This window comes from Magnolia sinica, chromosome 5 (genome assembly GCF_029962835.1).
Source record: "Magnolia sinica isolate HGM2019 chromosome 5, MsV1, whole genome shotgun sequence".
Taxonomy (NCBI): domain Eukaryota; kingdom Viridiplantae; phylum Streptophyta; class Magnoliopsida; order Magnoliales; family Magnoliaceae; genus Magnolia; species Magnolia sinica.
Window position 1 is genome coordinate 112912325 of NC_080577.1, and position 72089 is coordinate 112984413.

Sequence of the window (72089 nt, forward strand, 5' to 3'; positions counted from 1 at the left end):
ATGTACATTCTTTCCGCACAACCATTAAATAACACCTCAAAAAAATCAAATGAAAAATCAACAACCAATGCACACCACCATGTCTCTGTAGTTTTCTTTAAAAATAAAGAAAGGAATAAAGGAAAAATATGAGGAAGATTAAAATGAAAAGAACAGAGACCCAAATCCCAGTACCCACAAAAAAAAAAAAATTAAAAAATTAAAAAAAAAAAATCAGCTCAATACACAAATATCATCTTGGCACATCTCAGTATGTGAGAAACTAGGATGTGGATACCCCAAAGGCCCACAAAAATAACAACCCAGGGCATAAAATCTCATCTTGATAAGGTTCATACACTTAAATTGCAGAAGCACCTCAAAAGGGTGGTTAAGGAAACAATATGAGTACCTTAAAAACCAACCACAAAATAAATAAATAAACACAGAGGGTGTGTTTGGTTGCACTGAATATCACGATATTTCACGATCAATCAGTCTAAGGGGTCGTTTGGCAGCATGGAATCAGAGGGATTTAATAGAGAGAGGTGCTCATTTCGGGTGAGTTTGAATACGCAGCCAGGAGTTCAGAATCAGATCCCAAACCCTCTCCAATAGCTCTCCATTTGGCCTTTGCAAGCCCACTCTCTATTCAACCATCGCAAGCCTCTCCAACCCAGTTTCTGGCAATCCGACTCCACCACCGATGAGGTCCAACAACCTGACCCCAACCCTGACAGTGATAAATAAAATAAAAACGGGCCACCATTGCTGCCCTCTGCAACTCCTCTCCGCCATGTTAAAAAGGGGTTTAACATGCCATTGATTCTGGCAGCATCAGCGGCTGCAATTGATTCCGGCAGGTGAGCAGCACCGCCATCCATAGTCAACACACCGCCATTGTCACCAATCTCTGACCGGCACTTGCCAAACACATTTTTTTAATTCCACATGATTCCGATTACAAGCCGCCAAACACAAGTGAAGATTCCTGATTACTTCGATTCCAGTGTAATTGTGATTGGGATTCCACTTTATTCCAAATAGAAGCTGCCAAACGAGCCCTAATTTTGTTACAAAATATTACCATATTTCATGAAATTTGTGCAACCTAACACACCCAAATTCTTATCTCTATGAGTTCCAAGCAGTCAAGGGAACCTAAAAAATAAAATCCCAGATGAATACAATAGTGGGGGACTCTTAATGAGTTCAAAACAATCAAATTGAAGGGGGAAACAAACAAGGTCATTAAATCTTATTTTTATGAGTTCCAAACAGACAAATTGCAGGAAAAAAAAAAATCATAAAAGGGTAAAATAAAAGACACAGATATGGGGACCTACAAAAACCCACAAAAGATCAAAAACCCATTTCACAAAATCACATCTTTATGAGTATAAAAAAATATTTTTTTTAAAAAAAAGGGTCAAATTGTAGAACATCCTCAAAAGTGAGTAAAAAAATCAAGAACCCATTTCAAATCTCCTCTCTATTAGTTCTAAACATGCAAATAGGTGAAAACCCTCAAAAGGGGAGGTGATGTGAGAGAGAGAGAAAGAGAGATATCTACCTCAAAATCCCACAAAATCAGGAACCCAAATCACAAAATCTCATCTTTGTTACTTGCACACGCTCAGTTTGCACAGATAACCTCAAAAGCTCAAATGGGTACTTAAAAAATCCATTTAAAAAAAATCAAAAACCCAAAACGCAAAATCTACTTACTGTATGTTTCCAAACTCATATTGCAGGAAAACCCAAAAATAAAATAAAAAAATAAAAATAAATAACTCAAAATAAAGAAACCCATTTTTGCAATATCTCATCTTTATTAGTTCCAAACACTCAATTTGCAGAAAAACCTAAGAAAAACACAAAAAATAAAAAATAAAAAACCAAACACAGAATCTCGTCTTTGTGATTTTCAGAAATTCAAATTGCAGGAAAAAAAACAAAAGAACAGAGAGAAAGAGAGACAGCAAAAGGCACTTACAGTAGCAGCAGCAGAATACTGTTTTCGGCTTTAAACCCATTCATTCCCTGACAGGGATTCCATTAGGAGAGAGGGAGAGGCGTAGGTTAACAAACTCTCTTTGTTTTTCCATGGTAGGAGGCGAGAGAGCGAGGGGAATTAAAAGATACACGGGCCGAGGCCTTGCACAGTATACGCGGGCTTTTATTTTTGAAAAGTGGGGCCTTTTTCACGTATATCGCCGGGATTTTGAAATCCGTAAATTAACTAAACCTGTGTTGTATATAACCCCAAGTGCTTACCCTGGTGTAAGAGAGATCGAGCCCCTTAATGAAGGGCATTTACACACCGACCTAGGTGTAGTAACCCGTGGGACGTGGATAGCCCGTGTGAGGTGAGCTCCACTCATGTGAAGTAAGTGGCTTGTGTGAGGCAATATCTATGTAAAGTTGGGCACACGATGGATTAATTCATTCGAATTCATGTGATGTACATCCAAGATATAAGATAAATGGATTAATTCATCATTTTCATTATCTTTTGAATATAGTAATTTTTTCAATGAAAGAATTGGGATGGAATGGTGAAAATATCATGGTATTTCTAAATATATGACCATTGTGTAATAGTGATATCATTAACATATTTATTTCAAATATTACGGATAAAGTCCTTAAGCTCAACAAGTCTACCATGTTATATATGTAAAATGCATTCTATTTTAAGCTAAATTGAAGTATCAAATGGCTCACACCAAAGGGAACAACACAAAATTGCTACTAAAATCACTGAATTAATACAACATAGCTTATTTAAGTTTTTTAGTAAGTTGAATTGTTATTTTCTTTGTATCTTTCTATACCTTAATGAACTAGACCTGATTAATAGTCCTAATGAAAGGTAGGACACATGGTGGCCCTACACACAAGCCTATAGTTAGTGTTTCATCCCCATTATTCTATGTGAGGTAGCCCACTTGAGTTGTCAAACTCACTCATTTGTTTTACCTCAAGATCTAATGTTATGGAATCTGTTGAATGGAGTGGGTTTTACATCAGTATGGTGGACCCACATACTTGAGTGTTTTATTCCCATGTAAAACATGCTTTGTAGAGGATTCTAGTCCCTCTCATTCCCAATGCTAGTCATTGTAGATATTAAAAGGGCATTGCTAGTGCCCACTTCCATTTAGAGGCTAGAAAGGCTCCCAATGCTTTTAAATGAAATGTGGAGTGACCAATCATCGATTTTAATCATTTATTCATTTAGACAATTAGGGAAGCCATGGGGCATAAATCATAGCAATCGGATAAATCTTAAACAATCGATCAATAGCATAAAATGAAAAAACAATTCCAATTATTATCTTGGAAACATCTATTAGATAGATCCTAATTTACATACCCAATGATTCTAAAGTAGCACTTTGGTTCCATGATTCTAACCATGTAATCTATGGTTCATAAAAAATGGGTGGTTCTTACAAATTCACCCACTCAAAGGGTAAGATCATTCAAGTGGCATGGCTATTAAATCAGGATTTAATCCAAGTGATATATTATTGGATGAACCATCACAAGTGATGATTCGAAGTCCCATATGTCATTAAAAGCTTTCGGGACGTTGCTAACCCCCCATGTAAAGGTGGGCCTTAGCATTTCCCACATTTAAAAGTTCATGTTCATTCCTTTTTAACCCATATTATAATTTTACAAAATTATTTAATATTTTATAGTAAATATTTTTAATTTTTTATTTTTTATTAACATTTTTCCGAAATATTGCAAGAAAACCTCCAAAATTAAAAATATCCCAATAAATTATTAGGAGGGGTTGTTGAGAACTAGATTAGTCACCATGGTGGGGCCCATTATTCTGTGTTGCCTTCGACAGCAGATGGAAAATGGGCCCAATGTCTCCAATATCGGATGATCTAACAACCAACATTTGTACTTTCTGTTAGTGATCCATGCGGCTAAGTGTATGGGAACCTTCCCATGCACCCTGTTGCAAGTGGACTAGTTGGATCCACATCGACCATCTAGACCGTCCATTAGGTCCAGTACATTCTTCATAGGCTGTCTTAAACTAATCACACTGATCGGATGGTCCAAACCATATAGGCAGCGGCATACAAAGATGGATGGACAAAATCATTACCTACGGTTGCAGAGGTTTAGGACCATCCGATTGTAGTGATTTTTCTTTTTTTACAGAGTGGAAGACGATCATAAATGAACGTAATGGACAGTCCAGATAAGTGATGTAGATAAGTGATGTGGTTGCCAACAAGTCTAGATGCATCCAAATGCAACTAGAGTGTATGGTAAGGTTTCCACATGCTGTCCACTTTATTATTTCTCTTTACCTTTTTCAGTTCTATTTGGACCTTTGCTGTATTCGTCATCTCGGCAAGCTGTTTGCTTGGCTATGAATTGAGAGGCTGTGATTGTTGTATTTGTTGTTGGTGTCTTAAATCTGTAAATAACAAAGGTTTGTTGATGCCGTAGACTTGTTGGCAACCACATCATTCATTGGACTGTCCACTTGATTTTTTATCTTTAGCTTTTTTAATTCTATTTGGACCTTTGCTATATTTGTCATCTCAACAAGCTATTTGTTGGCTATAAATTAAAAGATTGTAATTGTTCTATTTATTATTGATGTATTAAATCTGTTAGTAACAAGGGTTTCTTGATGTCATTGACATACCACTCGATGACATCGACCTGCCATCGATAAGTACTCTATCTCATCGGAAAATTAATATTGGTTGTTGTAATGTTTTAGTGTTGCTATTCAGTGTCATCGAAGTAAGTTCGATGCTATCGACAAATCATCGATGGTTTATCAATGCTATCGAATATGTGTGCATAATTACATTAGTGTGAAATTTGTTTCCCATTCTAATTGTGATATATATCAAGTGTAATTTGAATTAGGAAATGAGAAAGTGTTCCAAAGCTTTCTAAATTATTCTCAAGAGCTTAAGGGCATACAGCTAGGGCTTATAAAGTAGATTCGAGACTTGTTCAAATCTTTAATACTCCATCTCTTGTAATTTCTATTTTTATAGTGTATTATTCACCGCTTTGTGCTATAGTTTTTTTCCACAATAATTTTTTCATATAAAATTTGAATTCTTCTCGTTTGGATTCACTTGTGTGATTGCATATACTTTGCTTGATTCGTCTCAAGGTGTATCTATAGTTTCCAACACCATTTCTATCATAGTCCATCCAGGATAGTCCAATAAGCAAATGGTCTAAACTATTCATATATAGACTCCTTTGTTAGCTTTACACCATTTGAATTTTTGGTGGACCCAGCTCTTCACATGTGCACTGATGTACACATATTCATATACTTTAAAATTTTGGGTCTGGAACATAAATGTGAAATCACATGTAAACATCAGCAAAGGTTGATGCTCAGAGATTGGAGAAGTAGGTCGCCAATATACTCCCTATCACCACTAAAAGGCTTTGGCGTGCCAAAATTAGAATTTTTTTTTTTTCTTTGTGAGGTGTTTCTCTACCTCTAGCCTGAAAGCTCATGAATGTCTCTTTTTATATATGGAGTCCTATCCTTTTTGGGTTCTATGTCTCTTATCATTAGACAAGCCACTTATTTTCATCATTATAAGATGAGATTTTGGAGCTTCATCTATAATAGAATGAGGTCATATGATCATATGTTCCAACAAATGAACTCTAACCTTTTAATTAATGGTTATCAAATGGATTATTTAAAAAAATATATTGAATGGTCGTAATTCAAAGGAAAAAATCTGGATGAATGATGTTACAGTCTTAGTGTAATTTTTAGGTTATGCTCCATCCATAGTTGAGTTAGCTATTTAAATGGTTTGGATTGGTGGACAACTCTACCATTCGTACATTTTACAAGTCACCCCATTTATAAATGAGAAAGGATTTTATGTAAATGACATCTTCCCCATCCAACTCTCTTATTTATTTATTTATTATTATTGTTATTATAATGACATGCCTTAAAAATTAATGTAGCATGGTCCACCAGAGTTTTGAACTAGCATAACTTTTGGTGTGTTGATGCACATCAAATGAACGGCTTGGATGGCATGGTGGGTGTCCTGTCACATCTGTCTCCTATAACATGGCCCACACAAGTTTTGGTTTGGTCTACTTTTTGGGTTGCAGGTGAATACAAGACAACATGCTTAGGCCAGCTGATGTCACACTTCCTCATATGTATGCCTGCTATATACCTACACAACTTACACTAGCGTAGTTCATTGATGAATGGTGTGTGACTAAGTAACCTGCACTTCTTCCCACTTACATGAATTGAGACCATAACAATCATCCCACAAGAGTAGACAGAATGTCCATTTTAGTAAGATGTTTTAGGGCCTGTTTGGAGTGTGTACAGAAAGAGCTCAAGCTTTTCCATTGCTTGGATCTTCTGCGTTGTTTGGACAATAAATGAAATAGTGACATTGATGGCGTGTTTGTTTTTCCAATTACAATAGTAAATGGTTATAAATGGATAATGGTTATTTACTCTTGTAATAGTGTGGTGACATCACTTCCATTTCACCATAAAATGATAATTTTGGTACATTGTTTGTTTCAAAAATCACAATAATAATGATAATTTTATAAGATGAAAATACAATAAAAATGATAGTTTTATAAAGTGAAAATGTAATTATTACAATTTATTTTATTTACCTTTTTTAAAGGTGTATTTGACTTTCTATTTGTGAGCAATAATTCGTATTAAAACAAACTCATTGGGATGAGAATGCTAGCTCTTTTATTTTACATTTCATAGAAAATTGAAAAACCAAACAAACCTTGAAAATAATAACCATTAACCTTTTTATAATCAAATTCTTGCACAAGGTGAAATTTTGAAAAAGAGACACGGTCGCTTCACTTGCTATTCAAATAAGACTCTTAAAATTGAAATTCACATATTAAATTTCATAAAAATTTATTATTGAATAACTAAGAATCATGTGCTTTCCTTTTTTTCATAATCCAAACACAGTTATCATGCCTTTGCAGCATTAATAAACATTTGACACATAACATAGAATCATTCATTCCATGGGCCATATGAAAAGAGCAATACTCCAATTAGTTAAATTATTTTGACTATTATCATGTGGCACTTGTGCACAAGCTAGATTACCTTGATTGTTAAATGTAATAACACATACATAATAAACGGCTTTGATCTTTCCGACGTGTAACATGCATGCATCATTGATGACAAGCCTTATGCAGGAGTATTTTTCTCACCAACATCCCACCTATGTAAGACATCCGCTCCTTATAAAAGATTTGCATTATCACGATGATCAATCGACCCAAAAATCAAGGCTAGTTAGCATATTAACTTTGGTACACTTGGATTAATGGATAGTCAAAGGTGTAACATAGTTGCCAAGCTATAGTCTCAAAATCAAATTATTTTAAAACTCATGAGTACTTGTTTGTAGAAATAGAATCATTGGGTATTTTCATTTTTAATTGTCCAATAAATGTCCACTAACTTTATGGTTAGAGGTGTACACAAGTCAAACCGAGTCGAGCTTAGCACAGCTCAACTCAGCCCGGCCACTAGCTGACCCTAGCTCAAACTCGGTTTGGCTCGGTCCTCGAGCCTAATTGGCCAGCTCGGCTCGATTCGGTTAGCAGCTCAGGCCAATTCGAGCTGAATTCGCATATGCAGCATTTTCACAAACACATAGACTACACCTTCAAATTTTTATTGTATGTAAAGCAACAAGTATTTCATCAAACACTCTATAGGCAACATCAAAATCAAAAAAATATGGTATTTGTTTCATACACATACCTTTCTTTCCACCAGCCGATACTTCAATAAATCATTTCATCAAACACTTGGTGAGCAACATCAATATCAAAGTAACTAAGTCACTGAATTGATTCGATTTGAGTTCAATTCGAGTTGGAGTTCAATTCGAGTTAAGTCGAGCTCGAGCAAGCTTGAACTCGGTGGTGAAATCCCACTACGGCATGAATGTGTGGGGGTGTGTGTGTGCGTGTTATATATATATATATAAAGCTTGAACTCGGTTCAAAATTTTTTCGAGCTCAAAAAAATTAACTCGAACTCAATTTCAAACTAAGCTGAATCGAGCTTTTTCGAGTCATGCTGAGCGGTCAAGCTAACTTGATTCTTGTAGAACCCTATTTATGGTTAGATAATCAAATAGGCTTGACTTTTGGTCAGTAAAATATCAACCTAGGGTACTTTGGACCTTTTAATTTGAGTTACTAGTATGCTACATATATGTAATTTATAATTTCATACTTATCATCCATCACACCATGTCAGAATATCAAAATTTTATCTTAGGAATAGCTATCTATAAAAGAGGCTGCGAGAGAGACAACGACTAAAAATCTCGTACAAAGGCAAAGGATGCAGGCTGGTTTGGTACATGTGGACGGTTGGAGAGTTTTTGTAAACCGTCGATTCTTTTCATGCATGGGTGGCCCATCTGATGATCATACCTAACTTATTTTTGGTATTGACATCTTCACGGAATGGTCCACCTTATTTACTGATATGATGTCGTACGCACTAGCCATATTAGCACGTGCATGCGTGTGAAGGCGCGTGTGGGAAGAGAGAGTACTTACATCCACGAGTATGCACACACAGTACTTAACACGTGGCATATCTGTAATTCAATCCAAACCGTCTAATATGTCGATCACATTTTAGACGGCAAACAAGACAAAAATCATACAAAACTGGCATCCAATAACGAGTGGATAATATTAAAAAAAGTAGTCAACGCTCCAAAAATTAACAAACAAACAAACCCAAGTTTAATATCATAAGGAAAATGATTTCTTTTTCTTTTTCTTTTGACGGCTTGTGTAGCACGGGCCCACTATTTGAACAGTTTTAACTTAATAAAATATATCAGGTATGTACAGAGATAGGCGCATGCGCATGAGCAGTTCTACTCTGCCAGTGTATCATTTAATTCTACCAGAATTATTTAGTGGAGCAACAATATAAATGGATAATGTTAATAAAAGTAAAGACTGCTCTTTGGTACTAAGCATTATGAAATAATTTATAGACACCCACTCTAAAAATTTCCATATTAAATATTTCAAACTCACTGAAACCGTCCAATTTGTGGGACCCACTGTATGTAGTTGAGAATCATAAATTTTGATCGTTCAATGTACATTTTGATTAATTGACGTTCGTTGAGTGGGACAACTTAATTTTCATCAAGGACCATCCATTAAATATCCTCCAACTAAGTGTCCAGACATTTGTATTCCTTCATTTATGATCCATATGAAGTGTGTCGCACCATGTGATGGTTTATAATTTAAGTTAAATCTATGCCAGTCTATGTCAGGCCAATAGTTATTAAGTGGACGTATACCCTCCAAACTGGGCCAAACTAGTGAAGCTTTTATTTAAGAGTCCATGGTGTGAATGTTTTAATTGGGAATGTTCAAGAGGAATTGTCCAATTCACATCAAACGTATAAGGGCTTGTTCAGATACCATTAAATAAGTTGCTTTTTCTACTTACAATAATAGACAAGTGACTTATTTTGAATAAGTAAGTTTGGTTTATGATTAGTGATAAGTAACTTTTTTATTTAAAGTATATAATCACTTCAGTTAGTTTTTTTTAGCTTTTCTACTCTTCTTAAGTTATGAAAAAAACATCAAGAGAAAAGAAAGAATGGAAAAGTTGATATGGTATTTATCAAATATATTTATCTTCTTAATAAGTAGAAATTAAAATAAGTTACTTGTGGCATAAGTAGTTTATCTTAAGCAACTTATGATCCAAACACTTTTTAAAATATTTTTTTAAAAATCATAGTAAAACTATGTAATTTTATTTCATATGGATTTTTATATATTACCACTTGTTATTGTTGATTCACAAGTCATATCTCACACCTTTCAAAAACAAGTTGTTGAACATAGCTTGATGATTTTGATTATTGAATTGCTGGATATGAATGAATTGTAATTGCAAGTTGCAAATATATACTTGGTGATTTGCTATGAATTCAGAATTTCATAGTAATTACCAATGCATATCAAATACACAACCCTAAGGGTCCGTTTGGCCGGGTGGATTGGAAGGGATTGAATGGTAATAGGGTGGATGGCATGGATTTCTAAGTAATGATGGCATTGTCAGTGGATTGTCTGGAGATCCATGGGATTGCTATATCCCTGGATTGCTAAATCCCGTCTGTTTGGCACGCCCGGCTAATCCCAGGATTAAACCTTCTCATCCCTTCCAATTCCTCAAACCAAACACGTCCCCTGCAAATTTGAACGGTTTAGTGTGGATTGGATGGGATTTAAAGATAATGATGGTGTTGTCAGTGGATTGTCTTAAGATCCATGGGATTGGGATCAGACCACCGACTCTGTTTGGCACGCTCGGCCAATCTTGGGATTTAACTTTCAATCCCTTCCAATCCGACCGGCCAAACGGGCCCTAACTGGTATAGCATGCCAAATAAGTGGAAGTAAAATAAATAAGAACCTAGCTAGTTGACACATAGGATCTTGTTGAGTTGCCTTATTTTTATGTTGGAAATCAGAATTAAATTCGTCCAAAACTCAAGTAGGCCACATCACAAGGAAGAGATAGGATGCAACCTCACCAGTCACTATGGCTTGTATATCCCATCCAATCCATTCATATGGCTTATTGGTTTCTATGGCAGAGATAAAGGTAATTTCCAAAATCAGGTTATTCCAAATCACTATTGTACCACACCACGTGAATATAGAAGTTTCAGTCCATGAAATACCTCTCATCTTTCATTTTATAGACTGCTTGAATTGCAGACAAATTGCCTGCTAGGCAGGAAGTTCCTGTGATGGGAAGCTAGGCGAGCCTCCCATGATGTTTGCAAAACATCCACCTTATCTATTTGTCTTGCCAAATCACCACTGTACTACACCAGAATTTAGAGGTTTTAGTCCATGCAATGGAGCGTCTCATCTGATGGGCTGCTTGAATGGGACACAGATTGCCTGCTAAGCAGGAAGTACCTGCAACAGTAAGCTGGGTGGCCTCTTATGATGTTTGTAAAAACTCCCCCTTGTCTCAAAAATTACATAGATACGAGATTCAATTACTCCTGGCCACACCAAAAAAAAAAATAATAATAATAATAATATAGGAAGGGAAACAATCATAGTTGAAACTGTATTGGGACTCATGGTTATGTTTTTATGCCATTCATACCATTCATAAGGTCATTTTTACCTAGATGACTTGAAAAATAAAAAAATTAAAAAAAGATAGAAAAAAAGGGGAAAAAAAAAAACTTATCCAAAACCTCTGAGGACACATGAATGTGTGATCAACGGAGGATGGAAAAAACGAAAGAAAGATAGAAATAAAGGGGAAAAAAAAAACTTATCCAAAACCTCTGGGGACACATGAATGTGTGATCAACGGTGGATGTTCCATCCTCACTATATCTTGTCATGTAGCCCACTTGAGTTTTGGATCTGCCTCATTTTTAGCCCATCTACTGTAATGATCCGGGAAAAAAGGATAGACGGAGTGAATTTCTCACTGGCATCACCATGGTCCGCGGGAAAGGCTTTCTAGGTAATCACTCTAATTACATTAGTTTGCCATACTGAGAGCCATGTGGGTGTAATTCTCACAAGATCAACTCCGTCCATCAGGTAGAACGTCTCATTTTAACCATTGAATCCAAAATTCATGATAATACAAAGCTCAAGTATTCCCCACCACAGGAAACAGTCAGGATGGACGCCCACCATTAGTTTTCTGTAGGACCCACTCTGGTTTTATATTCCATCCAATCTATTCATATGATGTGTCATCGGAATGAAATCAATATAAAAAAAAAATCACGATATTCTAAAATATAAGGTGGGCCATGCAATGTGAATTTAGAGGTTTTAGGTTGGAATTTTTGGAACGGCCCACCTGAATGTTGAATCATCTCGGTTTTTAGAATGAGCATTAAAAAATGATGATGTGTGCGATGGACGGCATGGATTTCATCCAAAGTCGTTTCTCTCACGTCGGTGAAAGTAACCCCTACCCTAGCGTTTTCTTTTGGGGAGAGACTAGATATGCGGTAGCAATTCGCGCGAGCAGAGATTGAAGAGGCGAATCACCGCACAAGTGCAATAAGGCATACGTGCGAGAAATCAGAAGGTGGGGAAGATTTTCAAAGTGCCATATTTCAGAAATCAGGGCCTGCTTCACTTATTTCATATGGATAACACATGCATGAATGAATAGATAGCTAAAATGAAAATTACGAACGGCCCCTATTTAGAAAAAAATGTGGCCCACCTGATGAATGAACCAAAATGATTCTCTACGAATTACATCTTTACATTGACAACTACATGATGCATGGACAGGATCTCGCACAATTATTTAAATTTTCCACACGTGCCGCGATTCTGAGTCTACCCGCTGCATCACTTCAGCATGCAGTTTCTTTCCTATGTCAACCTAAAAAAAAAAAAAAAAGGTGATTCGCAGCACTACCTCAAATTGCATGTTCGGCAACATCCACCCTCCTTGGAATGGATCCTTGGAAATTTAAACCGTACATCCAGTGGGACACTGTTGATGGTATGATCCACGGTGGAAATCATGGTTGTAGGAAGAAGGTCAAAATGAAAGGCGTAGATGGCGAGATTGTCTGACCAATGGAAGCAATCCAAAGAGGGATGCACAAACTAACGGTTGAACGGCTGAATCCTGCGTGTGGGAAGCGCAGCTTGGTTGAGTCCCGGCAATGTGGTTGAAACCTGACTTTAGGGGGCCACCATGGTCCCAAAAATAAAGCAGATAAAATTTCAGGTGGACCACACTAGGAAACACTGATTTATGACAAGACCTTTTTTAGGCCACCAAATCTTTAGATCAAGCTGATATATATTATATTTTTTTCATTTCTATACGACTTTATTAATAGGTTGGATGTTCAATAAACATAATAGCTTTAGCTACGAAGCTTTTAATGGTGGTAGATTGGATGTTTAATAAACATTATGGTGTACGCTAAGAAGCTTTTAATGGTGAGAGTTTAATGACCACTCTTTTCAGTAGTATGGTTTAGCTGAAACTTATATCAGCTTCTTTTTTTGGGGCCATATATGTAGTAAGGGTCTCACCCACATTACTGGTTCGATGGTCTCACCCAAGTTGTGTTTGTGAGGTGGGAATTCCTTAAGGCCCGTTTGGCCAAGTGGATTGGAAGGGATTGAATGGTATTAGGGTGGATGGGATGGATTTCTAGGTAATGATGGTGTTGTCAGTGGATTGTCTTGATATCCATGGGATTGCTATATACCTGGATTGCTATATCCAGCCTGTTTGGCAGGCCCAGCCAATCCCGGGATTAAACCTTCCCATCTCTTCCAATCCCTCCAACCAAACACCTCCTGGCAAAATTGAACAGGATTAGGGTGGATTGGATGGGATTTAAAGGTAATGATGGTGTTGTCAGTGGATTGTCTTAAGATCCATGGGATTGGGATTAGATCACCGACTCTGTTTGGCATGCCCGGCCAATCCGGGATTTAACTTCCAATCCCTTCCAATACCATCCAATCCCTCACAATCTGACCGGCCAAACGGGCCCTAAAATGTAAGGCGGTCTATATCAATGGCGCGACCTACTCAAAGGATGGATTGGATACAACACCAACCTGAACTTGATGTTGGTATATCGTGATGAGATTTTATTAATGGTTGTGTGAAAGTAGCCTGCACCAAGCGTGTTGGAAAATTATTCAATAAAATAAGTGATTGGATAAATTTTATATTTAACGGTAGTTTGCTGTCCAATCAAATTTTATCATCAATATAAATAATATAGCACTCAATTTAAATTTCACTCAACTAAATAAATTTTAGATATGTTTTTCATGAGTTTCATCTTTAATAGTAGTCTATTGTCTAATCAAATTATACTAACTGAAGTTATAAAAGAAAACAATGTAGACAGAAACAATACTCTATTTACATCCAAAATGTAGGCGGCCAATCCAATAATGCACTTTAAATTTCAATAAACTACTCAAACTTATGTGGAATCAACACTAATTGGCTATCACATCTCACTGGTGAGGTGCATGTGATAAAAAGAATTGATTGGTTAAGAGTAATTGGCCACATTGTCAGCATGAGTGGCTAAGATGATGGTCACACCATCATTGTTTATGGCTAGTATACATGAATATGTTTACAAGTGTAAAGTAAGTGTACTTTCAACCATTAGTTTTTGACTTGAGATGCAGCTCCTTGGAGAAAGGTACCATGCACTTGCATTTTCAGCTATCAAGTTTAAAATTTTGTAAGGAAGAGAAATGATCATATACATGAAAGTTTTTATATTCCTCTAACGTGTTGATTGTGTATAAGGTCATGGCCATGGAAAAGGTGGGCCACATCATAAAGTTTTCCTAGGCCATTAATCATGCGGCCTAGATTATAGGTTGTTTAAAATTAATGCATGGATAATGGTTTGAAGCCACGCATGTGTATGGCCCACCTAATGAGTGGATTAATGAGATCAAATAAAGATATTGTATTTTAAGTTGACTTACAATGTTGGAGATGGTCATTTTTTAAAGAGAAAAGAGTATAAGAGGTTTACTACTATTGGTCCAAGATGCTTTATAGCTGATTGGATCTGGACATGTTTCAATGGCCTAAAATGTTTCTTTCCATCCTGACCATTGTTTTCTGAGCCATTGATATTACCTTCAAGTGATTCCAAGCAACTAAAACCTAAGCAATGAACCCGGACACAGAGATACTCCTGTGCCTGGGGCTGTGTGGGGCCCACAGAGATGCGTGTGACAAATCCTCTCCGTCCATTTGTTTTGCAAGACCACAATAAGACAGGACAAATAGAAGTTTTGTATCAAGATGATATTTGTGCCTACAGTTTATATGAGTGGTAATAACCCTATGAACGGTTTAGATGGCATGTAAACATCATGGTAAGCTCTGAAGAGGCTTCAAAGGTGGACGTTTCCGTTCCCACTGTTATATTGGTGTGTCCCAACTAGATTTTGGATCTTCCTGCTTTTCAGACTCCTGTCTTATTTTGGTCTTTCAAAACAGATGGACGGAGTGGATTTATCATCGTACATTTCTGTGGACCCCACAGCCCTGGCACAGGTGTATCTGTATGCCCCCCACAGGCAATCGGCTCGACGGCTTCTGTGAGTAATCAACCGGTGGGCTAAGTGCATGGAAACCTTTCTATCCACATTGTTTCGGTTGAACTAAGGGGCATCTATATTTCCGATCTGGACCGTCCACTAGGTCTGGTACCCTGAATTATGTCAGTGGACGAAAACTGCAGCGATCAGATTATTCTAGATCTGTGACTGGGCCTATATTCTACGTCCATTTCATTTGCCAGTAATTGGACGGTTGTTGGTCATTTAATTGATATATGTTTTTCAAGGCAGCCCATGAAGAGTGGACGAAACGGACGGTCCGAACAGATAATGTGGATGCCACTGCTTCGAATGAAACCATGTGGATGAAAGATTCCCATGACGGCCGGGCTCGGGCCTAAAAATCAGATTTTTGAATGTGTTGACCCGATGGCCCGGTCTGAAACTGTACAAAATCCGGGCCGAGACATACCCAGGCCCGGCCAGTGACAGCCGGTGCACTGAGCCTACTAATCATTATTTTTTTTTATAATGACAGAAAGGGATATTTACAATGTGCCACCAATTTTTACTTAATTAGACATAGCCCCTCAAAAAAGTGTCTTTAAATGTTAGCTTTTAAGCGTTCGATTTGTTTTACTACTTTCCGTCGAATCCAAGCTACAGCCCACCTTCGAATGGCTAGGATTGTTATTCATGTACTCTTGAACTATCGAAATCACTTTCTACCACACCCAGATCCATAGCTCAACTGGCAGTGGTATCGATCTCTAGCGGGAGTAATATAATTAGACCCTAAAGATATAGGTGATAATATCTAAACGAAAATTTTTGTGGGGTTATATCTTTTTTTTTTTTTTAAGAAAAGTGGCATTTCATAAAAATCCCTAATTGCAATAAGCTCCGTGGGCCACCATCTTTATATGCAAAATCCATTCCCTCCATCGTGTGAGAATCATTATTTCAACGGTAAATACAGAATATAAACTCGACTAAAGACACGTTTGGGCCCACCAAATGAGAAATAACATCACTCCTGAAACTTATAAGTTCAAAAGGTGTGGCCCATCTGAGTTTTTTTTTTTTTTTTTTTTTTTTTTAACTCAGGTTTCTTTCTGTATATCCTCTTTATTCTATCGAGTTAATCTGCTTAACGGGTTTGATGAAATATACACATGGTAGCCCCACACACCAACCTATGGTTGGCATCCCATCCCCATTGTTCCGTGTGGTGTTGACGATCTGACTTGCAGATCTAGCCGTTCATTTTTCGTCTTGGAACTAACGTCGAGTACCACACCCGATAAACGGAGTGGATTTTACTTGTACAATAGGGTGGCCCCCACAGACCTGAGGCTTTTACGCACTGCGTAAAACAGATGTAGAGGATTCCAGATTCCAGTTCCCAATTCCTACGTACGGCTACAAGGGCACGCGACTTATCGTACTCAACAAGATTTGCTAAGGCCACACGCGTGTACAAGTGGACGCTACGACAAATGCCAGCCTGGCAAACGTGTGAAATATCCAAGCCATCCACCAGGTGGACCTCACTCTGTAGATGATAATGCCCAAGGATAAAGGTAGTCCGTTCAGTAGGTGTGCCATGATCTTATATATAATTCAATGGTTTAGAAACTTCAGCTATTTTTTCACAACCGTACGATTGTTTAGTTAATTACGGCTTACTTGACTAATGGATCCATCTGAGTTTTGGAACAGAGAATCTACACAGTGGATAGTGGTACCCTTCTGATGGAAGGCTTGGATATTACACACGTCTGCCACGCTAGTTGCGTGTGCATTAGCTCACTTGTACACGCGTGTGAACTTAGCAAAGGCATTCATTGGACGGTGTAAATCCGTTGGTCTCATTTCAACAAACACGGCCCCCATGATCATTAGGGCCTGTTTGGGAGCGTGAATTTGAAACCCCCTTGGATTTGGAAGCCCCTGGATTCGGAACCTCCTGTTTTTGTTTGGCACTTTGGATTTGAAACCCCCGATTGTAAAATTTATGTCTGGGAGTATGGATTTGAAATCCCTTCAAATTTTGTAGTACATTTGTATAAATATTTAAGGAGACCAAGTAAATTATTTAAAATACCCAAAATTATTAAAATATACTATAACATAAATAATAGTTATAACAAGCCCATCAAAATATATACACTGGATTATATATATATATATATATATAATTCCGAACTTCTGGTGTGTTAAAAAAGTGGAAAAAATAAATGATAAAAAATTTCTTCAGTTCTTTTACTTGTAATTCCTAAATCATATCATTCGCTTTTGCTGAAATTACGCGAACCATTACAAAAAAACAGAGAGCTAGCATTGGGTCTTCGCTGAGGCTCTAGAAAGTGAGTTAGATAAAATCTTGAATCCCTTACAGGTGGTAGAGAGTGATGTTGCTGAATGGAATTAACCTCAAACGCATGGTGCAAAAAATGATGTAACGATTTGCTAACAATGCGATTAATCTCAATCTCTGAGAGGGGGAGTTCGGGGTTTTTTTGGGAGTTATAAAATGTGTGAGCTTATCAACTGACGGCTCCAATTTACCCATCCAACACAATCGAGTGGTAGGGATTTCTTTTACATGCATGCAAGTAGCTCACACATGCGTGCAAGTAGCCTACACATTCTCCGTTAGGCTCACTGTCAACACGTGTGGTTTATCCACACCGTCCATTCGTTTTTCCATGTAATTTTAGGAGTTGAGCCCAAAATTGAAGCATATACAAAGTTCAAGTGGAACATACTATAAGAAACAGTAGAAATATTAATTTCCACTGTTGAAACCTTTACAAGGCATCCAGTGATGTTTATTTGTCATCCAACCTGTTCTTAAGATCACACTGACATGTATGAAGTGAAAACACAATTATCAACTTGATCTAAAACTTTTGTGGCCCCCAGAACTTTTCAACAGTAGATGTTTAATTAATACTTTTTTCAATAGTGTGGTCCACTTAGTTTTTTTATATGCTTTCTTTTTAGGCTAACCTACTAAAAATATATGATAAAATATATGGATGGAGGAGATAATATGGATGAATGACGGTGGCCCTACAGTGTATTTTAAAAAATGCACAGAGCCTACATGAATAAGCTAAAATGTGGTGGCTTCACAGGTATGGACGTTGCCAACTTGATTTTTATTGTAAAAAATAAAGTTCTTCAGGTTCCTTAATGATAGTTAGGAATCTACTTCGACTATAATATGAATTATCTTATTTTAGGTGTAGGACTTAAATTTCAGGGTCATTGGTAGTTCCAATTGATCACACAGTTAAAAACAATGTATAAAAGCAATTATAATTGTTAAATTTGTTTTCATTCACATGACCCACTTGAATAATATTTACTTTTAAATTTTTTTCTCAAATCTTAAATTTTAATGGTCTATATAATGGCTGGATTATACTGTACATATAAGTATCATGGTGGGACATATAAATAAAGTGTTCTCGTCCCTCCATTCACTGTTTAATTTGGTGTGGCCCATATTAAGCCTAAATTAGTATAATATTTTGGTTATATGGATAAATTTTGACAAGTCATCACATAGTTGGAACAGATTTTGCATAACCATTTTAATGGGTCATGCAACTAATAAATTACAATTCATTCAAAGAAGACGTTATAAACCAACTTTACCGTCCGCCACCTTCAAATAAAACAATCCGTCTCCTTCTATAACTTCTATAACTTTGTAACAGCAATCCGCAGCAACCTTCCGGCAAACTCTAGCGGCATATGCAGCAACCTTCGCCGGTACCGAAAATGTAATAGTCACAACATTTTTTAAGAAGATGAATGAGCTTTTTTAAAGAAGATGAATAAGAGAGTTGCGGTAAATGGTTGCGTGCAAATAGGTTTTTAAAGAAATTTTCAAACGGTCGAATTTCCGACCGTTGAACTACTTCAAAAGGCCAATCCAAGGTCGGAGTGTGAATTACAAACCCCAGATCGAAAGAATTGCTAACCCCCAGTTACTTTATGGTGCCAAACTTCCTGGGGATTGCCAATTCCCTCCAATCCACGGTGTCAAACGATGTCTTATGGGTCGTTTGGCACCTTGGATTGGAGGGGATTGGATTGGGTTTCAAATTCCCTTGGTCGTTTGGCAACATAAAGTAATTGTGGATTGTCAATTCGGAGATTTTCAATCTCCTCTTTGAAGGGGTTTATAATCCACGGAGAGAGCTTGAATTATACGTAAAATCATTTCAATAGTTGCAGGTGTAACGTGTATATCACTGTACACTATCATTCTATTGAGCACATTGCCCACTAATGATGATCAACACTGTCCAAACATTATCTATGTAAATCAGTACCGTCCAAACATAGTCCAGCACTTTCCAAACATTGTTCATATTAATCAACGATTAAAAATCGTTAGTTAGTCACTCAAACATGATCTTGTGCTTACGATCCATCCGAGACTTAGAATTTCATCATTTTCAGGCAAAACATATATTCCAGTAGGCTTATCACAACCATACTGTCAAAAATTATATATCTCACTAATTAGAGATATTAAAGTTGATTTAGTAATTAAATTTAAACCCCTATAAATATATTATGCATTGGTATTTTTGAATTAAAGTTGATTCACACTTCATGGTGCCAAACACACCGGGAGGATCGCCAATCCAAGGAGTTTCCAATCCTGGGGTTCCGAATCCAGGGGGTTCCAAATCCACGCTCCCAAACAGGCCCTTAGGATATGACCAATCACCGTGATTTTTAGAACTTGACTCATTTACAGTGGGTTGTGCAATTTAGTCGGTTTAACTTTAGTTAACACATGCCACTTGAATAATTTCTGAAAGCCTGCGTATCAAGCATCATGCATTGTCGGAGTATCAAATAACTTTCTCTGCCTTTGAACAAAAGAGTCTTGATTTTTCGGCCAGAAGATCAAAATAGGATGGCCCACCTTATGCAAACTCGTGACCTGCACACACGTTTCATGACGATTCGTGTGGTTGCTTGTGATGGAAGCTTTGAAGAGGCTGACCCACCTGGTGGAATCTCATGTCTTGAGCATGCATTCCATATTAGCACGTGTGCGTGGGATGAATCATGTGGAGATGTTTCACTTTCGCAATCATTCTGTAGTCACACGTGTAGGTGCTACTATCTACATGAAAGCTCGCTTACCCATGACGCATGCATGAGTCTAAATTCATTGGTCCTTCCAAAACAAGGACGCGGATTTCCTACTGCTGTGGGCCCACCATGATGTATGTGTTTTATCTACGCCGTCCATCCATTTTGTGACCTCGGCAGATCCAAATCTCAGGTGAACCACATCGCAAGACACGGCGGTGATTTAACGCCCAACATTAAAAACTTCTCATAGGCCACAAAAGTTTTGGATCAAACTGATATTTGTTTGTTTCCCTTCATCGAGGTCATTGGGACCTAATCAACCGGTTGGATGGCAAATGAACATTACAGTGGACCCCTAGGAAGTTTTTAATGATAGGCATTCAATCACCACTTTTTTCCTGTGGTGTGGTCCACCTGAGTGTTGGATCTGCCTCATTTTCAAGCTTATGCCCTAAAATAATGATCCAAAATGGATGGACGGCATGGATAAAACACATACATCATGACGGGGCCCATCATTTTAGGAAAATAGCCGCCTATGTTGGTTATAGGAAAAAAGGTTCTAACAATCTATCTTTATCATCCATCACATGGGCCCCATTTTTTTTTATATATATAATGTACTTCTTAGAAATTACTTTGATTGGATCATCTAACACATCCGAAGTGGAAAACAAAGGTCTAATCATCGATATGGCATGTCCATCATGTGAACCTTACTCTCAATTGCATGTCCTTTTCCAAGAACCGTTTGGATACCTCTCAAAAGAAAGAAAGAAAAAAAAAAAGCCAACGTTTCTTTGGATCATCCTAAATGTAAGATCAACTGGTAGGAAAATGGACGGTCTAGATCGGTTGTGTGAAAAAGGGCCTAATCGTTTCTCTGGACCCACCATGTATGCTCCACTTTTCATTGCGTCGTTTTGATCGAGTCATCCTAACGGCCCGATCGATGTGTAAGGAAATAATAGCTTGGATGAATTGCAGGAAAAAGATATTAACCATTGATTTGAACTGTCCATCATGTGATCTTTACTCTTGAGTGCATGCACCTCTAAACAATCATTTCAAAAGGATGATTTCAACCATCTAATTAATTCTGACCAAAATGAACAATCTGATTTTATTACAGTGAAGAAGTTTATGGTCAATCTAGACCGTTTATCATGTGGGTCCCACCTTGAAATATGTGCTTCTCATCTCTCAAGAATTACTTAGATCCAAATGAAAGGTACAAAATTGATTATACCAAAAGGCTCTCTATTTGCATAACTTTTGCAAGAAAACTTCACAAAATAAAATTCCCTATTTTGATTGGAAATTTGAAGTTTTAAGACCACATGATTTTTTTAAAAGGCTAAAACCCAAAGGTGGACCACCTGAAATAATAAAAAGGAGACCCACCTAAAAGAAGCTCAGATTGCACAGATGTTCCACGTCAGCACGTGTGCATGTGTGTGGATGGGCTGAACCATGTGGTGTTATGATTCATGTTGAATGGCATGTGAGTTGTACCCTACAAGGCAAGGTTTAAAATCAATGCATCAGGTTGCGTATTGCTCATCCCTGATATGGACCTACATTGTCCATGACACTCTGGATCGTAAAATTCAGTAGCCCACATGCATCTTGGAATATCCTGATTTTCGGGTAATCCATTCATCCTCTCTTTTTTTTCTTTTTCTTTTTCACATACCATAGTGGGATTATATCAAATGAATGGAATGAATGGCATATAAACACAAAGATGGATCCCACACTCGGTTTGAACGTTGTAATGATGTGATGTAGAGCGGGGTTACAGACAGTTTCATGGCCAAGATGGATCAAAAAAGACTCGGTCGATGACAGAAGTGATCCAGACCATTAGACCTTAAATCGGGTGTATCTCACAATTCGGAATAAGTTATCAAGCATAAAATATATGATTTTAGGGTAGAACAAGCTACTTTAGTTACTCAACCCCACTACACCGGGTTGCGCAAGCCGTATTTGCAAAATACCACCAGATCAACGGTTGTTTCCCTATTTTAATTCCATTTTTACTATAAATAATAAGCTTTAATTTGATTATAACTCTTCATCCGTTAGACTATAGGAGTAGCGCCGAACATGAGAAGTGCTTATAGTAATAAGGAAACATCTTTGTGAAGCCAGATAGGATACTTACTATTTTTGGCCAAAAACTTACTAATTTTTATCGAAAACCTTGCATAGTAGACATCTATAAATAGTAAGTTTACTATTTATGGTAAGTTGTGAATTCTAAAAGTTTTAGTTGTAATTTGATTCTGATTTCTCTCTCATTGCTTGGTATCTCTATTTAATGGGTCATGAACTCATTTATTTCATTCATTGATCAATTACGAATTTTATAAAATTTATTTCTATTTTATTTGTTTTCTTTCTCGTAGATTCAAAAAGTCTTTGTAAGGGAGTCCAGAGAAGTTCCGTGAATTCAGAACTGTTATCCCCGTGAGGAAGACGATGCTTGACCTCACGTCCTTCCTTGCGTCATGATGGGACAATTGAAGGTTGATGATCGGTGATGATTAGTGATGATTGGTGATTAAAGGCAGCTAGTGATCAACGATGGTCATTAAGTTGCGGCAACATATGAATTTTACTTCAAAATAGAGTTCATCTAAAACACTAATTATATTAAAATGCGAAATATTACCGTTGAGGCTTTATACCCGCTGCCACGAAGAAACCGGCTTCATCCTATTAGTTTTCCTGTACAACCAATCGTGTGAAAGACTCGCTCAACTATCAAAATTGGTCATGCGGTCACACTTGTGTTCACACACATGTGCCAACGTGGACTTCCCATCTCAATTGTTTCCCATGATGTAGCTAATCCAAGTATTGAATCAGCCTGATTTTTAGGCCCCAAGTACAAGGACAAGGTGGCCCACCTGATGGACGGGGTGGATCTCATCCAAATAAACTCATTCCATCCACATCCATACAAAATTCAGTCAAGCATTTTCACTACTTTAAACCTTGTAACACAAGTAATTTGGAAGCCTGAAACGTAAGGTGGAAGAAAGTCTACACAGAACTAAGATATTTCGAGGAGAACAGAAATTTTTCCAAAGGAACGTCTCCAGCCCACTAGTAAAGCTGAAAGAGACTATGTAGCGTGTGTGAGTGATCCAAGTTCAATCCCTGACTGTCTTACCTTGTAAATCTTATTAATACCAAAACAAGAAAGCAAAAAAGCTTAATTTCTTAGAAATACTTTTCTTAGAAATGGCTGTAAATGGAACTCCTTGTAAAATCTAACATCATTGCATCAAATCATGATGTCGTTGCATTACCACTTCTCGAAAGAGTTTGAATAAAAAAATAAAATAGTTATAATGGAATTCATAGCTGTTGTGTTCCAAAGAAGCTTTATGTCAAGTCATGGCGACTGCCGCGTTAGTTGGGTCGACATTGACAGCATTTCCAAATGAAAATAACTTTATTAGGTTTTCCACGAAGACGAAGACGCGGATTGTCGATTTTCGAGGAAATGCATAACAAGGAACTTTCTTGTTGTGCACCGAGTTTGTACATGTGGGGGCCATGGTTGGTTTATCAAAGATATGACTCTGATGGCCTTCATGATGAATGAACCATGGCTAAGAAATTTGAGAGACATATTCTACCCATGAGGGGAGCTATCAGATCAATGGATGGTTCTCATAAACCAACCTTAGCCCTCACATTTACAAACCCTGTGAACAACAGGAAAGATTCCTGCTCGTTACAAGTAGGGTACTCTTTAAGTCTCCATATTCACATTAAGATATGGGGTCAGTCAATGGGTTCTAAGACCTTTGGGTACCACATGGACCCAACCAGATTTTAAAGGGTCTCAGTTTGAATTTTTTGGACCCGTCAAGTAATTGAAGCATATTCAAATATCAGCTTTTGGGACCTAGTAAATTTTGGGTCAGGTCAGGTCAGGTCAGATCAAGTCAGGTTCTGGTAGGGTAGTTTTAATGGTGCATTTTGCAAATATCCTTACCTTCATGGGGTGTTAACAATGTCCCCCCGGTATACTTTTGAATGACATGTGGGACACTCAATCATCAATTGGAACAGTTCATTCAATAATAGCAATGGAAGCAAGCCATGGTACAATTATTACCTTACATTGTTTACTAGCTATAGATCACAGGTTAAAATCATCAAGCCAAAGTGCTACTTCAGAATTGTAAGAAATACTTAGTGTTTCAAGGTGATGATCTTGCCTGTCCAATTCCATGCTATTGATCATCCAATTGGAATGATTTGAATACCATGGCTTTCTCCTAGTTGTAATGAATGCGTGAAAGGTTCATATACATGATAGGTCAATACATGTGCCATTTAAAAGTGAACCCATGGTGGGGACATTAACAAAACCCATTAATTATATATTGCTTTTCCTACCAATGGAATAAGGTTCCCACACCACACGTGTGCCAAGTAGAACACGTGAATGATCTAAAGCCATCCATCAAGTCGGCCCAACTATGTAAATGCTCTCTCATTTGATCTAAACTAAATCTAAAAGACTTGATGGGTACGTAACAGGAACCTCGACGCCACTGGATTCAGGTCTAGGTCAGACCTGAAAGGACCCAGGCTTGACCAGACCCCAACCCAATTAGCTCAGGTATCCTATATGACCTGACGGTTAACAGACCCGTTAACAGCTATACTCACACATGACACAGTACATGGCGCATTCATACATAAAAACTCAAATTGAGTTGTAAGTGATTAAAAAATAAAAATAATAATAAATAAATAAATAAATAAGAAAGTGTTAAAATAGGGTAAAGAGCAAGAAAAGGATGCAACTCACCTGAGTCAGGTGTGAATGGATCCAACTCACCTGAGTAAACTCATATGGATGAATCACGGTGTCAAACCAGTTCAAGTCCGGCCAAATCCGAGTTGACTTGGACGAGTCCGCATATGACTCATATGCGCCTTGAAACCGCAACTTAAGTCAATGTATACTTCAACAACCAGGAATCACCCCCAAGTTGATTTCTACAATTTAAAGCCATTAAATCATCCCAAGGCCCACTCACAGCCTCCCAGATCAGCACTATACGATGCTTGGGTCTTAAGTTTGTACAATTTGTACAATTGGGCCACATTTCCGGGATGCAAAGGGTGGTGATGGTCTGAGTGGCCTGACAAGTACGACCCAGCTTTGGGCCTGTCTTGGACCTCTTAGCTAGGGCTATGATCCAGCTTGGGGCCTCATGTGAATGGCCCAATCAACTTTTGGATTAGGCTTGGGCTCAAGTTATTTTAGCCCAACTCAAACTATATATGTACGTGTTATATACTGCAAATATGTCATTCCAACCATCAGGCAACACACCTATCTTGAGCGTTAGACCATTAGTTTCATTCACATAAAATGTCTATTTCTCACTTGACCATCACATGGATTATGAATATTCCATTGATTTTATCAATTTTCAGGCCAGGTCACATTCGGCATGGACACAACTAATTTTTTGGGCTGGCACTTGGGCCAGGTTCAGGCCTTGGGTCTTAACTGTCAGACGAGGCCTGGTTCCCATTGGCACCCCTAATGCAAAGTGATAATACTTCTTAACAGCCATATAAAACAATTCTTCTCGAACTCACTGACAAACGCAATTGAGCAATTCAGCAAGATTTTGAGCAGAATCACTAAGAAAGTGCGAGGGATTGAAGCACCAGGCACTGCAATCATGGTTAGAAAATTCGTACATTAAAAGACCAACTCCAAGGTGATTTAGAAATTTAATCACTTAAAAGGGTATTATTAGCTATTACCTAAATCAAGAACAGGGCCCACCAATGCATATGAAAATCACATTTATGCATGGATCAAAATAATCTTATAGGATCTACACAGCACCAAACACGGTTTCACTAGGCAGTCCAATGAAATGGATGGTCCAATAGTTCAGTCATAAAAAATGACCTAATGACACTAATGTGCCCCACTGCAGATTGGGGATGCCACAAGAAATACAAGAGTACCAAGGAATTGTAATAAAAAAAAGAGGTGAAATTTTCTATTATCAGGACCATCGACCGTCAGCCAAATGGGGAATGTCATGATACTAGTGATCACAATGAGGGATCTTCCTGACCATAGGTGTTTTTTTTTTAATGCTTGTGGTTTTCTCAGTTTCTCTTGTTTCTTGTTGTGTTGCTAATCCCATTTTATAGACTCTAATCCACCAACCTAAGGGTTGTGACATTAACTCTCACAAGGTGAGAGAACCCTCATTTGGTAAACAATAATCCCCTAATCTTAATACTCGGATCCAACAAGGACCACATTCAATTTATTTTTATTTTAAAAAAAAAAAAAAAGAGCAAAGAGATTGAAGGGCGGCATCTTCCAACTGGGAAATATTTTGAGGGAATGCCCATCTACAGCACAGCCCATCAGATGGAAGGTCCTTACTGTGCACAACATCTGAATTCTATGCCAGAATTCCACAGTAGAGTTCCCACCAATAGACACTTATGGAAGTGGGCCACCTCATGATCTGATCCACCCCCTCAAAAAGATGCAACAAAGGTAAAAAAGAACAAGCTCTCTGGCATAACCAGCTTCACTGCCCTTGGAAAAATAATATATAATGAAGAAAGACCTACAGTAAATGTGGGCATTTATCTGCTTCACATTGTTACATGAATACATATAGACATCGAAGCAAGATGGCTCATACCAGGCTTGGACAGCGGCATTCCACTCGCCAAACATGCCAAGCTGAAAAGAAATAACATCAACATCATAATTAGTTATACCCTTTATTTTTCATGAGGAAGTTCAAACGAGTTTTTGAGGTGAAGTTTCTCCATTTAATGAACCAGCTCTACTGAATGGTAGCAAGACCTGGACCCAGTGTTCAACGTTAGACTGGCCCCATGCGGTCCAATTTCTAAAACATTTGATGGAGATACAGATCTGAGATCAATTTGCATCCAGCATGGGTTGTGGATGGGGACCACAGGGCTACCTGGTGTGTCCCACTGTGGATGAATCAAGGATCCATAAATCATGCCAATTGGAGGTCCGTAAGTCCTAACCATTCAGTTGAAATTAAAAAGAGGATGAAGAAGAAACAGTTTTGTCCATATTTAAGTTGGATTCATGGAATGCATAGGAAAGGAAATAGTATTTCTTGGGAAACCTTATTTCCAAGAAACTGTGGTAAAGGAAACATCATTTTCCTCGTTTGTTTTTCAACAATTCAACATGATCTATTTTCAAATTTGTTGTTTGGCAAAACAAAAAATCTCCTTGAGAAAAATTGCTAGGTCGTCACTAGCATGTGCCAAGTTAGAACATGTGGCAGGTGTGGGAATGGGATGCTTGAAGATGGATAGTGGCACTTGTGGCATACATGGCATATGTGGGCACTTGAAGATGAATTGCAGCACGTGCAGTACATGTGAAGTGCTTGAAGCTATACTATGGCACATGTGGCACAAGACACACACTAGCACATTTGAGGGGACTTGAAGCTAGATGGCAGCACCTTTGCAGATTGGCACCATAGGCACATGTGGCATATTTGGAGCGATTAAAGATGGATGATGGCAAATATGGCATATTGGCACATATGGAGTGCTTTGCACATGGGGCGCGAGAAAAAATGACTAGTGGTACATGTGGCACGTTAGCACATGTGGGGGCACAGGAGAAGATGGATGGTGTCGCATGTGGCACATTAGCACTTGTGGATGCTTTACGCATGTGGAGCACAAGAGAAGATGGATGGGGACACATGTGGGACATTGGCACATGTGGCAAGTGTGGGGCATAACCAAAGATGGGCAAATGGCTCATTTGGCACATTTGACACCTGTGAGGTACAGTGGCACTGGGGCTTAACCCCTCAAGAAACCCATTTTCCTTCCATCATGGAAAATGCCCTAGGGGTGGAGGTGGGAAGATAAGTTTATTTATTTTCCACCAAAGATAGAAATTGGGAAGTGGTGGTTCCCACAAATTTTCCCAAATAAAGGCTTGACAGCCAACGGATAGTGAGTTTCATGGGAAACAATGTTTCCTTTCCATTAATTTTCATGGATCCCAACAGGCCCTAACTGAATTTTTTGTGGACTAGAATGTCCAATCAGCAGGGTTCAAAAGAGCAGCCCACCCATGGTAGGGTGTTGAGGGTCAAATATTGCATATTGGACCCCATTTATTACTTGGTTTTATGCACACGATAATGCTTAATGTTCTATTTTAATCATGTTTGTGTTGCAAGGTGAATTCAAGAGCTTGGATTGAAAAGGATGCTAAAAGCATAGGTTTAACGCTCAAGAATCACCAAAGCCAGTGGACAAATCAACCAATCAGCCATTGATCACTGATTTGGGGCCCACCTGATCTTTGGATAGGCCTCAACTTTGGGAGCAACCCCTACATTAGATGGGAAACCGGATGGACGGAGTAGATTTTCCCTAGTTAGTAAGGTGGGTCCCACTTCACGTGGCTGGTGTACACAGTAGGATACACCTGCAGTGTACCAAGCCAGCAAACCCGGTCAAACCGGGCTGACCTGCACTTCCCAAAGAAAGAGAGAAATCTCTCTCCCTGTTTTCCTGCCTTCGGGCGTTTTAAACGCAAGCCGTTCGTTTGGGACGTGATCGGGCCCACCTCCATCATCATTCATGATGATTGGAACCGTTCATCATGCCCATGGGCCTGTTTCGACCAGATCCTAGATCAGATCACTCCCAAACCAAATTAAGAAGATGAACAGATCTCCTTTCACTTCCTCTACTATCGCCCTTCAAACCAGGAAACAGATTGCGGAAGTTAAGGGGACCCACCACCATGAACCTGATGGACGAAGATGATTCCGCAAACATCAGGGAATGTATGCCCCACTGTTAACGCAAAACCCAGCTTCTGCATGCGTTACGTGCATAACTGAGTCCAGAGGAAACCGGGCGTTCCGGTATGTTGGACGTCTCACCTATGGATCAGGAACCTGATCCTGACCATCCAAATTCATGAGCTGTGAGTCCCGACCCCATCAGCCAGATCAAAAGGCCGGGACAATCAGCCATCCAAAAGTCAATCCGACGCAAGTCGGTTTCCAAGTTTCGCCGCACCAAAACCAAATTGCGTAAGAGGATGTGCGATCTCCTCATTGCGCAAGGTGCGGCGTAAAGAATTTCGGTGGGTCAGGAATCAGTGATCAAAGATCCGAACCGTTAGAAAGAACAGACTCAATGCGGCCAGGGGCCGAAACCAATTTGCTTATAAAAACAGGGGATCAATGAGCTGATTAAACATATCTGTTTTCCATATTGCGCAAGATCCTTACGCACCGCTTCTTGCTCCGTAAGGTTTCACCGCGTCTTGCTACGTAAGGCTTCACCAATTACGCACTCATAGCTATCTCCTATAAAGGAAAGAGAGGAAAAACAGAGGAAGTGTGAACGTGAGGAGTAGGAGAAGAGAGAGAGAGAGAGAGAGAGAGAGAGAGAGAGAGGACCATCCGTTCTCCTACCGGATGCACCAGGAGCAAAGGCGTGAGGAGTAGGAGAAGAGAGAGAGAGAGAGAGAGAGAGAGAGAGGACCATCCGTTCTCCTACCGGATGCACCAGGAGCAAAGGCGTGGAGGGGCTGTCTTCATCAGGAGTTTCTTTTCTTCTCTTTTCTTAATTACTTTTTTTAAGAGATTTTAGTTAATCATGTCTATGATTGGCTAAACCTCTTAGCTAGGGCTAAGAGATGAAGCTTGTAGTGTGATGGGTGTTCTCTATTGCTTTGATTCATGTTGATTGAACTCTCTTTGATTTAAGTTTGATTATAAGAAATACTTTTAGTTTTTAATGATTTGTTGTAACTTAAATTACAATAGATCTGCGATAGCTTTGAGTATGTTCATTTCATACTGAGATTGTGAAATTAGGAAGCCCTGTTGTTCACCATCGTCCCTTGGGCATGGTTGGATGATGGAGTCCTCCTTAACTCTCACAATTCTCTCAGAGTGATTGTGGATTGGTAAATTTTGTTGTTTGCTCTGTCTCATGGGCATGGTTTTGTGATGGAATCACTTCTAGTTCTAATACCTCTCATCCATTGAGGACTAGATCAAAGGAAGTTCAGATTTGATTTTTAATGAAATATCTTCCAATTGGATGAAGATGGGACTCTGATTCCAGTTGTGTTCGTGAATCAAGCATAGATCTACCTGATCTCTACAAGTAGATCCTTGGAAATCCTAGTTTCCCACCTTTGAATTTTACAAGTTTTAGTTACATAGTTTACAATTATTCTCTTAGATTCTCCAGATCTAGATTACATCTTCTAGTTCTAGTTCTAGTTACTTTCAGAATACGTACAAGGTTCAGTCCCTCTGGATTCGACCTCGGTCTTACCGAGATTATTACTACATCGCAACTCTACACTTGGGGTTGTGAGCATGGGGCCACCAGATGCACAGTTCAGAGCATCCAACCACGCAGCCCTGCAGGCCCCATCCAGCAACACATGCAGGAAAAACTCAACAGACCGTGCTACTACAGCAAGAACCAGTTTAGCTGAACTGTTCAATAGAGAACCTATTGAACTGGTTGGGATATGGTTTCTTCAGAAATTTTGGCAGAGAAGCAACCTCAAATGTTTGGCAACAGGTCTGATTCTTAAATAAAGGTTAGACTCAAACCTGGGCCATTGGCACATGAACAATCTTGACTTTACACCCAGAAAAGTATGGACCCTTATGTCGTGGGAGGGTTCTGCAAAAGGAAGTTATTTTCCAATCAATATTAAAACATAAGATGAATTGGTTTCCCAATCTCATCACAACTGACAGTTGATTTGATTGCCACAGCATAATTGCCAATCACTTCCGCAGACAATAGTGGGAAGTTTGCTAAGCATGCATACACCTCAACATGCAGCCACGTGCGAGAGATGGCATCCCTGAATCGGGTGTAGGCCCCACCATGTCAATTGCCTATCCCAGAAATTAGGCCTCTTTGCTCATCAGGCTGTCCAGAAATGCACATTGAATGCGGACAGTTGGCATTGGCACATTGTTTTCATACACTTCCTGCCCGCCAATGACTCGACTGGCCTGGCTGTTTGACTAGACCATCTTCACAGTGTAACCCGCCTGACTGTGGCTTGGATTTCCCACACATGTGGCCGCATGTGAGCTTCAAAAAAATGATAACGATAAAATATTCTGCATATACCTTTGATTGAAAGATTTTCTGGCTTTCACTGAAGTACTGGTTTGGATGGTTGATCCCAGTGTCACAAGAGGAGGCATGAACCGCTTCAAATGTCAAGGTGCATGCCAACTGACAAAAACGTATTTACAACATAAAACAATGTTACAAAGACAATCAAAGCTAATAGACTCCAAACAAGTATAGAGCTAAAGGATTGTGGAAATCCAAATACCTGATAATGCCGATTTTGGACCTTTTCCAATATGTCATCCATTGCCCGACCTCCAACTCCCATTTTGCCAAGGGCAGCTCTCAAATTCTGCTCACTGATAAACAGGAAAAACAAAAGGGAGAATTGAAACTTCCAATCCACAACTCACGAGGGTGCTGCAACCCAATAACCTCTCTCGTCCTCTTCCCATCTCCTCTACCCTCCAGTCCTGAAGTGTCAAGATATGGATATTGTCCTGATGCTCACAGTCCGTACACACGGGCCCCATGTCTCGGTGATCATGATCATTGACCCAATGGGACCCAAGTTAGATGGAAGATGATCAAAAAGTCTTCCGGATTTGAAGATCCTTTCCATTCAATCTTGACCTTTTCTGGACCTTTGCAGTACTTTTTCCTTGACTGTCTACATTTACAAACCGATTGGAGATTTATGATATTTGCAACTGGGAATAGCCACAACAAGGCTCATCAAATCAACAGTTTGGATCACTGAACGAGGGAACTACCTGCTTGGACTGGCACATCAGGAAACCATTGATGTCCCGATGCATCAGGAACTCATGGTTTCTTCCCACCTAAATATCCTTCAAATAACTCGGTGATTGTAATCAACCTATGTAAAAGACTATTAGATAGCCCTTGATTGTAATCAACCTATGCAATAGACTATCAGAAAGCCCTTGACTGTAATCAACCTATATAATAGGATATTACATTGTGCCTGTGGGAGTTTTCTGCTCTCATTGCCAGTCACCAGTCAGGATCAAGGAGAGTTGCTCAGGTTGGCAGCAAGCGTCAAACGTATACCATAACTTTCATCATAAGTCCGAACAATATGATAGTGGAATGGTGGAACTGGATTCATGTAGCCAACCCTCATTAATTGGGATAAGGCTTAGATGATGATGATGATGACAACGACTTAAATATCCTTCAAATAAATGAATCTAGATGAGTATGAAATCTGACCCAAAATGACGATATGGACAGCCATGGTGATCTCCTACAGCAGGAGTTGAAGTGATGATCTTTTGACAAGAATAGGGCGTGTAATCCTGCACCAGCCAGAAAAAAACAAAGATATTTTCTCCAATAGAGCGTTTGGTTTAGTACGGTTAATAGCTTGTTGCAGAAGGGTTCTTACTGTCCTCTTTCCTTCTTTTCCATAGTTATGGCGTATAGCATATGCATATTCCTTGTCAAACCTCTCCGAGCCAACCTGTAACAGAAACAGTTCAATTGCTGCATGTTGAAGTTACTATCAAGAAGCAATCCATGAGTTGCAAGAGCCTAAAAGTCCATTGCAGCCATATGGAAGGTAGGGGTGCAACTTTGTCAGGTGGGGTCAGGTCGAGGGTCAACCAGAACCAGACATGAACTCAAGGGGACCCAACCTGCAACCCGACCTGACCCAAATTCTAACCCAAGGACTCCAACCCAAATTCCTCTATACTCGACCCAACCTGACCCGAACAAAACCCAACCCAAATACATGTGATTATTTCCAACAAGACCAGAATTTGCTCGACCCGAACACAACCCGGTTTCAAGTTGGGTTGGCGTTTTCCAACCTAACCTGACCCGAGGACCTTGACAACCTTACCCAAAAACCCAAGTTGCAGCCCTAATGGAAGGAGGATGAATCATAACTTACTCGAATAATTTATCTCAAACAATGAATCTGAAATGGTCAAACATTTGGTTCTCTCCCAAAGGAAACACCTTTGAAAAGGTAACTATTCAAATTACTCCTATCGACTCCGCCATATGAAAACAGGCCCATAAAAATGCGTTCCTAAATGCAAACATGCATGGGGTGTGCCACACGCATACATGTTTATGCAGTGCTTCAATCCTTATTATGGAAATGTTTGGGGCATTGGAAATAAAAGTGTTATGTCATCAGATAAGAAAGGTAGACCTCGTTCAGTTAGCATACCAACCTTTTGTGAGAATTCTGCCTTCCAGAATGCAAGAGCGTCATCCAATTTCAAGCCAACACCCTACACCAGAATAATATTGGCTTTTAGATACAGATGTGTATAACCAATTTAATAAGCTCAAAGACAGCATATTTCATCTATACTGCATTTAATGGTATTTAAAAGCATTTATACTGCATTTAATGGAATTTAAAAGCATTTAGACACTTCTATATTTTCCAGACCTCCGTTTGTCATGGAATTTTGAAAAGGGGTCCAAAAAAAAAATTTGTCAGTCAATAGGCTGGTATGAATTTCCACCACCATACAACTCACTTCTTACCACAGCAGCACGTCCTTTCTCCACCATCCCTAAGGATCCACTAAAACCCTTCAGTTGAAGATGTGACAAAAATACTCAGATTGTTCAAGGTATTGATAATTAGGTCATTTGTTCCCAACAAGATCAATATATCATAGTCACAAAGGTCAAAATACCTCAAGTTTTCAGGGTGACTAAGCTCAAAAGGTTGTGAAAATACTCACATGGCATTCCTTTTAACCTTACAGATCAATTTTTACTTCTTCGTTGAAAAAAAAAATGATAAGCATGTTTTACAACTAACAATGCACCTCAAATTTACTCAAGAACTAATAATGTTTTCAATGGAAAACCAATAACCCTTCTAGCCTTTGTAGATGACAGAAATACCAATCGTCTTTTCAAATCAACTGAAATTATCAAAAAAATACCTTCTCCAAATTATGTTATTCCAGATCGTGAGAGGAAAAAATTTCTCAATCTTTGGGAATGGGCAAACGATCCATCACCTACTGAAAACCAAGAGGATTATCGGTCCAGCAATGGAAAGAATACTTGAATTTTCAGAAGAGCCAACTCAATGGTTTTTTAATCGGTTACATGACCAAATCATTACTAATCTATGAAGTTGATAAAATCACCAAAACCAACTTTCTTGCACTTTCCATTTCTTTTTATGTCATACATGAGCAAGCATTTTATTGTGCATCTTCATTTGACCAACCTTCTGCTTCAACATTGGTTGTGGCAGCAAAATTCAGCATATCATTGACTAGCCTGTGAATAAAATGATTAAGAGTTTTTACAAGCTATCACAATTCCCAATTTCCCGTTGATCAATCAGCAAGAACATCACACATAAAATACATATACAGTAGAATGCACTATTTTAGGTGTTGTTCATAGCTTCAGTTTTCCAGTTCAGCTTGAAGCATTTATTATTGTTACACCTGACATAGTGCAATGAGGAAATTGAACCCAAAATGAAATAATTTATAGTTGGATTGCACATACCAAATTTTTGAGATTCCAACCTCAAAAAACTTCAACGTAATTGCACAAAATTGATGAAAAAAGAAAAGGGAGTGTTGAAAAGTTAGAACAGCCTTCTATGCATCGACAACTAGAAAATGATAGAAGAACCAGTCTTCTAAAAACTCAATCACTGGGTAGAAAATCTGAAATTTCTAAGAAGATCTGAAAGTTCTAAGGATCATATAATGTCTCTAGAGCCATACACGTAGCCTTTATATAAGCTCTTCATATAACTCTCTCCTATTTTAATCATAACTCTAATTGTCTTAACTAAAGAAGTTGCTTATGAATAAGGAAATTTACTACTAACTTGAATAAACATATTAAACTAACTTGCTTATTTTGTTAATGCCACATGTGTACAGATGAATAGTCCGCATGTGTGATTCCTTAATAAAGAGTAGATTTCATTATTGAAATGGATAGGAAAAGATAAGTGCCTTGAGAAAAAGACCCAGTTGCATCCTCCCTCCATGCTTTAAGTGGTGCTCTTCTCTTAGCTGCACATAAATAGCACAGTTAAGAGATAAAATCAATAATTTTTTAATAAGAGAGGGCTACCAGTACCATGAAACTAGTGGGAAAGAATTTAATGAATTTAAACCACACACAAAAAAAGAGCCTTGTCAAAGGTGTCTAGAAAATCCAGTTTTTTTACCTTCTCAAACAAGTGCCGCATGCAAAGAGGAAAGGAACTATTAGCTACTATATCAATGTCCTTTATCGATATTTCCGCAAACTCCTTTGGCTGCAGCAAGACCACAGTCAGAAAGAACTAATTTGATCCTCTGTGGCCCAAAAGAGTAACAATCATAACTGTGGTGAACCAAACTATCATACCTGAGAATAGTCAGGACCAAGATACATAGTGCTTAGCGCTTCCACAATCTGTATGAGTCAGAGCAGTCATCAAGCATTTCATTTACAATATCCATATCTAGAATCGTAGCTTGTAGGATACACACATATGGATTTAATACTCACAGGAGTCAATCGATCCCTCTCCTGTTCTCGGATGGTAGATGTCCATTTTCTGCAAGAGGTTTGATTCAGTGAAATATCAGAAGCATGAGAACCGATTCGTCAGCAACAGTTCATAAGTAATTTCTGGGTTGAAGAAACTCCCAGAGGTCAAAACTCACAATGGAAGCACAAGCAGAAGAAGACAGGTCATGCTTGAACTTTCCCCAAGTTACTTTTGACTCTGATTCTTAGATTGTCAAAAGGATGCACAACAAAGTTGAGGCATATGAACCTCTTCCTTCTCAGCATTTAAGCTGTACTAGCAAAACCTTGAAATGACAAGCTTGACATTGGCTAGACAAAATGACATAAAACTTGGCCTATGACTCTTCAGCATCTTGCAAATCAGCAAAAATGATCATTCAAACTAATAAATCACTCAATCCTAGACCTAATAGAAGATTTTAAGAGCTTTTCTTTCTCTTTTCTCTTTCTGGTCAACAGGATCGCAAATGTTTTTGGAGCTCATTGTGGTGTGGCAGTTCATCAGGAGCTTTGAACTGTTGAGAAATCTAAATGGGAGGACTCAAGTAAGTCTCCATACATGAGAATTCAACGAGTTCCAAATGGGCACATTCCAAAAGTTCATGTGAAACAAAGACCTCAGAAAAATAATTTTAACCGATGATTCACTCAGTCTATCTTCTACAAGTACATATACTAGGCATCAAACATACCAAATGGTGGTATTGCCATACTATGAGCCAATTATTCAAATCCCAGCCACCAGAAGTGCCATTAGATGCTTCAATTGGACACACCAATGGTTCACATCCCAAAAGTCATTAAAAGTGCAGTAAGCCTCTCCCATTGCTCCCGAACTCATCAGTAAGCTAGGCATGCATGATATACATGCTCTAACTTGAGAGGGAGTGTTAGCGTCTATAGTTGTGTATACATGCAAAGCAACATATTGATGGTGTACAGTCTGTGTTCCTGATGAACACCACATTGATGTACATCTTTTAGTTATTTAGTTTTGTTTTAGATATCTTTTAGTTATTTCATTTGTATTGATAATTATCTTTGTAAACAAAAAATTATCTTTATAATCAAGAAATTAAAATAAAAAATAAAAAATTAAGAATTCTAAAGGAGGAGAAAATAGATCATCTCTCTTCTTTATCTATTTCTCCAGTATGAAACTTTTTAAGGGATTTCTCATATTCATTGAAACTACTAAGCAAAACAACTAAACAAGGCATATCTCCATTACTATTTTGCTGGTAAAGCATAATTGAATTTCTTTAACTTTTGGTTGCCTATGTTATATGCGTTGTTGTACGTCGAGGAAAAGAGGTTTTGAAGCTTACATCGTTCGCACGGATCGGCAACCATTAACACCCGTGAGAAAGCTCGTTGGAGAAGATGGTGCTTCAGTTCTTCCTCCTCTCTTGCATCTCTGATTAATGAGATTCTGTAACTTTTCGTGAGGAGAGTCGGCGACCGGGCAATGTGTTTATAGATGTTGAAGTCGGCAACGAGTCGTACCCATCACCGGACTCGCCGCCATGATGTACAACTCCACACCTTTCTTCCTTATGAAAGAGAGAAACTCTAACTTACAAAATATCTTCTCACTTATGATACTCTGAGGGGTATAAAAATCTATGTACGTGCCACACATGTGGGCCCCAGCTAGAACTCATCATTGTGATCCAACACATCCATTCTGTTGCTACGGCAATCAACACCATTAGTGGGTCATACAAAATTCCAACATTCTCCCACTTGGTCCACTAATAGTATCGGCTTATATGCAATGAATTAATAGTATATTCTTACGAGCTTTAAATCTTACTAGATATTTATTATGGATTAAGAGTAGTACCCTGAATAATCCGGTCCACTAAGACTACTGCTATGGACCCATGGCAATCGTCGTTGCATTTATTGCAATGGGACAAGGCACGATTACACACAACAACATTCCAAGCGATATGGATTCTAGAAGCTAGGAAGCGTGGTGTGAAAATCTCATGTCTAGTGTGGCCTTCCATGCAAATTTTCAAGTGATCCTACCGCCTCAAAACTTTAAAGTATTTTGTTCACTTAATCATGCGCATGAAAATTTTACTATGAGGAAAAGAGGAACATTAACTGCAATGCCATAAAATTAAAATGAAAACATATAACCGGAGCATTGTATCTCCCACTAATCAAATATATCTTTTATGCTAACCAATCACATCTCATTCACTAACTCCTTGAATGTATTAGGAGGTAAGCCCCTAGTGGGTCCGCAATCATCAACTCCATGCTAATGTGTTATAAAAACACTAGACGATCCCAAATTCTCTCATTCACAATAAGAAACTTTAAGCCCGTGTGCTTCGGCTTGGATGAATTATTGCTGTTTTTGGAGAAGAATATTGCCGCAATGTTATCACAGTAGATTCTCAAAGGTTTTGGAACTAAATCCATAACCTTAAGCCCTGGGATAAAATTTTGTAACCAGATCGCCTAACACGTGGCTTCATAACAAGCAATAAGTTTTGCTTCCATGGTGGATGAAGTCATAAGTGTCTATTTTGCACTCTTATAAAAAACAGCTCCATGGGCCATCATGAAAACATATCCTGATGTAGACATCCTGCTATCGAGGCACCCAACAAAGCCTGAGTTTATATATGTAATCGGCTCCAACTGATCAGTTTGTCAATATGTGATCATGAAATCCTTCATTCTTTGTAAATACCACATCATTTTCTTTACAGATCTCTAATGATCCATTCTTGGATTCAACATGCATCTCCCAAGTATTCTGGCACAGGGTTGGCTCTACTTCACATTCTAACGGCAAAGGCTATGTCAGGTCGAGTGCAGACCCGCGCATAAATAATGCTCATCACTGCAGATGCGTATGGGATATCTTACATTCCCTTCCTTTTGAGATCAATCTTAGGACATTGTAAGAGGCTAAACTTGTCGCCCTTGACAATAGGAGCCTCTCCTGGTGCACAACTCTGCATGTCGTATCTATTAAGAATCCTTTCAACGTAGGTTTTCTGAGATAATCTCAAAATACCTCTTGATGTCATGGTATATTTCTATACTTGTGACAAATTACATGGTGTCAAGATCCTTCATTTTAAATTTCTGTGATAGAAATACATTGACATTGCGCACCATTGCTTTATCGTTGCATACTAGTAGAATATCATCGACATATAACACTAGGAAGTAGGAACACAAACTTACTCCCACTAATCTTTATGTATATACACTTATCAAGAACGTTTTCTTTAAAACCATATGAAGAAATCAGCTCATGAAATTTCAAGTACTGCTGGCATGATGCTTGCGTTAGACCATAAATGGACTTCTTTAACTTATATATCAGATGTTCAGATCCATAGATCTCGAAACCTTCTGGTTGTAACATATACATGTTTCTCCTTTAGTTCCTCATTAAGAAATGCAGTTTTTACATCCATCTATTGTAGCTCAAGATCGTATTGAGCCACCAGTGCTATAATAATCCAGAAGGAATCATTCTTTGAGACTGATGATAAAGTCTCTTTAAAATCAATGTCTTTCTTTTGAGTGAACCCCTCAACGACTAACCAGGCTTTATATCTTTCAATCTTCCATTTTGGCATCCCAATTGGCTTTATAAACCCATTTACAACCAATCAATACAAACCCTTTGGATAGATCGGCTAAATCCCAAACGTCGTTATCTTTCATAGACTTTAATCCTCCATAGCATCGATCCATTGAGAGAAGTTAGCACTTTGTTTGGCTTATCATCTTCCACGCCTATGTCAAACTCATGCTCTTGAAGATACACAACGTAATCGTTGGGTATCGCTGATTTCCTCTCCCTTACGGATCTCCTTAATGGCACTTCTTCCTTATTAGGTGATTCTTCTATCATGGGAGTATCTTGTGGAGCCCGTGATCATCTTCCATTAAATCCTCATTTATGAAATGAGGAATAGATTGATCGTCTCCTGTGACTGAAACCGGATCAGTCATCCTTTGCTCCTCAAAGACAAAGTTCTTGGGTTATGCACCACTATCGTTATCCTCAAAAAAAATTGCAATCCCCAATTCAATTATCATTGAGTTATGGGAGGGGCAGTAAAACCCAAATCCCTTCAACCTTTCGGGATAGCCGTTAAAATAGTCATTGGTGGTCCTTGGGTCCAATTTTTTTTCCTATGGGTTATAGATCCCTACTTCAGTGATGCAACCCCATACGTGGAGTGATTAATACTAGGTTTCTTTCCCGTCCGCATTTCATATTAAGTTTTATTGACAGCCTTAGTCAGAATATGATTAAGGATGTAAATCGTTGTCTTTAAAGAATCACCCCACAGTGATTCCAGAAGCGTGGAATTATTAATCATGGACTTGTCCATGTCCTTTAAAGTCATATTTTGTCTCTCAGCTACACCATTCTGTTATCAGGCATGGTATACTAAGTGACGATACCATATTCTTTTAGGAATCTAGGGAATGGCCATGGTTCTGTCCTGATTCCGTGGAAACACTCATTAATGGAACTTTCTCTTTAGTCGGCCATGACCAAGAAACTACCGATTTCGCTTGGTGAGCCGGGAATGCCCAACTTATCAATTTGTCCGGCAAATTACTCGAGGCTCACATAGCCCATGTGGTCATATCTACCACAATATTCACCACCACAAACAGATCTGACGTCTTTAATCATTTTATCAAATTGATTCTTGACCTCAACCTTAAAGATTTAAACATATCCAGGGCATCTAATTTATCATGTATTAAGTATAGATATCCATAATAAGAATAGTCATCTATAAAGGTGATAAAGTACTTTCATACATTCTAAGAAGCCATAAGGAACGGACTGCATATATATGTATCACCTCTAAGAGACTGGTGCTCCTAGTGGCACCCAACTACCTTATTCTTATCTGCTTTCCCTTTATGCAATTTACATAGACTAAAAAGTAAATAAAGTCTAATGCACCTAGAATTCCTTTTTTTAACAAACTTCTCAATTCTCTTGCGAAAAATGTGATTAAGTCACTAGTGCCATAACATGGAAGAATTATCTTTAATTAATTTTCTTTTTATGTCAACATTCATGTTCTCATTAACATGCATAGACCTTGATTAGAGGTATAGATTGTCGAGGTGTAACCAATATACGTCATTTACTAATGAGCCATGGCCAATGATAATTAAACCACATGACAGCACAAATTTTTCATTCCTAAATGAGAATGTATCTCCATTAGCTTATAGAATCCATGTCACTGAGAATGTTGTTTTGTATAATCATGTATAGTGACATTATGATGAATGCAGTGATGACTGTCATGGCTCCATAACAGTAGTCTCAGTGGACTGGATTATTCGAGGTACTACTCTTAATCCATAATAAATATCTAGTAAAAATTCGAGCTTGTAAGGATATTCTAGATATACCAATTCATTGCATATAAGCCATGTCGTTGGTTGCCAGAGCAACAGAATGAATGGATTAGATCGCAATAATAAGTTCCAGGTGGGGCCCACATGTGTGGCATGTACGCGGACTTTTATACCCCATGGAGTATTATAAGAGAGAAAACATTCTCTTAAGCAAGCTAGAGCTTCTCTTTTGTAAGGAAGAGAGGTGTGGAGCCATAAGTCACGACCGTGAGTCCGATGATGGGCAGTACTCGCAGCCAACTTCAACAACTATAAACGCATTGCTCGATCCCCAACTCTCCTCATAGAAAGTTGCATAATCCCATTAATCAAAGTCACAAAAGAGGAACCGGAGCACCACCATCTTCTCCGATGAACTTTCTCACTGGCGTTAATGGTTGTCAAACCACACAAACGAGGTAAGCTTCAAAACCCCTCTTCCTCGACGCACAACAAATATAACATGCGGTATCAAAGCTATAATCTGCTTGTGTGTCTAGATTCGCCTTTCTTTGAATACACCAGTAGTTTCGCCATGAAATCCAGCAAAGTGTTTCTATTTTCGGTGCGACGCTCAGATTACAGCCTCCTTTCCGGGTGGAGTTGTCACCCTCCTGTTCTGACATCTCATTCTCTCTCTGTTCAGCATTCAATTGTAAAGGAAAGGACCAGGGTCGCCGATAACGATTTTCTAATGAATGAAATCGTCGGCCGTGATCTGTCAATTGAAATCAAAGGAAAAGAGATGTTAGTCTCTATTGGTCGAGGGCAGCTATGGTGCCATGAAGAGGTTTGTGCCTATTCAGACATAAGACCCAACCCAAATGCTTCCTGGATGTCCATAGAAGTTTGGGTCCAAAGGCAGGTTTTGCCATCACAATTCTCTGCAAAATTGTGTTTTTTTAAATCTAATTTTCGCATTATTTTTCATGCCATAAGCTTTCATTGTTTTTTGAATTGTATCTTTGTTGATACAGAAAGATAATACAACTTGCTCTTCCTATAGATTTGTTGCAAGAGTGTTCGGTATTGATCCCTAACATTGCTTGTTGTAGATTGATTAAGGAAATCGGGCTTCATCATATCCTTGGGACAGACTGTCTGCTAAGCAAACTCAGATTCCATACGTAATGGGCACAAATGTTGTCTTAAAGAAAGCAGCTCCCTCCATAACGTAACTTGAAGTCACTTTCTTTCTGTTTAGTTTTTTCTTCCTGCTTTGCCCTGACAACACCGCTACTCATTGGTTTGATAACTAGTACAAAATTGATCAAGTGATAGTAGCAAAAGGCATTTTGCAGGTGCTGCAAAGAGAGGAATATGGTGATTTAAATCAACATTACTAGCAACTTGGGCCAGATCTATGGCATCAAAAGCCACTATGGTTGCAATTATGCCACACTGGGGCAAGGCACTAGAACAAGGATTATCCAAGCCCAGATCGGCCCACCGGGCAAGTATTGGGCCTAACAGTGTTCAAATAAATCAAACAGAGCCTGGGTCGCTTGTCGGGCCCTTAGGTGAACATAGGCCCAAGACCAGTCTGATTAATCATAAGATCGGAAAACTAAGGGCGTGTTTGGTGAGAGTTATTGCACTATAATGTGTTGTGTTATTATAGTCATTACAAATTACAATGCCCTACTCTTGGTCAGAGTAATTTGACCGAAAAACCATGTGTTTGGATAGGAATGGCAATATCATAATGATGATCCTATTACATTACTAAGATGTCAAATCAATAGGAAAAATACACAAAATCCAGTGTTTGGATAGGAATTCTCTATTGCATTGTATTTTATAAAGGCAATGATTACAAATTTCTTTACCTCTCCATTATATCCACATTTGACCAATGAATTACATTACCCTTTATGTGTCTAACCAAACGCTACCAAACGCTGTAAAATTGTAATCATGACTAAAATGCACCACATCACCATCAAACACTACGATCTAACCAGAATGAGCCCCAGCCCAGTTGAAACACCAAAAACTACTTAAAGGATAGCCATAATCACATCTTGTATGGTTCCATCAAATCCTATCCGAAATACTAAATGGAACAAATTTCAAGCAATTTAATTATAACCTGTTTGTTAGGACGAGGGCCTTCGATAGATGGCTTCGAAACTGTGTGACGACAAGGGACACCACCTAAAGCAACCAAAGTACCGAAATATTGTTAAGAATGACAAATGAAAAACAACCGTGTAGCTGATGGTTGTGGTAAATCAAGTCAGTAGTCACCTGATTCATAGCAACATATGCATAACCCTTGAGCATAAAAACCCTGCGGCCTGCAACAAGGTCTGGTACTTCTTCAAATGGTACCTTCATACCGACCACTAAATACAGATTAGCCATAAGCAGAGCATTTTTTTTTATAACAACATATGCAACAGAAGTAGTTGCTATGCTGCATAAAAGAATCATGAATTTTTATTTAAAAAAATAAAAATAAAATAAAATAAAAAATAAACAAACCTTGAAAAAGATAGCGCCAGCTGCAAAAGAAAAAAAAAAAATTATTGTGTCAATGTGTTGAGGATACAATAGCATTGCATACAAGTCCAGAAAGCCCATACACACATCATACTCTTGAAGGCAAACCAAAAAAAGAAAGCTCGTTTAGAACAAATAAGTAGAGATATTTGTGGATTCTTCCTTGGAAGTCTTCCTGTGAATGGAAATAAACATGTGTTGCCCATACAACTACAAGAATGGGGGAAATGCTTTTTATGGTGCCATCAACTGTATATGCTTATATGTAGGTTTTTACCTCTTAGGGATTCATAAAATCTTGCAGGAGAAAGCAAACAGTTCATGAAAAAAATTCATAAATAAGGAATAACAATCCTTGGCATCATCTTGAAAAATTACTTGAAAAAACAACCACAAAACCAAAAGACTGTGGCATCTAGATGAAAACCAAAAACATAAAAGGCTACAGCATTTCCCAGAAACATAATTTAATCATTTCACTTCACAAATCTATAAGGAAAAGTATCCATGTAATCATTCTTAGGCTCCACTAAACTGCTCTCATGAAGGTTATGATATGATATTTCTATTCTCAAACAGTAGAAAGAGAAAAGTGGATGTCCTTCTATGTGGGACTTTTCCTCTTAGGGATGCATAAAAGCTTCCAGGGGATGGCAACAGTTGATGAAAAAAAAAATCATAAATTAAAAGGAATAAACAACCCTTGGGGAAAATCACTAAAAAAAAAAATCACTTCATTTGACAAAAAGAACCACAAAAATCAACAAACAATGACATCTAGATGAAAACCAAGCATATAAAGGCTAAAGTATCTTGAAGAAACATCATCATCATTATCTAAGCCTTATCCCAACCAATCGGGGTCGGCTACATGAATCCTTTTCCACCATGCCACTTTTTCAAGGGCCACAACTTCAGCTAGACCATAGGTCATCAAGTAAACCACTGGCGCAACCGTCCTTTATCTGGATTGGGGACCGGCAATGAAAGCATAAAATTCCCACAAGCACAATGTAATAGACTATTACATAGATTGACTACAATCAAGCAATAGTCTTACATAGGTTGACAACAACCAACAAGTTATCTTGAAGAAACACAATTTAACTATTTAACTTCACAAATATAACAAAATACAGAAATTTGAAGTAGAAAAGGATCCTAGTAATCATTCTTAGAATCCTCTCCACCTCCTTTTTGCTTTGTCAATAACATCCAGGTGGTTTCGCGTGCCTTTCCCACCCAAAAAAAAAAAAAAGGGAAAAAGATGTCCTAGTATTAATATATGATACTAATATATGGCACGATGGTACAGCTTTTACACTTGAGATGTATGTCTTTAGCTAGTTTAGAGTATCTAGGTAGTAGGGATCATATGGACAAGGCTAACATCTTCAAGGAAACAGTTAAATTGTAGAAGTGAACATTGGTTTTGATGTGAATGCTGAAGTAAATCTTTGAGTCAAGGTCCCAATCGAAATCTTTAAGAGAAAAAGATGGAATAGCAGATTCATGGAGACCCTGTGAGAACTGTATTTTAGAAGCACAAGACTGGTACTTGCTAGAATTGCAACTTGTAAGCTACTTTGGAAGCCCTGGCTTCTACATCACATCCAGAATTATATGGTGTAAAAAAGTTAAAAACCAAGTCATCCTACTCAAACCACCCACAGTGTTAGTCTCAGGGGCAAAACTGGCTTAGCAGCTAAAATTCAGGAATAGCATTGCAACTCATACAAGCTTTGTGGTCTCACCTATTTCTTGTTTATTCCATATTCTATTGTTTTCACACTTTTTCCAGACCTCAGTCTACTCGACAAGGGCAATAGTGAGTCCCAACCATACACTACCATATTTGAAATTCAAAAGAAACAATAAAAGAACTTTTCATATAGCCATTATATCTAGATAACAAGCCAACCCATTCTTTAGCATATTGACAAGACCATTGAATTCATAGGCGAAGTCCTCGTTTTGAGATCCAAAGGCCTCTGGTACCACTCCACCTTCACTGAAACATAACTAATCAAAAATAAAATATTACACAAAACCAATGTAAACGTTAAAAATTTTGTTACCAGTGTATTTTCTATGCAAGTGTTCCTAGTACTAGTAACATATGAGGAAAAAACAGTAGTAAGGTGGCAGACCATATCATTACATAGGTAGAAACTATACATTTGATTATAGGGACAAGAGAGGGAGGGAGGGAGGGAGGGAGGGAGGGAGAGAGAGAGGGGGGGAGAGAGAGATTATAAATTAAGATGCAGAGTGACTAATGATTACTATACACATACCTGTTGGTAAAGGCTGATTAATGGAGCGGGCAACTTGGTTCAATTTGTCCTTCACATTCTTTGGAAGCAATTTTCACAAAAGATAGAAGGTCAGGAAGTTGTGAGATAAGGAGTTCATGGAAGGGTTTAAAAACATACGCACAACATATTAACGGGAATGGAAGTAATATTGTTTTGGTATAAAATGGTAACAAGCTCTTGGAGATCCCCAAAAATCACAAATTGCACAACATTTGCAATCTCCTCATGTTACTGGGAAGAATTATAGGGTCTTGATGCATCATGGTTTGCATAATGTCCTGAAGTGACCAACACATATTAATCTGATGGGCCCCATCGTCGACGGGGAACACCCCAAAATTCTCCCATGTTGAAAGATTCTACAGATCGATGGTTACTGGGAAGAATTATAGGGTCTTGATGCATCATGGTTTGCATAATGTCCTTGACCAACACATATTAATCTGATGGGCCCCATCGTCGATGGGGAACACCCCAAAATTCTCCCATGTTGAAAGATTCTACAGATCGATGGTTAAGATAACCATATTACTGCAGTCCAGGTTAAAAACGATCAAAAGCTTAGATGGCTAGGGTCTTTGAATCTGGAGTAATCATCCACATTATGAGCCCATCAGTCAAAAAAGGGGCCCACTTGTATGGACTGGGCACACTGAAGCACTATACACATCCGGATGCATAATGACCCTGTAATTCCTTGGTTATAAAACAAGAGTCACACGATCAATGAAATGACAAGGATTTGGCTGTTGATAAACAATTTATAAACGCAGAATGTCATCCAAAATCCAGCATAAACTACAGTGAGCTCTTTCAAAGCAACTGATGTATAGACAACATATCTAGGATCAAGTAGTCACGCAGCAATAAAACCAAGCATTCTGTACATTACTCTTAACATTCAAGAGAAATGTTGCACTTTCCCAGGTAAGGATTTCTTTTATTCAACAGAAAGGAAACGCAAAAAATACATACACTGACTGTTGCATATAAACAGGCCCAAAAATCACAGAGCCCTTAAAGAACATAGAATATCCCAAAACAAGCATAAACCCTGGACGTACAGCCATCCTTTTCCTGATAAAAACCACAAACTCTTTTAACTGTTCCCTTGCAGCACTGCTTCCCCAGTTTGGGATATCGTGGCCCTGGGAATTCCTCAGTTGGGAAGAAGCTTCCAGGTAAGGATGTTTCCCACAAACACTTCTAACAAATCTTATTTGCATCTTCAGCATCTGCAAACTGCAACTTATGTAGCACAATTGAAGAATCAAACTATAATTCAACAAATTGAACATGTACCCCTTGTAGATGATCCAATCCTCCACTAGATTCAAAAGAACCACTCTCCTAAAGCTAAAGTCCCATTGCAAAAAAGTGAAAACAAAAATAAAAATAAAAGATAACTCCATTCAGTCATTCAAATAATCAAGCATTTTTTTGTTGTCCACACAATAGGCTTACATATAGCTTCAAGAACACCTAAAAAGCTTTTGTAAGAAAAAAATTTGAAGATCCATTAACAAATCCCCTATTGGCCCATATAAGGTTTCCTAAAATGATAGAATTACATCTTTCCAATTGCTAATGGAGAAAAAGAATAAAAACAATAAAATTTAATTAAAGAGTACAAATTCAACAGTATTCCATACATTTTTTAAGCGAGACAAACATACGGCAAGAGGGAAAGATCCTATCGCAGCGGAGGAAGGGGAAGAACATGCGGGATGGCAAATAGTAAGCTATAAAAAGACAGTTAATCGAAAAATTGAGAGAAGAGGGAAGATCCCCTTATTAGAATACCCAACCCTCTTTGTCAAATCCTTCCCGAAAGGTCATCACCAGTTAATTTTGAGAGGGTTTTCAGGGGTTTTGGTCTAGTAATGGAGGTCATGGTGCCGCATGACAGAATCTCGAAATCCCTAAGGGGATTTGCCTTTGTCCGCATGAGTACAATGGAGGAGGTGGATAATGCAGCTTCCCATCTGAATGGGGAGAGCTTTGGGGGAATTAAACTTAAAGTCCAAAAAGCAAATTACAGGCGGGAGAGGGGGAAAAAAGAAAGGAACAGAAGAACATTACCAATTATGGAACGGTGAGATCAAAAGAAATAGCCATGAGGGGGAATATAGAGTCGAAGCGTCAACTGGGGGCTCCAATCCTTGAACAAATGTGGCCAAAGGTGGGAGATATAACATGTCAGATCAAATAACCGAATTAAGATATTTAACAAAAAAACACAAACAGCCACAATCCAAACACTAACCGACCTAAACCCATCCTCCCACGCCACACGTGTGACCGTACGGCCACACGTGTGAATCTCACTTACCCCTTTTGGTTTCCTGCCATCATTATATCAAAACCATTTTTTCCATCCCCGAAACCCTAACCCTGAACCTAAAATTCCTAATTTTCCTACTTTCTCAAATTACCCAAACCCTAATTTTCACCTTAGGTTGTATTAGGTTTCCTATTTTGACATAGACTATACCCTATGCTAATCAGATGTCCCTACATCCATTAGATCCTAGGTTTCTTTTTATTTAATGGTCTTATGTTACGATGTTGGTAGCTTAGGCTAGGATTATGCATGATGCTCTTTTGATTTTCATGATATTTGTGATGATTATAGCAATGTTTGTTTTTTTTTGTTAAATATCTTAATTCAGCTACTTGATCTCACAAGTTAATTGGTTCATGCATCAGTCCTGCATCAAACTTCTCTCGAAAGGCTCCCGATACCTCCTTATATTACAAGGACGTGTAGCAAGAGACATACTCAACCGCATATAGCCGACAACCCTGTTGTAAATCTAGAGAGATTCTACACGTGTGTCAAGAAACTTCTCTCACATGTGCGAACTCCCTAGCCACCCCTCTTTCAACCCCGAAGGTTATCTTTCAACAGATTGCATGTCAGAGCCTCTCCTGAATGGACAATCAAACGGGAACTGAAGTTTCAACACGTGCACTATTCTTTGAACTGTTGGACCTTGATAAAGCGACAAAGAAAGCTCTCATGATTGTAGAAGACAAAATCCCACTCGACTGAGAATGGAATCATCGATTGTTGCGACAACTCCACCTGGGTGATTGCTCTTTCGTTTGAGATTTCTACAATTTCTTCTCAAATGATCTCTGCATCAGATTCAGATCCCACACCTGTCAATCGTTAGATGGTTATTGTTTTAAGATCAGGCTTCGCAACAATTTGCAAGCCCACCGACAACAGTTCAAGGGGATGACATTTTAGCTGAGGGGACAATGAGGGTAGAGCCAGAGTCGTAGCGAAGCCCGGTGGTGTTACCCCCTTTGGCGATCGACTGCCAAGCTCGAGTCTCGGCAAATTTCTCTTTTACAAGGATGAACCAGTTAGGGGTACAAGAAGTTGCCGAGTTACTTCCACTACAAAATTAGAGGATCTCAATGGTGCAAGGTATGAAAAAAACTATGGTGGCGGCGCGGCTAGTGGGGGTCAAATTTGGAGATAGGCCTGAGGATTATATTGCTTACTTTGAATTCGTGGAGGAGAGGAAAAGACAGATTCATCCCCAAGTAGGTCCGTTTTGACATGTCAAAAAAGGAAGGGCTAACAATTTTTTATAGTAATGGAGCAGGCGATAAACAGGTTGATGCAAGTGGGCAATTGTTGGGTTCAGTCAGTTTTCAATGAAGGTTATGTCATGGAACATTAGGAGCCTGGGATGTTCACAAAAGCAGGGTCTAATTAAAGATATGTGCAAGAGGTTCAAAGTTCAAATAACGGCTTTTCTGGAAACTAAGTTGAATAATATTAATTTGAGGATGATCAATTCACTACGTTGGGGTAAACAAAAAGAATGGGCATCGGCGGATGCTCTAGGATCAACAGGAGGCATTCTGGTGATTTGGAATTTAGCAATGTGGCAGAAAGAGGACGGCTGGACTAGGGATTTCTCGGTAACAATGGTGCTAAAAGAAATTACGACAGGTTTCACTTGGGATGTTTACAGCAGTACATGGACCATGTAAATCGAAATTCCGTGAAGCTTTTTGGGATGAATTGGACAAGTGCCGAAACAAATGGAGCCTACCCTAGTGTATAGGAGGGGACTTTAACATGGTAAGGTTTACCCGCGAGAAGTCGTATGGGGAGCAAATATTTACAAGTATGAAAAAGTTTTCTAATTGGATCTTGAAAAATGAGTTGTTGGATCTACCGATGGGGGGTGTTAAATTCACATGGTCAAGTGGCAGAGTCGATTAAGTCCAGGTTAGACAGATTTCTCATTTCATCGAAATGGGTAGAGAAGTTCCCTTTGATCCATCAGAGTGGTATGCCCAGACCTTTTTTTAATCATTGCCCGGTTTTGCTCAAAATAGATGAAGAGAATTAGGACCCATGCCCATTCAAATTTGAGCTAGCATGGTTAGAGGTGGAAGGTTTCGCAGATAAGGTGATGGAATGGTGGCCATCTTTCTTGGCTAGGGGGTGGGGGGAAATGCTAGGGAAATTTATTTATTTTTTACAAAAAAAAAAAAAAGAAGAAGAAGAATATGCGAGTGGAAAAAAGCGACTTTGCAAGGTTGGGAGGAGGAAACGGTCACATTACTACAAGAAATGCAGAGATTGGACATAAAAGAAGAATCGGGGCAGTTGTCGGAGGAGGAGAGAGCATGGCAGGAGGTTTTCTGTGCAAAATTTAACGCCAGACTACGGGAAGAAGAGATCAAATGGCGACAAAGGCCGAGAGCGTTATGGCTAAAAGAATGAGATAAAACTACCAAGTTTTTCCATGCTATCGCTAATGCGGGGCGATACTAACAAGATCAAAGTCCTTACGGCAAATGGAGTAAGGCTAGAAGGGAATGGGAAAATAAGTGGAGCTATAGTCGAATATTATAAAAACCTCTTGTCTAAAGACGCCTGGCTCTGCCCTCCACTCGACAACTTGTGTTTTGATGGCATCTCATCCAATGCGGCGATCGCATTGGAACAACCTTTTTTTCTGAGGAAGAAGTTTAAAAAGTTGTGGCAGCATCAAGCAGTGACAAAGCACCAGAACCATATGGCTTCCCTTTAACGTTCTATAAGAGATTTTGGGATTTGATCAGGGTAGACGTCATTGGCTTTGTGAATGAATTCTTCGAAAAAAGGCTTTATGGTGATCAAACTAGGGGCCACGTTTTTTACTTCAATACCCAAAATGGAAGGAGTTGAAAGCCTTAAATATTTTTGTCCAATTAGCCTGATTGGTGGCCCATATAAGATCTTGGTAAAGGTTTTAGCCTCCAAATTTCATACGGTGTTAGGGGACATAATCCTGGCGTCTTAAGGGGCCTTTATGGATGGGAGACAAATTATTGATGGATCATTACTAGCTAATGAATGTGTCGATTCTTGAAATAGAAGAGGGGGGATCGTGGTATAGTATGCAAACTCAATATCGAAAAAGCATATGATCATGTGGATTGAGCCTTTATTGATTATATGTTGGGAAGATTGGGGTGTGGAACAAAATGCCATGCCTGGATACAAGTGTGTGTTAAGTTGGCCAAAATTTCGATATTGGTTAACGGCTCGCCAAATGGCTATTTCAAATCATCAAGAGGGATTCGTCAAGGGGATCTGTTATCCCCTTATCGTTTCGTAGTAGTAATGGAGGCTCTTAGAAAAATGCTAAAGAAAGGAGAGGAAACATATTTGGTGGAAGGTTTTGGGGTGGACAGATCAAATTTTCATATTTATCATCTTCAATATGCGGATGATACACTCTTGTTTTGCAAGGCAGGTGAATTCAAAGTGCAAAACCTCCAGTCAATTATAAGAAGCTTTGAGGGGGTTTCTGGTTTGAAGGTGAACATTAGCAAAAGCGAGATTCTTGGAGTCGGGCTCTCAAAAGAAGAAGTTCAAAATTTTGCATCTATTTTCGATTGCAAGGGATCCTTCCCGACCACTTATCTTGGTCTTCTGCTATGCATTGGTAAACCTGCTAAACATATGTGGTATAAAGTCATTGAGAGATGTGAGAGAAAGATGTCCAAATGGAAATCGCAATATATGTCTATGGGTGGGAGAATGACTTTGATACAGGCATTTGTGTCAAATTTACCAGTTTACTATATGTCACTTTTCAAGTGCCCAAAGTCAGTAGTGAATGTTTTGGAAAAGCGAAGGGACTTTCTGTAGAAAGGATCGGATGAGAAACACAAATTTCACCTTATGAAATGGGAGAATGTATGTAAACCACAGTGCCAAGGAGCAGGCCTCAAGAAGCTAGAGGAGATGAATCAAGCATTGCTCAGGAAATGGGTGTGGAGATTCAGGGTAGAGGAGGATGTTAGATGGAGGGTGATGCTAGCAAAGAAATACGGGGTTGATGATTCTGGGTGGTGGACCAAACCATCTTCGTTGTATCGAGCTTTTATTTATGTAAGTTGGTGGCGTCCTTAAAACATAGGGTTTGGGGAGGGATAGGCTTTGAGATAGGAAATGGGGAAAAGAATCGATTATGGGGAGACAAGTGGGTAGGAGACAGTTTGTTGAGCAGAACGTTCCTAAGATTAGCGGGGCTAGCTTTGGAAGCAAATTTGAAGGTTAGCAATCATTTTTCATGGCAGGGTGAGAAAGCCATATGGACTCCTCTGTGTAGAAGAAATTTGAATGAAGAAGAAATTCCAGAATTCTCCTCGCTCCTAGTTTTGTTGGATAAGGTTATTCCGGATGTGTCAAGTAAGGAGTTGCTTCGATGGTTAAAAGAAAGAACCAGAAAATTCTCAATTAAATCATTGTATCAAGTTCTAACTGAAGATGGGGAAAATGTTGGATTTTCATCGACGGCTTTCGTTTGGCAATATGGTGCACTGATGAAGGTAGCGGTTTTTGGTTGGCTCGTCGGAAAGAACAAGGTGCTAACTATTGACAATCTTCGAAAGAGGAATATGGTTCTTCCGAATGTATGCATGCTCTGTTTTCAAGATGCGGAATCAATGGATCACCTCTTCATTGATTGTCTTTTTGCAAGGAAGATGTGGGACTAGTTTTTTCAACTCTTTGGGATACTTTGGGTGCTACCGGATTCTATTGATTCCTTTCTTCTCTCATGGCATGGAAGGGGCGTAAGGAATCCAGAGACAATATTATGGAGATTGAGTTGCTTAACGAGTTTGTGAGCTTTATGGTTAGAATGAAATGGGCACTACTTTAAGAACAAAAGTGCAAATGCAAACCAGGTTTTTAGAAGGGCAAAATCTTTCGTCTTAGAATGGGCCTTCGCTTTGAATCCTAGTTTTCAGCTCCCTCTGGGTTGGAGTTAGTTTTCATTATCATTTGTCTTTTTGTTTTATTCTTTTGTACATATTGACTTCAGCTTTCTAATGAAATTATCATCTTTCAAATAAAAAATATGGATAGTAGTCCATACATATCAATCATGTAAGGCTTGTTTGGGCTTTACAATCAGCATGAACCCTCCAAAGAGGCCGCATGGTTGGACTATGGGCCCCACGTACCAACAAGTCATCAAGCAAGACCATCCGATTGGATCTAGGTTCCAACTGTCCATCAAATCGTTGAATTGATCCAAACAATCATCAGAACTTTTGATCTGGTCCAGATAGTTAATATGGACCATGATGCACTCTAAATATTCAACTTGGGCCATTATGTGGTACAGATCTTCAACCTGGATGTGGGCCTAGTCTACAATCTGAACCCGAGATAGGCCTAATAACATAATTGCCCGTCAATAGGGAATTAGGGATAAACTTGGGCATGGAGCAAATGATCAGATGCCTAGCTCTACCAGATATGTTTTTTCTTCGGTAAGAAAGAAATCACCACACTACCAGATTAATAACGCTTTTTGGCTGCCAGCCTATCACAAATGGGTTTACTTCAACATTTTTTTTAAGGTAACAGTACTAGCGATTGAACCCTGGATCACGCACATGCACTACACTGTATCTACCACCTCATCTAACAAGCGGGTGACATTTACTTCAACACTTTCAGCTTCTACCTGGACAAACTAGAGGGTATTTTCCTTTTTCTTTTCTTTTTTTTTTACAAGACCTATGTAATTGTTCATGACACAAGAATTGCAACCAATGCTAGAAACAAAAGACTTGTTGACCTACAGTCTAACTGTAGTTATGGCCCTAGATAGAGTGGAATGGCAAAAAGGATTCATGTAGCCAACTACAACTGGTTCGGATAAGGTTTAGATGATGATGATGATGATGATGATGACAAGAATTACACCAAATATATTCATCTTATAGCAATAACATCAGAAATCCATAATTCCCAAAAAATCTCGTAGGGGACAATGAGGCATGTTGGTGAACACTTGCACCAAACAAAATTTTCTATATCAAATTTGGCAACATGTGATCAGGTACACTCCTACATTGTAACAAGTTCTAGAAGAACATGTCAACAGGATCATTTTCCTCTGCAGCATTTACATTGGACAAGATATTAGTTGAAGTTACTTCAACTGGACACTTGGTTCTAGGTAATGCATGAGTGGAAGGATAGTAGCTCCTCCAAGAACTCAAAAAGATGTGCATGGACAAATAAAGCTGGGCCGCATGGAGAATGCAACCTTCCACAGGTGAAACCAGAGTGTAGATTTCCATATGATTGCAAATGTCAGCTAATCCCTTAAGAATAAAGGTCAAGGGATCGATCAGCATTGATTTCAACTATTTAAAAAAAAGGGGGGGGTGGGTAAAAAGTGGATCAGTAGTGGCGTTAACTATCTTTCATCATGGGGCAACACCCTGTCACTCCCGCACTATGGTTTGGAAGTCCTATGGAAAAAGGGAAAGAACAAGTAATAAAATGCCAAATGGTTTAAGAAGAGTAGGAAAACCAGAATGCAGAATGGGTCACTTCGCCCCCAAAAGGATCTTAACCATTGGTTAGTCTTGTTGCTACATTGTTTCCACAGCCTGGTCTAAAAGATATTGATCTAGTTTGGTCTAAAACTATATACTAAAATTGCTTATTTACACAATTGATATATGGATGTTGAATGCAAGTTCATCCAAAACCAAATTGCACCAAATTTCAATACAAAATCATCGCATATCCCTCCATTTACATATGAATGTGTGTATTCAACGGTTATAAGATAAAGATTAAAGACTTGCAGAAACATGCATACCTCAAATTCGGCATTGCTGAGTGCTTTGTATGGAAGGTTGAATTCGCCCATCAGCATCCTCTAGAATCAAGAGAAGAATTATATAAAAAGAGAGACACAAGTAAGACCCTTCATTTGTTGTAAATAAATGAATCCTACCTGAGCGTCAAAACTTTCAAGCCGGAAGCGATGGCGGAACAGGATAGTCTCAATGGAAAGAAACCATTTTCTCAAATCCTCCCTAAAACCCAAAAATAAATAAATAGATGACAAAGTGATAGCAAAATCGTAATTTACAAAAGAAGAAGAAGAAGAAGAGGAAGAAGAGAGAGAGAGAGAGAGAGAGAGAGAGAGAGACTATCCATCATGCATGCAGCATAATGCTACTTGTCAGGTACGCGCCGTAGCTGTTTGGTGATCTAGACGACACCAATTTGGCGATCAAGATCTCTCATCTAATGGCCTAACCATGGATGGACCAGAGTCCAAAAATGTGCAGGAAATCAAACAATCATATGGGTCCAATCAGTGGCAATTTTGATGTTTAATGCGGACCATTGCTAATACTCCTTTTATTGTCTTCTTTTTTTTTGCAGCTCATCGATATTTTTCACACATGCAATCATCTAAAAGATGGATGAATGCAACAGGAGATCAATGGGCCCCATGTCCAATTTTTGTGAGAGCATGCAACAGCATACATATTTCCACGGAAGAATAGAACATAAAAAATCGAAGCTTAGGGGTCGTTTGGATGGTGGCAAATGAGGCAAGTTGACAACTTGCGTTTGGATGCCCTAAAATGCTTGTAAATCATTTCTTAGTTGTAAATGATACCACATTTTCCCCTTTTCATTTGCTAGCAAAAAGCTGGGATGATCTGTATTTGAGAACTCTCCCCAACATCTCCCTCCCTCCCTCCCTCCCTCTCGCTCTCCCCAACATCTCCCTCCCTCCCGCTCTACCCAACATCTCCCTCCCTCCCTCTCTGCAGCAAATCTTACTACCAGCCTTATAAAAGGGCATTTGAATTCGTGCACCCACTTCTATGGCTCACCTACTTCCTGGTTTTATGGGAGGATTTGAATTCGTGCACCCACTTCTATGGCTCACCCACTTCTTGGTTTTATGGGAGGATCTACCCTAAGCTTTAGTGAGATGGACTTAACCCAATGATCCACTTTAAAATCCACTCTTATATGCCATTTGAATGTTTTTCAATGACTTACTTCTCTAAGCTATCTCAGTTGTGAATGCACAATTACAGGATATAAACCATTTACAGGCTATCCAAACACAATCATTTACAACTTAAAGCCAAACAGACAGACTGTAAATCATTTACAGCCTGTAAATGATTTACTAGTAAATTATTTACAACTTAAACCATTCACCACCATCCAAACGACCCCTTAACAATCCAGCATTCTAAAATACACAAGGTGAATCACAAAATGTATAATATTGTAAATTTAGAAGAAATTACCCAAAAAGTCAGAATACAATTAACATAGCCTTACGTTCTGCAGTAGACAAGACGGAGCACGAAATGCGAGATTATGTCCTTATTGATCACCTCGGATGCGTTTTGATGCCTCATGTGCGTCCTCCAAAGCTCACTTACCTTATAACAGAAATTAGAGCCATGAATTCAAACCCACCATCAAAATATCCAGAAATAATGGAATACAGTACATTTGATTCAGATCAGTAAATTACCAATTTTTCCATTTCATCGGGTTTTTTCCCACGGGACAACCCATCAGAAATCCCCTTTAGGACTGTACTCAGTAACACAAACAGAAATCAGCTTGAAATATTAAAAAAGAGGAAGCAGAAATCTGAGTTGAACTCAAATAAGTTCAGATTGAAACCCTCGGATTTTTTTATTTTTTATTTTTTTTAAAGACTCTGACTGAAACCAAAGGAAACCGTTACAGTACATCGGGAGAGAAGAACTTGTTCTGAGAAAAAGATCGAATCAAATAAGAGATCGATAAATCCGGAAAATGGCGGGGTACCTCGGAGGCGATCGAGGGCGAAGAGCTCGAAATCTTCGAGTCGTACTTCGAGCGATGGAGCGGATCGATAGAGAGAGAGAGTAGGAGTGACATCTGGCTCCGCGGCGATCTTCCTCTGGGATCGAATGATTTCCATTTCTCCTTTTTTTTCTTACTTTCTTTTTTTTTTTCCGATTCTGGGAGACGATGTGTGAAATTCCCGCGCGTAGTTGGGGTGTTATATTGTCAGAGGATCAGATATGGCGGGAAACGATTCAAGCCGGGTTTTGTGAGTCGACTCGGACGTGTGAACTGGTGGGGTAGTTAGATACTCTGGTGAGTGGACGCGGATTTCGAAGTTCCTGCGCTGGAAACCTGAGTGGGGCCCAACATGATGTTTTTGAGAAATCCATCCCGTACATCCGTTTTCTGAGCTCATGTTAGGACTTGAGACGAAAGTTGAGAAGGATCCAATACTCAAGTGGGCCACACTAGAGTAAAAGGTGGGTAGGAAAATTCCTACCGTTGAAAACTTTCTTGGGTAGAAAGTGATGTTTACGTGACACAAATATTAGCCTGATTCAAAACTCCTGTGACCTATGAACATTTCAACTGTATACATTTAATACTCACATTTTAGGTCGACTTGAGTATTGGATACCGCTTATTTTCGGCCTATTATCCTAAAAACATCTCAGAAAACGGATGGCCGGGGTGGATTTCTAAAAAACATCAAGTTGGGCCTCACCCAAGTTTCCAGTGGAACTTCCTGCGAAAGGCTTTCGCAGGAAATCCGCGTCCCTGGTGAGTGGGAGCAGAATAGGTGAGACCCCGGCCTCGGAAGCGGATTGGTTGGTGTACCACACACCAGCTATATAGCTGCTGTAGATACGTGTCGCGCGAAGACGAGCGCCAGCGCTCCTCGAGCTCCGTGTTGTACGAACGGTTCAAAGGATATCAAAGTTGCATGGACCCCACAGTGATGTATTTATTATATCCACACCGTTCATTAAATTTTCGAGATCATTTTAGAGCATTAAAAAATACAGAATCATATCAAAATGTCAAATGGACGACACCAAAAATAGCAGCGAGGGTAATGATTTTCACCGTTAAAAATTTCGTAGGGCCCACTGTGACGTTTATTTTCCATCCAATTTGCTAATAAGGTCGAAAATACATGGATGAAGAGGAAAAATAAATTTTATATTGATCCGAAATTTCTGTAACCCCGAAAAGGGTTTCAATGGTAGACGTTCAATCTACCACTGTATTTTGCAGTGTGGTCCACTTGATCTAAATATTTGTCTTATTTTCTGGTTTAACCATTAATACAAGATCACCAAATGGATGGACGGTTTGGATATAATACATACCTCATGATGGGACCCATGGAACTTGCTGACGTCAATACAGCATATATACAGCTGGTGTGTGGTACACCAGCCAATCCGATTCTCACCCAAGATAGTGCGGCCCTTGCCGTGAGGCTCATCTTGATGTATGTATTCTGCATCCACGCCGTCCATCCGTTTTTCCCAGAGCATTTTAGGGCACTGTTCCAAAAATTGAAGCATATTCAATCATAAGGTGGACCATACCATAGGAATTAGTGGTGATTGAACACTCTACTGGATCATCCAATCTAAGGTCATGTAAGCATGGATGAAGGGTAAGAAAAATATCAGCTTGATCCCGAACTTTAGTGGCCCATAAATGATCAGTCACCACTGTTTCTTATAGTATGGTCCGCATAATAATTGGATTTGTTTTGTATCTTAGATAATGCCCTGAAATTATCTAGAAAACTACACACCGTCTGGGTGACCCCGGCGTCCCACCCAATCCGCTCCCCCCATGGGTGCAACGATCTGGTGACGCGAAGGTGGCAGCGTGGGAAGTAGATTGCCTACTCAGTAATATCTGCCAGCCTATTCTGAATTATGTCTATTATCCCTCCCCTCCCATCTGTCGTATCAGATTATTTTAGGGCATGTGCTTAAAATTGAAGCATATCACCTCAAGTGAACCACACTACGGGAAACAATATGAATTGATTGCTAATGTTGAAAACTTCTTTGAAGCCACAAAAGTTTTGAATCAATTTCGTATTTATGTTTTCCTTTCATCCATCTCTGCTTGTCAACGGATATATCATATGGGAAGGATTCAACGGTGGACATCATTATTCCTACTATTACAGTTGATTTTTAAATATGCTTCACTTTTGGACTTATGCTCTGAAATGATTTTTAAAAACTAATGGACTGCATAGAGAAGACAAATATATAAATGGTAGGCCCTACAAAGTTTACTCAGCACGCTTGGGCAAACTAAGTTACTAGATATGTAATTACCAGTTGGCTTCCAACAACATAGCGGGTGAGGGAGCATATTAGGTACAGCCCTTACCAGCCTACCTTGATATATATAGACATTAGATCATAATCACGGGTATTTTTTTGTCTTTTTTATGTGTGTTTGAGGTGTGTGGGTATTATACAACTGGCTAATTACATAAATTTTCTATAGGGTCTAGCCGTGGAAACTTTAAAAATGAATCATTGGATTAATTTATAATTTGTAACCAAATAATTTGAGTAAGTGACTGCGATTATGAATAAAAAATGTGTTGGGCACTTTCTCTATCCATACGAGCGTATGGTCTTTACTTCACAAAATTAAATAAAATATCAATGACTAAATTCATTTTCATACATTGCTAATGTAAATGTATGTGCAATGTAGTGTGGCGATGCGGTTCTTACAACAAACGATTGCCCGGGTCAGACAAGTCTGACCTGACTCGTCTATTTGAAGAGATAGTCGAAATCCAGTCAATCTAAGTGTTTGATAGGTATGATCCAATATACCGACAAGCTACATAGCATACACTTTGACCAACTAGACTAGCAAGTGGGTTAGAGTAGAGATGGCGATGCACGATGCTAATGCAAATTAACATGAATGAAAGTGATCGAAGCCTTGAAATGGGTATCAGGTGGATTGGCTTGTCTCAATGAGTAACTTTAATAGTTTACATAAATGTTCCGGTGGTTCATATGGCTGAGCACTGGGCTTGGCCGAGTTGACATGGGCTAAATATCCTCTCATATTACTCTTTATTCTTATTGGTGAATGAGTAAAAGACGGGAAGTAGAAGATATGTGATGACTTGGTATGTGGAAGACGTGATATATGAATGATGATTTAAAATGGAAAGGAATTTGGTATTTATATATTTTTTAAGTGGCATTTTGGTTATTCTTTGGACATCCATAAGCAAAAGAAGCTCCAATGGATTGTGAAATTGCACGTGAGATTAACTTCCATGACATAAGCAAGCTTGACATATCTATAAAATGAATGGTTGTGTCCTACAAGGAAGTGAATAAGACTGATTAAAGTTTTGTCAGTTAAAACAAAATTACTGACTCAAACTAAGTAACCAATCAACACTAAGGTTTCCAGTCTAAAATTGGTCAAATCACATGGACTACACGTGATATTCAAATTCAAGTAACTGGTATATAAACGACAATGTATATGTGCATGGGATGTGCTAACTATTCAATTCCTAGTATTCGTATAATCATGCATACATACAATTCAATTATCCAATCACATAAACATAATTAGAAATGTGCCCGGATGATAATTCTAAGCATAAGCATGTATAGTGGTTCAATTTACCTATTCCACTCCCGATGGATGCATTCTCATTTATTATATCGGTATTCACTATAGGAGATTTTAAATCAATTAAACTTATAACTTGTACAAGCGTACACTCCCGTCAGAGGTATAAAATGACTTATCACGTACATGCCCGTGTCAATGGCTTGCATGAAGAATTACCATCTATGCACATGTGTTGGTGGACTACATAATAATTTACCATGCACACACGTGCCGATGGCCTGCACAAGTACTTCCACACGTACTCACCCATATCAGTGGTGATACGATCTTACACAAGAACTTGCGCAAGTTTTAGTCACAAACTCTATTCTCAATTCCATGCAAGGAAATAGTATACTGGCTTTTACACTTGACAACGTACTTGTCGGATTTAGCCATTTTTTTTGTGTCTTGCTTGAGTTGCTCGTTTAAAGCTCTCTTGTGTTGGAATCTGCTCATCCATTGCTCCCTAAGATGCTGATGCCGATATTTCAGCTCCTATGATTGTCTACATTTTATATGATATACCAAATAGTTGACCAAGGTAAGAGAGGTCGAGTGAATCTCATACAATACATGAGGATATTATAATTCACAGGGGACTCACCTGTGTGGGTCTTCTATAGAATTTAGACAGTGATTTGACTATATGCATATTATCTAATCTCTGTAAATGTAAAAGAATTCATGCACATATTCAAATTGTAACATTGAATATTCATTACAGTGAATAATCACAAGAATATTAACACGAAACTCTTTTAATTGAGTTACACACACACACGTGTGGTATGAGCAGAAAAATACCTAACTTATATTTTGTAAAAAAAAAAAAAACACTATTAAAATACCCAGGTCCACATATCATTTATAAACGAATAAAGTTTAAATGGTTAAAAAACGAGCAGAAAATGATCGGTTCGATCAATCGATCCGAGTATTTGATTGATTGAACTTCCCTTAAATCGATCGATTCATATAAATCCAACATTATTCTAACAGCTTACTAAACAATTCAGGCCATGTTTTATCATTTGAAACCGATTGATCGAGTGTAACACCCTGAAAATCGGGGGTCGTGCATATGCTCGACTCCCGAGTTCCCGGGGTCACTTGTAATCAGTTTTCATTAATATGCGATTAATCTATGTTTAAATGCGCAGCCTGGAGTTCCTGGAACATGAAGCACAAATGTACCTGCCGACTGAAATGAAAGAGAACTAGCATACATATATATATATATATACACACATATACATGACCAAGAGAAATATAAAGGGTCACACATGGTGTCACCCATCAAAACCACAACAAAATAATATGTCAAAAGGGAATAAAGCTGAGCCCTCTGCGCAGCGATCCAACGACCCATCTACTGATCTGACGGGGTCCCGCTCATCAACTGGAAGTAAGGGAACTCGTCCTCCTCCTCGAGGCTTGCATCGCCAGGCTCCACGAAATCTGTATCACCCACATCTATGAATGGGTCTGGTTGGTGTTTTAAAACACCGTCCCAGAGTGGGAGTGAGTGATCAACTCAGTGGGTGCTATTAATCTCAAGTTATCATATGCATCAATTTTAATATGGTCTTAATGAAAAGCATATAATCACATACATCTAAGTAATCTTATTAATGCGCATGAATGCATCATGATATGATGCATGCCCTCACAACAACGCTCCCTCGTGCGACAACATCTAACGATCGCCAATGCCAACACTCCCTCAGTGCGACCTCGACTGCCGAGTCGCTACCCTACCTAGTGCGATGCGATGCGATCGTGTTAGCCGAGTTATTAGTTAAGTCCATTCATCCAGCAGGTTTGAGAATCTGTCACACCCCACATATCATATGCCCTGAACTAGTTGCGAGGCCAAGGCCCCCCAATGCGTGAGGTCGAGACCCCGCGGTCCTTGACCCCGGGGGGTTTCCCCCATCCCCGACTTCAAGCACATGGGGGTGCTGAACATGGGGTCGCTCGCGGTCACTACGGGGAGGCGCGTCACCCCAGCGTAGGCCGACAGCTCGAACACAGTGTCCCATTCCACCATGCTCGGCTCACGAGGCTGTGGACCATTTCTCGGTGGATTATTGATGGGCTGCCACGGTTGTAGGGTGTCACAGGTTCCATACAGATGTGAGCAAACAGGGTTAACAAATCATGGTTGGTCAACGGTAGGCTAGACCGCACGAGTCCAGGCAAGTACATGGCGATACGACATCGGGTGCATGCAACCCATGTAGTCCGACTACTGTCGCCCTCACGCACTCGCCCAAATCCGCGGGTTTAGCCTCAAGGCGGTCCTACCAACGGGACCGCCTCGACTCACCTTGCTTTCTTGACTAACCCTAGGGTTTAGATGGTGGTACACAACAAGTCAACGGATAGGGTTATCAACTGGTAAAATCATTATCACATTCTCACACATCCGCATACAATTCAAATTTATCTACTAGGCAGAACATCATGATTTATGAGTGATGGTTCATGTATGGTGTGTGTGTTAGTGAGGAAGTTGCTCACTTCCCACAACTCATGGAAAACAAATTTGCATAGGAAGCAATTAAGGCATGCATGCTATAGGGCAACATCATAAGAGCAATCCAACAAGACATCAATAAGAAATCAACAAATTTACACCAAGTCATGTAAGAAGCAAGAACAAACATCATGTGGGGAAATCAATTAAAACATATAATTCCACACCACTCCAATAAGCATGAAATCCTAGGTTTTTTTTTTCTATACTCTCTATTCACATAAACCAAGCAATCAAAATCATTAATCTCATGTTGAAATTGGTGCTAGACCACCTAGGAGTAATAGTCCGCACCTATGGATCGTTGAGATCTTGGAAAATGACATAGAAGTGCCAAACTCGATGTTGATCGGCCGGAATCCTAAGACAATGCACTTTCATGTTAGGATTTCATGTATTTCCTAACTCAAACCCAAAGATTACCAAAAATGATAGGTGCTTACCTCCCCATTCGGATAGAAGTGGCTTGTAGTTGTGCATATGGGAAAGGAAAGATATTTCTCTAAGGCCTCAAGCTTCCTTGGGCCTTACCTCCTACCACACACCCCTTTCCTTTCTTCTTCCTCTCTCTTCCTCCTCCTTTCTCCTCTTCCTCTTCTCCCTTTCTCTCTTTCCTTTCTCTAGGGCAAATTCGTATGGGGAGAGGGGTGCCCCAAATGAGGCTTTATATAGTGCCAGATTTGGTGACAATGGCCCCAAGTGTTGGGTTTTTACTATACTAGACCTATGAGAGGGTTTTTCTAAGCTCTAGGGTCCACTATGAGGTGTACAAGTCAATATACACCGTAGGATAGCTAGCTCTAATGATGATCTATGTATGGATATGATCGGCTCGCCATTTGGACGCGCCGATCGACAGATATGATAAGAAGTCTATTCAACGGTCACCGATAGTCGATCAGGGCCGCGGCTATACGGATATGAGCAGGGAAATATCCTTACTCCATGGGTAAAGTTTGGTCGCAAACCGACGGTCCGAAATCCTCCACTTTGCATAAGAGTGGACGACTCAATTCACTTAAGTTCCAACTCCTTCATTTAGGGTATTTGCACTTCTCATGCACTCGTCCTTTGGCTCAAGTTGACCGATTTCTGGGCAGTACCCAGGTCCGACTCTCGCGATGGACGTCAAGCCCAGTGAGACGGATATTATTCTATAGTTTTGGAACTAGTGGTCCACCAACGAGCGATCTAGAGCTTGTTTGGATAACCAGGGCAGTTCTGTTGGTCCTCTAACCATGAAACTTATAGGATAGGTGCTCCATGGCCCGTTGAAGGGCCATGCAAAATTTGGGGTCGATCGGATATGGGGTTTGGTCGCACGGGTCCGATTTGAGATCAACGGTCACCGTTCCACGATCAGGTCCCAGAGTTTGCGGACGGGAGTAGAAAAATTCATTAGACATCCACTGTGAATGTAGAAGAGATCTGATGGTTGGATAGTCTGGTATCTCGATTTCATTTGCAAGCGCCAGATTTCGGTCCCAGCATTGGTGGGGTGCATTCAGTTAATGTCAGATCCCACTTCTGGGTGTCCAATGGGTCCATGGTCCGCGACGGTCCACAAGCCCAGTGAGATTTATGGTTCCCTTTATTTTTAGAATTTTCTGACCTTCTTGTGTCACGGTGTAGCCCATACGGGCTGTCGCTAGGTGTAAACGGCCATCTGGCTTGGAGGCCCGCACCAGGTTCTATCAGGACCCGTCTGGCCTTATCAATTGAGCAAATCTTGGTCTAATTTATTTGTGATACCTCACTACGAGTAGCTTAAACGAATGGTCTTGTGGCAAATCCTATGTGGACCCCCCAGGACACTGTTCTGGTTGGGCGGGACGCTACACTATACCTGATGTTCAAGTGATCGGGCGGATTCATTGGATTCCTATGGCTGATTAATCGGATTGGTGTAGTTCTTTACTGGTACTACCCCTACATACACTAACATTGAGTGCTAATGGTTAATAAGTGATATTATAAGTTAATTAAATTTAAAAAAAATTAAAGGAATTTTGGAAATCCAAAATAGTGAAAATCCAGGATGTTACAATCTACCCCCCTTAAAAATAATTTCGTCCCCGAAATTGCCTAAGAATAATAAATAAAGATATTATCAATTTGTTTGCTTAAGTTTTGTTGGTTTCGTGTTTATATACGTTTTAGGGTATATAATAAGTATGCTATCGTAGCTCATTGTGATCTACCCCCCTTAAAACTTTTTCACCCTGATAGTTTACTAAATTTTATTTATTTACCTTTTTATTTTTATTTTTATTTTAAGATTTAGATTCATGGTGATGGCTTCCTCTATCTAGAGTGAAATATTTATTTTCAATGTTAGACCAACACGGAAAGACGGTTGTAGTGGGCTTTAACCCGATACGTTAATCATCTACCTGACCAGGGTAGAAGGCTCATCGTATCCCTTCTTCGTCCTGGTGGATCCTGGTCTTCTGCTCGGTCAAAGCAGTGAGTCCATTGGTAGTCGCCCAGGATTGAGAATTGAGTCAAGCCGCGAATGCTTCGCAGATGTATACTTCCGTAATTTCGCAGTCCATTCAATATAAATGTTTAGGGAGCGACTATTATTGGAAAGTTTAAATATCCTATTTATAAGGTTGTCCTTTGGGTCTTGGTCTAAGAGAATCCTCATTTCAATTCTTGTCTAACTTAGTGATTTAAATCTCCCACGATGCTTATTGTCAAATGATTATCTTGAAAAGGTTTTTAGTAGTATAAAATCTTATGTGTATATCACCAATTTGATTCATGCTTAGTGGGTTAGGAGCAGACTGTACTTTAATTTCATAAATTTCAAGAATGAAGGAATAGTCGAAAGTTTTAAAGTATTCTGGTGGTTTGAAGTGCTAATAACGTTAATAAGGACACAGTACGGTAATCATACATACAAGCATTCACAAGGCAACAAGAAGGTTTCAAGGCAATCCATACATACATATTAGATTCAAAGTGTCATTAGTATGGCCAGTTACATCCTACAGTATGGATTTCAGCATAGATATTCGAAACGTAAGAGAAATACGATCTAGTCAAGGAAAGGTTCTAATTATCCTTCAATACATGGAAATAGTCCTAACTGACTCCAAACAAACTACTAATTACCCGTGTGTCAAGCTTTTATTCTTCTGGGTCGGAGGAGGGTGGGGGTGCTTTTTCCCCATGAGGGAAAGAATCACTGGAATGCAGAAGAAGGAGGCATTAGTTGCTAGGAATGCCACTTCCCTCGGTAAGGAAATGGATTGTTGATGAGAATGTTTTTTTTTTTTTTTTTTTTTTTAAATGAAATGGGTTCAGTGTTGGATTTGTGAATGGGGTTTGAGATGGGTTTGAAGTAGATCTATAATGGGAGAGTTCTCTCTAAGGTTTAGAAGGGATGGAGACCCTAGAAAAGCCGCGGGAATGAAAAGAGGAAGAACATCATCTCCTCAATGTGGTATGAATCTTGATTACATAAGAAAATAAGAAAACTTATAATATTTTAGTAAAGTCTGCATCGAATATGAACTTAGAAAGAATTAAACAATCAAACTCAACCGTATTCAAGAGTCAAAGTTCAACCGTACTAGAAACTATTTGCAGCAGAAAAATATACTAATAATAATTTAATTTAATCATACAAGATGATTTCTATCATGGTTAGAAGTACTTCCTAAAAAGAAACAAAATACTAAAACTCAAATATGAAAAAAATAAAATAAAATATATATATATATATATATATATATATATATATATATATATATACACACTTGGTTCATTGGCAACCCATAGGGCATCAATCTTCATCTGTTAACTAATGTTATGGATATACCAGAAATTTCAAGGAGGCTATTCCATGAAACTAGGCAATTTGGCACATTTTGTAGGTTAAGAGGTTCCTATGTGTATAGAAAATTTTAGAATGGTAAAAGAATGTATTGTAGAGACTACGTAGGATTGTCTAGATGGTTTCTAAAGTTTTCTCAACCATAGGATGACCTCGTAAGCCTTATCTTAACTATCCATGTAAGGTAACTAAAAGGATTTTAGGTCTACATAAGGAAGACGGGTCTTCATTTGTAACTAACCAAATAAACCTCATTCTTCAGTTATAGTATAACAAATTCACTTACCTTGAAGGCTCTCTTATGTTACTCTCCTCTCCAAAATAGCGTGACTACACTACGATGGTAGGTTGACTCATTCGCAACGAGGGTGTGTGTGAATGCTTCATAGTCTGCACTTAAGGAAGTACTCGAGATATGACACACTAGGATCCAGGAGCCGGCCATGGCGGAGCCTCACATTGACTACCCTCGCATCTTGACATGGTCCTATCTAGTACTAAACCTAACACGACTACTACATGTACACCTCAAATGGTAAAGCCGAGCAAGTAACTTAGGCGATAGACTCAAACGAGCTATATCATGTATATATAAATATATATTTTAAATCTCACTTTCTTTACAATAGGCTTTAATCGACGAAGTATAATTAATCTCATTCGGCAAAATACCGTTCTCACCCATCAACAGCAAAATGTCTAATGCAACTTCTGTCTTACCCAGCTTACACCATCCATCAATCAATAAATGACAAGTTACCACATGTGATTCCATCTTATTAAATAATATAATGAACTTAACCTAGACAAGACCCAAATCAGACCTAAGACAACTATTTATTAGTTAATATAGGAAAGTCTACAGGGTCTTTTAAAACAAGCATGTATGTATGATAAGTACCAACCCCTCTTCTTCTTTTTTTCTTTTTGTGTTCTAAGGCATCTAGATACTTGAATTTCTTAAGGGACAATGCATCATAGAGTAGAAGATTCTAGAAAGCAGTGATTGGAGGAAATGATTGAAATGCCTAGGAACGAAACACAATAGGACCTTGAGTATCTAATCCACTGAAGTGCACACATATAATTTATAATTAGAATATGTGCAAAATCATAACTAACCATAAGGAAACAACACAGAGAAACATTGTGAAAGAAAACTTTCTAAGCTCTCTAAATCAGCCTTCTTGGAGGAAAACCCATCATTTGAAATGTATCTTTCAGTGTGCACAGGGTCTTTAACTAGAGGAGGTTCTATCCTATCATCCTCAAGTGAATCTTCAATTTCCATAACCTCGTCATTTGTAGTAAGCATTAGTCTTCATCACCTTCAGCCCAGACGAGCTTGTAAATAACAGAATCAACATCAGTTGAGGAAGACTCAAAACAACTGATTTTTTTTCTTTTCAAGAGAAGTCTCTTAAACATGATCTCCACCGTGCATCTCCACATCAATGAACACTTCTTTTATTTAAAATCATCCACATGCATTTACAAATGTAAGATTTGAAATGTGTGGTTGGAGGGAAGGGAAATATGAAGAAGAAGAATGTGGTTTTGGGATTTCATTTTGAGAATAGGAGAGGGAGAGGTCTTTATAGGGGTTTAGAAGCAATGGAGGAAAGTGAGAAGGGAGGAATGAGGGGTTTGGGTCCTTAAAATGTAATAGAAATGGGTTCCACTCGTGTGTACATTGAAAGGGAGAAGGGGACCCATCTTGTAATGTTTATTATACTTTAGTTATCTAAATTATTTAAAAAATTTTTATGATGATTTATCATCAAGTTTTAAGTCATCTCAAAAAATTTTATATCATTTGGAAGTATAGATAAATTATTAAAATTCTAGGAGCAACACTGTCTGAAATTAATAATTTTTAGATAGTTGGTGAAATATCTTAATTTTAACTATATTATAATTTTTATTTTATTTTTTTCTTATTTTTATATAAAACTAGACTCATCAAGCTTCAATCTGGCTTTTGAATCACCTAAATCGGAGTTGTAATGAAGGAGATATAATTTTTTGAAGTTGACCTAAAATTGTAAAAGCTGCGGCGGGGGCAACGCGAATTCGGCGGGGGCCACGCGGTCCCCTGGACTGTTGGTGGGGGCTGTGGCGGGGGCCACGCGGAGTCAGCAGGGGCCACGCGAAATCGGCGGGGGTTGTGGCGGGGGCCACGCGGAATCGGAGGGGGCCACGCGGTCGGCGGGGGGCGTACTTTGCGACGGGCATATCTCGCAAACCAGAATGAGTTACGTGACGTGCCATATATGAATTTGGGGTAGGAGGATCTGATCTACACAATGAGCTTACCTATTTCATTAAATTTCTTCTGGTTAGGGGCCAAAATCCTATTTTTCTTCATTTTCACTATTTTCGGTGAAATTTTCATTCACCCCTAACTTTTTACCCCCAAATGGGTCGAAACTATTAAATTTGACCCGATATTCACTCACTTGGTGTAGGATGATACCTTTGACCATCAAATCGTTAAGTCTCCGGCTCATTTCTATCAATGTCCCGGAAAAACTAAGGGATAAAGTGATGGTAGGTGAAGATTTTAAGGGGATAGGTTGGGGAGAGGGATTTCGATTTAGGCCGGTTCACCTAGTGGCATTAAGCTGTACGAAGCAGGATTACAATGCTAATCCCAACTCACGATTGGGAAAGACATGTCTGGAATGAGTGTGGGATGAGATTCCAAATTAACTTCCTAAGCTTGCTAGATGAGCCTGGTGTTGAGAGGCGTGATGTGGGATTTCCAAATCTCATGATGATGGACTTTTCAAGTAAATTTCAGAAGGAAAATCCGAATTTACCTCTAGTTGGATACATTCCAACAGGTCATCATGGAACATGGGATGCGCTCATCCCATGAACAATACCTTACACCTACATTAATCGTTACTTTAACATTTATTTCACCTTAATCCCACCTACTTCAGTTGGCCCCATGGGCCCTAGGAATTTGATGGACTAAACTAACTAAATCTCTTACTCAATCATATCGAGTCTTACCATCCACTTTCCAATTTCTTGTCTAAGAATGGGCCGTGGCATTGTAAGACTCTCGGATCCCCCTCTCTAACATTACTATTCCCTTTCACGCTACTCATTCTTAACTCCTTAGAAGTCCTACCCTCCATCTACAACTATTGGTTCAGGGTCTGGGATGGTTCCCAGCGTTCTAAGTCCCTATTGCGTTTCCAAAAACGTATCCTCTCAAGTCAGTGGACGCGTTAGTGAGTTCATGACCCATGGCCCAAGGGATTCCAAACTATTGCTCTGATACCATCTTGTAACACCCTGAAAATCGGGGGTCATGCATACGCTCGACTCCCGAGTTCCCGGGGTCACTTGTAATCAGTTTTCATTAATATGCGATTAATCTATGTTTAAATGCGCAGCCTGGAGTTCCTGGAACATGAAGCACAAATGTACCTGCCGACTGAAATGAAAGAGAACTAGCATACATATATATATATACACACATATACATGACCAAGAGAAATGTAAAGGGTCACACATGGTGTCACCCATCAAAACCACAACAAAATAATATGTCAAAAGGGAATAAAGCTGAGCCCTCTGCGCAGCGATCCAACGACCCATCTACTGATCTGACGGGGTCCTACTCATCAACTGGAAGTAATGGAACTCGTCCTCTTCCTCGAGACTCGCATCACCAGGCTCCACGTAATTTGTATCTCCTGCATCTACGAGCGGGTCTGGTTGGTGTTTTAAAACACCATCCCAGAGTGGGAGTGAGTGATCAACTCAGTGGGTGCTATTAATCTCAAGTTATCATATGCATCAATTTTAATATGGTCTTAATGAAAAACATATAATCACATACATCTAAGTAATCTTATTAATGCGCATGAATGCATCATGATATGATGCATGCCCTCACAACAACGCTCATTCATACGACAACATCTAACGATCGCCAATGCCAACACTCGACTGCCGAGTCGCTACCCTACTAGTGCGATGCGATGCGATCGTGTTAACCGAGTTATTAGTTAAGTCCATTCATCCAAAGAGTTTGAGAATGATACACCCCACATATCATATGCCCCTAACTAGTTGCAGGCCAAGGCCCCCAATGCGTGAGGTCGAGACCCCGCGATCCTTAACCCCTCGGGTTTCCCATCCCCGACTTCAAGCACATGGGGGTGCTGAATGTGGGTCGCTCGCGGTCACTACGGGAGGCGCGTCACCCCAGCGTAGGCCGACATTTCCACGTGTCCCATTCCACCATGCTCGGCTCACGAGGCTGTGGACTATTTCTCGGTGGATTATTGATGGGCTGCCACGGTTGTAGGGTGTCACAGGTTCCATACAGATGTGAGCAAACAGGGTTAACAAATCATGGTTGGTCAACAGTAGGCTAGACCGCACGAGTCCAGGCAAGTACATGGCGATACGACATCGGGTGCATGCAACCCATGTAGTCCGACTACGCCCCACACGCACTCGCCCAAACCCATGGGTTTAGCCTCAAGGCGGTCCTACCAACGGACCGCCTTAACTCTCCTTCTTCCTAACTAACCCTAGGGTTTAGATGGTGGTACACAACAAGTCAACGGATAGGGTTAT

The 72089-nt window shown here is 39.1% G+C and overlaps 1 protein-coding gene and 1 pseudogene across 2 annotated transcripts; both read right to left on the bottom strand.

Moving 5' to 3' along the window:
* The window catches only part of LOC131246769 (squamosa promoter-binding-like protein 16), a 7893-nt pseudogene extending 5768 nt beyond the window's left edge, over nucleotides 1-2125 (bottom strand).
* A 24785-nt stretch (nucleotides 2126-26910) lies between these two features.
* LOC131246770 (probable DNA primase large subunit) lies at nucleotides 26911-57754 on the bottom strand. Of its 2 annotated transcripts, XM_058247160.1 has the most exons (20): nucleotides 57439-57754; nucleotides 57137-57198; nucleotides 56938-57041; nucleotides 55577-55658; nucleotides 55439-55498; nucleotides 46263-46320; nucleotides 43948-43967; nucleotides 43711-43794; nucleotides 43553-43617; nucleotides 36019-36067; nucleotides 35875-35922; nucleotides 35693-35782; nucleotides 35475-35534; nucleotides 33699-33758; nucleotides 32900-32974; nucleotides 32725-32810; nucleotides 31754-31847; nucleotides 31543-31650; nucleotides 31008-31080; nucleotides 26911-27082 (listed from the first exon to the last, which is right to left on the bottom strand). In XM_058247160.1, the coding sequence occupies exons 1-19, from the start codon at nucleotides 57572-57574 to the stop codon at nucleotides 31063-31065; spliced, it is 1359 nt and encodes a 452-aa protein (XP_058103143.1). In that variant the 5' UTR covers nucleotides 57575-57754; the 3' UTR covers nucleotides 26911-27082; nucleotides 31008-31062. The 2 variants fall into 2 exon arrangements, with proteins under 2 accessions (XP_058103143.1, XP_058103144.1); XM_058247161.1 differs by lacking the exon at nucleotides 43948-43967 and having other exon boundaries at nucleotides 43711-43808; nucleotides 46257-46320.
* Between the last annotated feature and the right edge of the window lie 14335 nt (nucleotides 57755-72089).

Coding starts and splice junctions, on each gene's coding strand:
- LOC131246770 (XM_058247160.1), bottom strand. CDS start 57,574: ATGGAAATCATTCGATCCCAGAGGAAGATCGCCGCGGAGCCAGATGTC. Junction 46,321..55,438: donor TCAGCAATGCCGAATTTGAG/GTATGCATGTTT, acceptor TTGCTTCCAAAG/AATGTGAAGGACAAATTGAA. Junction 31,651..31,753: donor TCCAAAATCGGCATTATCAG/GTATTTGGATTT, acceptor CGTTTTTGTCAG/TTGGCATGCACCTTGACATT.